We start from the raw sequence: 72,089 nt of genomic DNA, 5'->3' as shown, positions 1-72,089 counted from the left end.
TAGCCCTTAGTTCTTCCCTACGAAACAGAAGTGTTAGCACGATGATGTTCATATGAGGACTTTGATCCTTTTGAGGAATTTGATCCACGTGAGGAATTTCGTCCGTATGAGGACTTGGATCCATATGAAGAAATTGATCTGGGGTTCCTATTCTTCACAGGTGGTGTCATGATGACATTCACCTAAAGACTTTCAAGGCACCTTTTGGGAACCCAGATTTTCTTCATAGGAGAACCGTTCCTGAAGTTAGTGCCAACATATCTAGCAAATACTTCACCATTCTGATTTTTGAACAGTTTATAGTTGGAGTCAGATGACTCATCAGAAGAATGAGGAGATTAACATGTAAAGCCAGATAAAGTAGATGGATCTACTGGTGGTCCCTTCGCAGCAACCCATGAGGTTTTGGGATACTGCTCAGGCTTCCAGTATGTTCCATCAGCATTGAGTTTCCTCTCAAAGGCAATACCCTCTTTCCTAGGGTTCCTGTTGAGGATCTGCTTTTTAAGCACATCACAAAGAGCCTAATGCCCTTTGAGGCTTTTGTACATGCCTGTCATATACAATTCCTTCAGCCCTGCATTGTCAGTGATACTAGCAATACCCTCAGATGAGGAATTAGTGATTGCAGAGACAGGTGAAGAATTTGTAGCAGTAGAAGCATTCGAACATTCAGGTGAAGAATTAGTAGATTCATGTTCAATGCACTTCAAACATGGAGGAATAAATTCTTCCTGAGCAGCGCTGATTTGTTGAGCAAGTAATGAATCACGCTCCTTCTCAAGATCTTCATAACTCTCCCTTAGCTTCTCAAGATCTTGCTTTCTTTGAAGAAAATCATAAGAAAGCTTCTCATGATCAGATAAGAGAGTGTTATGATGACTTTGAAGATTGTCAAACTTGGACTGAAGTCTCTGAAGATTTTCAGTCAAAGTTTTAGTGTGATCCATTTCTTCACCCAACATATCGTCGCTTTTGTCTAGCATATTTTGAACCGTTTCAAGAGCCTTTTGTAGTTTCACAGCAATCTTAGCAAGTTTAGAATAGCTAGGCTTGAGGTTTTCATCAGATTCATCCTCGCTTGATTCAGAGGAGGGATATTTGAGTACCTTGGCACCCTTTGCCATGAAGCAGTAGGTGGGAGCGTAGACATCATCGCCGTCATCAGCCTTGTTGGGGAAGCCATTCTCCTTAGAGTTGAAGATGGACTTGCTGACGAACGCAGTAGCGAGGGCTAGGCTCGCCACACTAGATTCTGACACCTCAGATGCCTCCTCTTCCTCATGTTCCTCAGATTCAGCTTCAGAGTCCATTTCCTTGCCAATGAATGCCCGAGCCTTCTTAGAGCTGCTCTTCTTGTGAGATGAAGACTTCGAGGATTTTGATGATGAAGACTTTGAAGATTTCTTCTTCTTCTTTGAGTCATTAGAACTGTAATCCTTGTATTTCTTCTTCTTTGATTCCTTTTCCCATTGAGGACAATCTTGAATGTAGTGACCGGGTACCTTGCATTTGTGGCACAGTCTCTTCTTGTAGTCACCGGATGAGGAATCATCACTTCTTGAGGATTTTCCAAAACGACCACGTCTTGAGAACTTCTGGAATTTCCTCACGAGCATTGCTAGCTCCTGGCTCAGTTCTTCAGGATCACCAAGGCTACTACCACAATCCTCACCTTCAGATTCAGACACTGCCTTGGCCTTCAGAGCTCGTGATCTGCCATAGCTCGGTCCATAGAGATCTCTCTTCTCAGCAAGCTGGAACTCATGAGTGTTTAGCCTCTCGAGGATATCAGCGGGATCCAGTGACTTGTAGTCTCCTCGTTCTTGTATCATCAGTGCAAGGGTATCAAATGAGGAATCAAGCGATCTCAGCAATTTCTTCACCACCTCCTGGTCGGTGATGTCAGTTGCACCAAGTGCTTGAAGCTCATTTGAGATGTCAGTGAGGCGATCGAAGGTTTGCTGAACATTCTCATTGTCGAGTCCTTTGAAGTGGTTGAAGAGATTGCGAAGAACGTCAACTCGAGAGTCACGCTGCGTTGAGACTCCTTCATTGACCTTGGACAGCCTATCCCAGATAAGCTTAGCTGTCTCCAAAGCACTCACTCTACCATACTACCCTTTGCTTAGATGGCCACATATGATGTTCTTCGCTTGAGAATCGAGTTGCTTGAATCTCTTCACATCAGCAGCGTTCAGGGAAGGTGAGACAGTGGGAACGCCATACTTCACAACATACCAGAGATCATTGTCAATTACCTCAAGATGCATACGCATCTTATTCTTCCAGTAGAGGTAGTCCGTCCCATCAAAGGTAGGACACCTGGTAGAAACTTTGATCATACCTACAGTCGACATAACTAAAACTCCAGGCGGTAAACCAAAATCACACAGAACAAGGGAATACCTTGCTCTGATACCAATTGAAAGTGCGTTAAGTCGACTAGAGGGGGGTGAATAGGCGATTTTTATGAATTCTTCACTGAGGAATTTCAGGGTGAGGAAATTCCTAAGCGAAGAACTACTTAGCAGCGGAATAAGTGCTCAGAGGCAAACATAGCAGAACATAAGCACAGTCATCATGATGAAATGAAACGAGCACAGAGTACAGGAAGCGTTAACACAGGATAAGCAAGATGAAGACAAACAGACTAAAGAAATTGAACTGAGGAAATTGAGAAAGTCTTCAGTCAAAGTCTTCAAACAGATATGAACAAGTACACAACACAGTAATGAGGAAATGGAAGGGTTGAGGAAATAGAACCAGTAGGCTTGGTGAAGACAATAATTTGGTAGACCAATTCCAACTGTTGTGACAGTTGTACGTCTGGTTGGAGCGGCTAGGTATTCAAACCTGAGGACACACAATCCCCACCGTATTCTCCTTGAACTAAGGTCACACAGATCTCGTCCAATCACTCGTGGTAAGTCTTCAGGTGACTTCCAAACCTTCACAAACTCGGTCACTCGGCGATCCACAATTTTCTCTTGGATGCTCTAGACCATGAAGCCTAACCGGCTGGAGGATGCACAGTCCTCGAAGGTAACAAGCGTCGGTTCCACGCAGGAACAATCTCTTCAGTGATGCTCAATCACTTTGGTTTGTAGGTGTTTGGGTTTTGGGTTTTTCCTCACTTGATGATTTTCGCTCAAAGTCCTCAGAGGATGGGATGCTCTCAATGACAAGTGTCAGTTTCTCTCGGAGCAGCGAACCAGCTAGTGGTTGTAGGGGGGCGGCTATTTATAGCCAGGGGAGCAGCCCGACATGATAAGACATAAATGCCCTTCAATGATATGACCGTTAGGTGGGTAGATATTTTGGGACATCTGGCATGTAGCACAGCAAAGGTCGGAAATTTGAGGCTCAAATTCCTCAGGGCTATCGTGTTCCTCACTTGTAGGCAATTCGCACTGGCGAATTCCTAACTCCTCAGTCAGAACAAATTCCTCAGAGACCAGAAGAACTTCGTCTCTGTCACTGAAGAAATTGACTAAACTCTATGAGATTTCCAATGGCTTCACTCGAAGGGATTGGTAGGTGTAGGATTTTGAGTTGAGCATCACCTGGAAACTTTTCCTTAGTTTTTCCTCGACCCCCTTTAACAGTATGGTGTTTCCTATGACTCAAGAAAGAGAAAATGAAAACAAGAGTCTTCACGCTTCATGTTACTCGCATGAAATCCAAGTCTTCACGGTCACACCAATTTCTTCACTTTCAAAGTCTTCAGAAATTCTTCAGAAATCCAAAGTCTTCAGTTGAAGACATTCATTTTTAGGGGTCGACTTTCTCTGTAAATATCAAACTCCTCATAGACTTATAGACCTATGTACACTCACAAACACATTAGTCCCTTAACCTATAAGTCTTCAATACACCAAAATCACTAAGGGGCACTAGATGCACTTACAAGATCCCAGCAACTAAGCTTGGGGATGCCCCGGAAGGCATCCACTCTTTCGTCTCCAACATTATCGGTAACCTTACTTGAGGCTATATTTTTATTCATCACATGATATGAGTTTTTCTTGGAGCATCATTTTCTTTTGTTAGAATTTGCTTGATGTTATTTAGAATAATGTTTTGCATCTTTATTTTCAAAAAAAAATGTCAAGGATAGCCTTTACCATGCTTATTTTGCAAGTCTACATGTTGCTGTTTCAAAACAGAAAGTTTATCGCTGTTGCAAAAATTCCCTATAAAAGTCAGAATGTGATAAAATGTTAAAACTTTTTGAAAAATAAGCTCTGATAAATTTTCTACAGGGTGGTAAATTTTCATAATTTTTGGAGTTAGGGAAGTATGATGACTCTTGCATTCTTTATAGACTGTGCTGTTTTGGCAGATTGCTGTTATGTTTGCATTGTTTGCATATGTTTGCTTGTTTAATGATTCTATTTGAGGATAGGAGTATTAAATATATAGAGGCATTTAATATGCAATTTTGAAGAATAATTTTAGTGATTTGCTACAGTAGAGAATGATAAGGTTTTTGCATTGGTTTATACTAACTTATCTCACGAGTTCTTATTGAGTTTTGTGTGGGTGAAGTTTTTGAGATTTAGAATAACCGTGATATAAAAGGAATTAAGGAGACACAAAAGCTCAAGCTTGGGGATGACCAAGGCATCCCAAGATAATATTTCAAGAAGTCTCAGGCATCTAAGCTTGGGGATGCCCCGGTAGGCATCCCGCCTGTCTTCACCAACAATTATCGGTTAGTATCGGTTGAGCCTAAGTTTTTGCTTCTTCACATGATGTGTGCTATCCTTGGAATGTCATTTTATTTTGTTTTTCTTGCTGTTTTAATAAAGTACTTAGATCTGAAGTTTTTTAAATAAAATAGAGTCCTCAAATAGTTGCCAGGGAGGCTAGGTAAGCGGCACTCACATCCCGTCAATGAAGCTCTTTTCTTTGGAATTGCTCTAGTGCTTCACTTATATCTTTTTGAGCAAGGTGTGCTTTAGTATTTTTGAAGAAATTCTCTCTTGCTTAACTTAAATTAATTTGAGAGAAAGAAATATTATGCTCATGATCTTCACTTATATTTGTTTGAGCTTATCAAAAGCAACACATGGAAATTAGTTCCAAAGTGATAGATATCCAAGAAGGATATAATAAAAACTTTCATGAAGATCATTGGACAAAATAAACTTGATTCCTTGTAATAGTTTTGAGATATGATGATGTGATATGTGAGCCATGTTGATGAGTAATTATGCTTTAGTAAGAATATTGGTGTTAAGGTTTGTGATTCCCTATGCAAGCATGAAAGTCAATAGTCATGCAATGAAATTACATCCTACTTGTGGTGCATTATTCGGTGTTAGTTATGCTTAATGCTCGCTTATGAGATTATTTGTTCCTTGGTTGGTCGCTTCTTAATCTTTTGCTAGCCTTCATTTTGCACTAAGTATGATCACTACTTGTGCATCCAAAATCCTTTAAACCAGTTTTGTCACATGAGTCCACTATACCTACCTACATGCGGTATTCTTTGCCGTTCTAAGCAAATTTGTAGGTGCCATCTCTAATTTTCAAAATAAATTTCTCTTTTGTGTGCTTGTACTGCTCGCAAGGCGGTGAGGGGTGGCCAATATTTTCCATGCTAGATGTGTTATTCTCACGATGAGTGTTTATTCACTTGTCATTGCACGAGAGTAAGGCAAAGGTATTAGGGATGCCCAGTCTCGAAATGAAAAATGAATTTACTTTATGTTGTCAAATAATAAATTCCTTGGAAAGTGTTGGTATGGAGGGCACCCGTGGATACGGTTAGCCATGGAAAGTGAAAGTATGGTGGAAAAAGGAATTAACTTTATTTTCTGTTTGGGAACAGCCTATGATATATCTAGCATGGAAAGTGTTGGGAGCTCTAAGTCTTCGTTGGTGGGAAAATTATGCCTCCCAAAATGTTTTTATCTCTAAGTTTTTCGCTTTGAGCTCTGGCACCTCTACAAATCCCTACTTCCCTCTGCGAAGGGCCTTTCTTTTACTTTATGCAATTTTTATTTTGAGTCTCCATCTTCTCTTATGAAGCACCAACTAGGAGGTACTATGATCGTACTTGAGCATTGGGTGTAGCTAATATGCGAGTGTGTTTCATGAATGGATCAATGATTGAGCATGATGGGCTAGGGATAACTTATTTTAGCGTTGATATTTTGAAAGATATGGTTGCTTGTTCGTATGCTTGAGTATTAAAGTCCTCATGTCAAAACTAGACTATTGCTTTGAACCATATAAAAGTCCAAATGTCCATGTTAGAAAGAAATATGATATGACATGTTAGGCAGCATTCCACATCAAAAATTCTGTTTTTATCATTTACCTACTCGAGGACGAGAAGGAATTAAGCTTGGGGATGCTGATACATCTCCAACGTATCTATAATTTTTGATTGTTCCATGCTGTTATATTATCATTCTTGGATGTTTTATAAGCATTTTACAATCATTTTATATCATTTTTGGGACTAACCTATTGACATAGTGCCAAGTGAGAGTTGTTGTTCTCTACTTGTTTTTTACATCGCAGAAAATCATTATCAAACGGAGTCCAAATGCAGCAAAACTTTTTGGAGAATTTTTATGGACCAGACCACCTAGGATGGGCCAGAGCAGCACCTGGGGGGTGCCTCGAGGGGGGAACAGCCCACCAGGGCGGGCCTGGGCCCCCAGGCACGCTCAGGTTGGTTGTGCCCACCTCGATGGCCTCCCGCACCCCCTCTTCACCCTATAAATTCACAAATATTCCAAAACCCTTCGGGGCAGCCCTAGATCAGAAGTTCCGCCGCCGCAAGGCTCTGTAGCCACCGAAAACCAATCTAGACCCTATTCCGGCACCCTGCCAGAGAGGGGGAATCATCTCCGGTGGCCATCTTCATCATCCCGGCGGCCACCACGATGAGGAGGGAGTAGTCCACCCTCGGGGCTAAGGGTTTGTACCAGTAGCTATGTGTTTAATCTCTCTCTCTCTCTCGTGTTCTTGAGATGTCACGATCTTGATGTATCATGGGCTTTGTTAATGTAGTTGGATCATATGGTGTTTTCCCCTCTCTATCTTGTTGTGATGAATTGAGTTTTCCCTTTGAGATTTCGTTGTTATCGGATTGAATACTTTTATGGATTTGAGAACACTTGATATATGTCTTGCAATTAAATACTCATGGTGACAATGGGGTATCGTATTGATTCACTTGATATATGTTTTGGCACTCAACTCACGGATTCCCGAGGTGACATTGGGGTAATCTATGCATAAGGGTTGATGCACGTTCTTGTCTTTGTTTCTCCGGTAGAAATCTAGGGGCACTATTTGAAGTTCTTTGTGTTGGATTGAGTATTATGAATATGAATTTGCTTTGGTGTTATTTTAGTCCAAACTCTAGGATAGATCAAACGAAAAGAATAGCTTTGTGTTATTTTAGTACGAACTCTTGCATAGATCGAACGGAAAGAATAGCTTTGATGTGGTTTCGTACCCTACAAACAATTTATTCTTATGTTCTCCGCTAGATAAGAACTTTGGAGTGATTCTTCGTTGCACGTTGAGGGATGGTTATGTGATCCAATTATATTAGCATTGTTGAGAGATTGCACTAGCGAAAGTATGAACCCTAGGCCTTGTTTTCAAGCATTGCAATACCGTTTGTGCTCACTTGTGTTACTTGTTACCTTGCTGTTTTTTATTGTTCCTACTACAAAAACCAATATCTACTATCCATATTACACTTTTATCACCATCTCTTCGCCGAACTAGTGCACCTATACAATTTGCCATTGTATTTGGTGTGTTGGGGACACAAGAGACTTTTTGTTATTTGGTTGCAGGGTTGTTTGAGAGAGACCATCTTCATCCTACACCTCCCACGGATTGATAAACCTTAGGTTATCCACTTGAGGGAAAATTGCTACTGTCCTACAAAACTCTGCGCTTGGAGGCCCAACACGAGTCTACAAGAATAAAGTTGCATAGTAGACATCAATCATCCCTTGCATATTATAGTTCATCACAAAGTTCTAGTAGCTTGGTGATAGTGGCTAGAGAATTTTGTCAATCACTATCTTATCTGGAAGATTAACTCCCACTTGATTCAAGCGATTGTAGTACTCAGACATTCTGAATACATGCTCACTAGTTGAGCTATTCTCCTCCATCTTGTAGGCAAATTACTTGTCAGAGATCTCATACCTCTCGACATAGGCATGAGTCTGAAATACCAATTTAAAATCTTGGAACATCTCATATGCTCTGTGGCGTTCAAAACGTCTTTGAAGCCCCGATTCTAAGCCATAACACATGGTGCACTAAACTATCAAGTAGTCATCATATCGAGCTTGCCAAACATTCATAACGTCTACATCTACTCCTGCAATCCGTCTGTCCCCTAGCGGTGCATCAAGGACATAATTCTTCTGTGCAGCAATGAGGATAATCCTCATATCACGGACCCAGTCCGCATCATTGCTACTAACATCTTTCAACTTATTTTTTTCTCTAGGAACATATCTAAAAATAAACTGGGAGCTACATCACGAGCTATTGATCTACAACATAATTTGCAAATACTATCAGGACTAAGTTCATGATAAATTAAAGTTCAATTAATCAAATTACTTAAGAACTCCCACTTAGATAGACATCCCTCAAGTCGTCTAGGTGATCACGTGATCCAAATCAACTAAACCATGTCCGATCATCAGGTGAGATGGAGTAGTCTTCAATGGTGAACATCTCTATGTTGATCATATCTACTATATGATTCACGTTCGACATTTCGGTCTCCAGTGTTTCAAGGCCATGTCTGTACATGCTAGGCACGTCAAGTTTAACCTGAGTATTCCGCATGTGCAAAACTGTCTTGCACCCGTTGTATGTGAACGTAGAGCCTATCACACCCGATCATCACGTGGTGTCTCAGCACGAAGAACTTTCGCAACGGTGCATACTCAGGGAGAACACTTATACCTTGAAATTTAGTTAAGGGATCATCTTATAATGCTACCGCCGTACTAAGCAAAATAAGATGCATAAAAAATAAACATCACATGCAATCAAAATATGTGACATGATATGGCCATCATCATCTTGTGCCTTTGATCTCCATCTCCAAAGCACCGTCATAATCTCCATCATCACCGGCTTGACACCTTGATCTCCATCGTAGCGTCGTTGTCGTCTCGCCAACTATTGCTTCTACGACTATCGCTACCTCTTAGTGATAAAGTAAAGCAATTACATGGCAATTGCATTTCATACAATAAAGCGACAACCATAAGGCTCCTACCAGTTGCCGATAACTTTTACAAAACATGATCATCTCATACAACAATTTATATCTCATCACATCTTGACCATATCACATCACAACATGCCCTGCAAAAACAAGTTAGACGTCCTCTACTTTGTAGTTGCATGTTTTACGTGGCTGCTATGGGCTTCTAGCAAGAACCGTTCTTACCTACGCATCAAAACCACAACGATTTTTCGTCAAGTGTGCTGTTTTAACCTTCAATAAGGACCGGACGTAGTCAAATTCGATTCAACTAAAGTTGGAGAAACAGACACCCGCCAGCCACCTGTGTGCAAAAGCACGTCGGTAGAACCGGTCTCATGAACGTGGTCATGTAATGTTGGTCTGGGCCGCTTCATCCAACAATACCGCCAAATCAAAATAAGACGTTGGTGGTAAGCAGTATAACTATTATCGCCCACAACTCTTTGTGTTCTACTCGTGCATATCATCTATGCATAAACTTGGCTCTGCCACTGCTGGGGAACGTAGCATGCAATTTCCAAAAAAAATTCTACGATCACGCAAGATCTATCTAGGAGATGCATAGCAATGAGAAGGGGAGAGTGTGTCCACGTACCCCCGTAGACCGAAAGCGGAAGCGTTAGGTTAATGCGATTGATGTAGTCGAACGTCTTCACGATCCAACCGATCTTAGTACTGAACGTACGACACCTCCGTGTTCAGCACACGTTCAGCTCAATGACGTCCCTCGAACTCTTGATCCAGCAGAGGGTCGAGGGAGAGTTCCGTCAGCACGACGGTGTGGTGACGGTGTTGGTGATGTGATCCGCTCAGGGCTTCGCCTAAGCACTACGTCACTATGACCGGAGGAGTAAACTATGGAGGGGGCACCGCACACGGCTAAGAGAACAATTGATGTGCCTTTGGGGTACCCCCTGCCCACGTATATAAAGGAGGGGCGAGAGAGGCCGGCGTCCAGGAGGGGCGCGCCATGGGGGGAGTCCTAATTGGACTCCTAGTCCAAGTAGGATTCGCCCCCCCCCCCTTTCCTTTCTTCCACTTAAGGGAAAAGGAAGGAGAGGGAGAGGGAAAGGGGGGCGCTGCCCCCTCCCCCTAGTCCAATTCGGACTGCCATGGGGGGTGCGCCGCCACCCCTTGCAGCCCTCCTCTCTCTCCACTAAGGCCCACTAAGGCCCATATTTCCCCCGGGGGGTCCGGTAACCCCTCGGTACTCCGGTAAAATACCCGAATCACTCGAAACTATTCCGATGTCCGAATACAACCTTCCAATATATGAATCTTTACCTCTCGGCCATTTCGAGACTCCTCGTCATGTCCGTGATCTCATCCGGGACTCCGAACAAACTTCGGTCACCAAAACACATAACTCATAATACAAATCGTCATCGAACATTAAGCGTGCGGACCCTACGGGTTCGATAACTATGTAGACATGACCGAGACACATCTCCGGTAAATAACCAATAGCGGAACTCGGATGCTCATCTTGGCCCCTACATATTCTACGTAGAACTTTATCGGTCAAACTGCATAACAACATACATCATTCCCTTTGTCATCGGTGTGTTACTTGCCCGAGATTCGATCGTCGGCATCATCATACCTAGTTCAATCTCATTACCGGCAAGTCTCTTTACTCGTTCTGTAATGCATCATCCCGCAACTAACTCATTAGTCACATTGCTTGCAAGGCTTATAGTGATGTGCATTACCGAGAGGGCCCAGAGATACCTCTCCGATACAGGGAGTGACAAATCCTAATCTTGATCTATGCCAACCCAACAAACACCTTCGGAGACACCTGTAGAGCATCTTCATAACCACCTGGTTACGTTGTGACGTTTGATAGCACACAAGGTGTTCCTCCGGTATTCGGGAGTTGCATAATCTCATAGTCAGGGGAACATGTATAAGTCATGAAGAAAGCAATAGCAATAAAACTAAACGATCATTATGCTAAGCTAATGGATGGGTCTTTTCCATCACATCATTCTCTAATGATGTGATCCCATTCATCAAATGATAACACATGTCTATGGTTAGGAAACATAACCATATTTGATCAACGAGCTAGTTAAGTCGAGGCATACTAGGGACACTCTATTTTGTCTATGTATTCACACATGTACTAATTTTCCGGTTAATACAATTCTAGCAATAAACAATTATCATGATATAAGGAAATATAAATAACAACTTTATTATTGCCTCTAGGGCATATTTCCTTCAACAACAACTTGGCTAGCATGGAGATGGTGGAGAAGCTATCTCTCACCACAAGACCACATCCACATCCTTACTACATCCAATGGTTCAACAACATCGGCAAGGTTAAGGTAACACGTATTGTTCGTGTGCATTTTAGTATCTCTACATATGCTGATTATGTTGATTGTGATGTGGTACCCATGCAAGCATGTTCGTTACTACTTGGTAGACCATGCCAATTCGATAAAAATTATGTACACCAGGGTAGAAACAATCAGTATACTCTTGTTCACAAGCATAACCATATTTCTTTGCTTCCTATGTCTCCTGATTCCATTTTGAAAGATGATATTAATAGAGCTAGTAAAGCAAAACAAGAGCAAAATAAGAGTGAAAATCAGATTGTGGTAAAAGAATTTGAGCAACAAATGAAGCCTAATAATAAACCATCTAGTGATGCTTCTGAAACTAAATTGAAAAGTGGATGTTTACTTGCCACAAAATCTGATATTGATGATCTAGATTTTAGCAAATCTGTTTGCTATGCTTTTGTGTGCAAAGAGGCTTTATTTTCAATCAAGGACGTGCCTTCCTCTTGGCCTCCTGCTGTCACTAACATTTTGCAGGAGTTCGCTCACGCCTTTCCACAAGACGTGCCACCGGGATTACCACCTATTAGAGGGATTGAGCATCAGATTGACTTAATTCCTGGTGCGTCATTGCCATACTGTGCGCCATACCATACCAATCCAGAGGAGACGAAGGAGATTATGCGTCAAGTACAGGAGCTACTCAACAAAGGTTATATACGTGAATCTCTTAGTCCTTGTGTTGTTCCTATTATACTAGTACCTAAAAAGGATGGTACATCGCGTATGTGTGTTGATTGTAGAGGCATTAATAATATTATTATTCGTTATCGTCATCCTATTCCTAGGCTAGATGATATGATTGATGAATTGAGTGGCTCTACAATATTCTCCAAAGCTGATTTGCGTAGTGGATACCATCAAATTCGTATGAAATTGGGAGATGAATGGAAAACAACATTTAAAACTAAGTTCAGATTGTATGAGTGGTTAGTCATGCCTTTTGGGTTAGCTAATGCACCTAGTACTTTCATAAGATTAATGAACGAAGTTTTACGTGCTTTCATTGGATGATTTGTGGTAGTTTACTTTGATGATATACTGATTTACAGCCGATCTTTGGAGGAACATTTGGAACATTTACGTGTTGTTTATATTGCTATACGTGATGCATGTTTGTTTGGTAACCTTGGAAGTGCACCTTTTGCACCGACCGAGTATCTTTCTTGGATATGTTGTTACTCCACAGGGAATTGAGTTGATAAAGCCAAGATTGAAGCTATTGAGAGTTGGCCGCAGCCCAAAACGGTCACACAAGTGAGGAGTTTTCTTGGCCTCGCTAGTTTCTATAGGCGTTTTGTGAGAGATTTCAGCACCATTGTTGCACCTATCAATGATCTTACAAAGAAGGATGTGTCTTTTGTTTGGGGTACCGCATAGGAAGAGCCTTCATGGTATTGAAAGATAAGTTGACATATGCTCCTTTACTCCAACTTCCTAATTTTAATAAGACTTTTGAGCTTGAATGTGATGCTAGTGGAATTGGATTAGGAGGTGTGTTATTACAAAATGGCAAACCTGTTGCATACTTTTCTAAAAAATTGAGTAAGCCTAGTCTGAATTATTCTACTTATGATAAGGAATTATATGCTCTTGTTCGGACTTCGGAAACATGGCAACATTATTTATGGCCCAAAGAATTTGTTGTTCATTCTGATCATGAATCTTTGGAACATATTAAAATTCAAGAAAAACTGAACCGTAGACATGCTAAATGGGTTGAATTCATTGAGACTTTCCCTTATGTCATTAAACACAAGAAGGGTAAAGAAAATGTTATTGCTGATGCATTGTCTCGTCGTTATACCATGCTTTCACAACTTGACTTCAAAATATTTGGTTTGGAGACCATCAAAGATCAATATATGCATGATGCTGAATTTAAAGATGTATTGCAGAATTGTAAAGAAGGGAGAACATGGAACAAATTTGTCGTGAATGATGGATTTGTGTTTCGTGCTAACAAGCTATGAATTCTAGCTAGCTTCATTCGTCTTTTGTTGTTGCAGGAGGCGCATGGAGGAGGATTAATGGGACACTTTGGCATGAAGAAGAAGGAGGACGTACTTGCTACACATTTCTTTTGGCCAAAGATGAGACGGGATGTTGAGCGTTTTGTTGCTCGCTGCACTACATGTCAAAAAGCTAAGTCACGACTCAATATATCCTCATGGTTTATATATGCCTTTGCCTGTACCTAGTGTTCCACGGGAGGATATATCTATGTACTTTGTTTTGGGTTTACCTCGAACAAACAAGGGGAGGGATAGCATATTTGTTGTCATGGATAGATTCTCGAAAATGGCACACTTTATACCATGTCATAAAAGCGATGATGCTGCTAATGTTGTCGATTTGTTCTTTCGTGAAATTATTCGCTTGAATGGTGTGCCAAATACAATTATTTCATATCATGATACTTAATTTCTTAGCCACTTTTGGAGATGTTTATGGGCTAAGATGGGGACTAAACTGTTTTTTAGTACTACATGTCATCCCCAAACTGATGGACAAACTGAAGTAGTCAATAAAACATTGTTTACTATGCTTAGGCTATTTTGAAGACTAACCTTAAAATGTGGGAAGAATGCTTGCCTCATATTGAATTTCCTTATAATCGTTCGTTGCATTATACGACTAAGATGTTCCCTTTTGAGATTGTGTATGGTTTCCTACCTCATGCACCCATTGATTTGTTGCCTCTTCCATCTTCAGAGAAGGTTAATTTTGGTGTTAAACAACATGCTGACTTGGTCTTAAAAATGCATGAGTTAACTAAGGAGAACATTGATCGTATGAATGCTAAATATAAACTTGCTGGAGATAAGAGTAGAAAACATGTTCTGTTTGCACTTGGAGATCTTGTTTGGTTACATTTGCGTAAGGATAGATTTCCTAATTTGCGCAAATCCAAGATAATGCCACGTTCTTATGGTCCTTTTAAGGTGTTAGAAAAAATAAATGATAATGCATATATACTTGAGCTGCCTACAAATTTTGGGGTTAGTCCCACTTTTAACATTGCAGATTTGAAGCCTTATTTGGGTGAGGAAGATGAGCTTCCATCGAGGACGACTTCATTTCAAGAAGGGGAGGATGATGAGGACACCAATACCATTGTTACACCCACAGCCCCTGCTGCTATACATACTGGACCAATTACTAGAGCTTGCACACGCCAATTGAATTACCAGATACTTTCATTTCTTGGTAACAATTCTAATGTTCATGAGAATATGATGCTGCCTAAAATGGATACATTTGTATTGATTACAAATGAAGGGCTTAGCATGGACAAGAGGGATGAACACTGGAGCAGAAACAAGCATGGAGATGAAGGCACGCGCGAAGGGAACCAGAACGGTGTTTCTAGTGCAGATTTCAGTGTTTTGAAGCCTCCTTGATGACATACAAGGACATGGACGAAATATACAAGATGCCCTTTCATAAATTTCGTCCACAGCTTATAATAGGTGTTGCGCCACCTTATTTTTGGGCCAGGCCCATGTAATTTCGAAATACTTGAGTATAGGCTATTTTTAGAGTCCGTATGTGTGAGGAAACAAGAGTTAGGGTTGGTTTCAGACCCCTCCTCGAAGGGGTCATGAAATTCTCCTCTCTTCCTCCATATATACAACCCTTAGGGCGTCGTTTAGACGTTGGGTTTTGTTTAGATTAAAAGTTCGCCAGAGCTGCAACTTCGCGTACTTTGTTTGTGTTCAATGACCGGACCAAGACGTCACAGAACCCCACCTTCATTAATAAAGCTTTCCTCTTATATTCGCAATATCCAGATTGCAATTTTAGTTTCTTGCTTGTTCTTCATTTTCGTGCAGGAAACAGACCCTCGTGGTCAGGTTGATCATGCTCCGACGTGGTCAATAACCTCTCAGAGTTGATTTAGCGATTGCTAAGGTGCGACGTCTTCGCACGTTCATAGTCGGATCGTCAAAGTCTACTCCACCAAAAACGATAGCTACCATCTCATCGAAAGACAGGACACCCTCGCCTCTATCAGAACGTGTTGTGGATAACCCTAAACTTGTAGTTATGACCAGCAACATGAAGGAACATGGCGACCTGCACTTCCACACTGGTGTGGATGCTATCTTCTAGCAGCCCCCCTGCTCCTGAAGGTCTGGACAAGTCTGGCAAATGGTGCTCTTTTAATTCTAAGCATCCAAAGAGCCTCGGTGTCGTTGCAGTTGTATATGTAGTTCAGATTGGCGATCCTCTCCTACTCCCGCATAAGCATTGGAGCATATCCGATGACAGGTCTCTCACCATGGCGAACAACTCTCTTGTGCATGTACATGACCCATGCCTGAATCACAGCTATAAGTGCTCCTGCCTAAACTATCAGCCACTTTCGTGCGTCCATAACCTAGTCCACATCGAGGGAGCATTGAGCAACGGGGAAATCGATCCTACACCTTGCCTAATGGCCTAATAACGTACCTAACACAGGGGAGAGCGGGTGTTGCTTACCGGCATCAGAGACGAGGACGATGAAGGGGGGCATGGTTGAGTCAAGGACGACCAGACGGTGGCCAAATGGAAGAGCAGCAGAAACTCCTACTGTCGGATCTGTCGCCGCCGCTTGCACAGATATGAGTCGCCGCCGCTGATGGTGGTGAGGCTAGAGGAAGTGGTTGTCCTAGAGATAGCTGTGATCGAGTAAATGGGTGTGTGGGGGGAGGGGGATGAGCCTAGATTTGGTGTCGTGCCGCCGCGTCCGATTTATATCTCCCGCCATCCCCACTCGCTTCGCATGCAAGCTTGCGCCGCCCTCAGCTTGGCTCACTAGAAACTGCCGATTTGACAATTTCTAGCGAGCCAGGCGGAGGGCTACTTTAAGCTTCATGCGGATGCGAACCAGTCTGTGTCCTCAATCAAACGCACATTTCGTGGCCCAAGTGAGCCTGGTTGCGATTTTGTGGGCAACCAAACACACCCCTAGTGTATCGCAAGCCCATCTACGATCCCGCACTCCCATATCTCTACTCGCCGCCTGTCCCGCCACCGGCCTTGTAATCACACTGCTAGTTTAAGTGATAAAGAAAAGTCACCGAGGACTATACGAGCCCGTGGCCATCAACAAGCGCCTCGGGTGCGTATGTGTGTCACGAGAGCAAGCAGCGATCCGATTGTTGCGTCCATGTGTGACGTGCTTTTGTATCCAGCCGGACTGCAATGAGTTTGCTAGCGAGGTAACCTATGTCGTTGTGTATATGTGGCACAGGCCAGCTATGGGCAAGAAGCAAGACCGTCAGCTCCGCATGTCGCCGAAGAGTACTGGCAACGTTGGCCGAACCAACACACGATATGAGGAAACGTTGGCCATGGCGGGGAAGGAACCTGCGTATGTGATTGATAATTATTGAAGTACCCAAAATGCCTTTAACTAAACAATACTCCCTCCATCCACAAATAAGTGTACATCTAGATTTTGTCTTAAGTCAAAGTTTTAAAACTTTGACCATCTTTTTAGGAAAAAGTAAAAGCATTTATGACACCAATTTAGTATCACTAGATTCGTTTTGAAATGTACTTTGATAATATATCAATTTGATGTCATATATGTTACTACTATTTTCTATAAAGTTGGTCAAAATTTTAAAACTTTGACCTAAAGCAAAAGCTAGATGTTCACTTATTCGCGGACGGAGGGAGTATACTGCTCGAAAACCTCAGTAGTATTGGCTCATCCGGGCCCTCGGGCCCCAGAAATGAATGGCCCAAATTGACTTGATGTACTGTAAAAGGACTCAATACCTATATAGTACAGATAGTATAGTGAAACCAGTTACCTAGATGACAATATCAAACATGTTGGGTTTTATAAGATGCCCTTCTGGTGAGGACCATAAAAATATGTTACGAGAGATATGTACCTCGATGTAGCTTCCATAGTACCACTACCAAAGAGAGGCCTTTTTAACATCCTGGTCATGTAACGATTCCTGAATCTCTTGCTTTCTACTTTCATATGCCTCAGGGCTAAACATGAAGTCACTAACCTGGAATTCATTTGAAACAGAATTTAGTCAAGACAAAATTCCAAAAGAGGTAATATGAGAAAATAAGCAAGATTAAACTTTTTCCCAGGTTAGCTCAAGGGATTAGTGCCTTGAAAAATTAAGATTGAGATAAACAAAGGTTTGAAGCATTTGAGGGAAACAAACTTGCCTGAAAATGGTTCTCTCGTGCATGATCCTTAAAGTTTGCAACAACCTTAGCAAATAGTGTAACTGTGTGCAAAGCATATTCCTAGTCCTCATAAATCCTTTTAGATGATCGTAGTATCTGCATATCAATAATTAGCTCAACGAAGAATAGCCACAATGGGCCACTCTTCCTCCCTCCCTCTTTCCCTCTCCCTCTCCCTCTCCCTTTTTTTATGGATGCAGTTACTCCTCTGAACCTCTTAAAAGAAGTAGAACGCCATCTCAGTCATCAGGAAGAATCAGGGAATGAATGAAGAGCAAGGTAGGAAGGCAAGAACTCGCTAGTGTTCGAACTTACCACGAGTTGATTAAGGAACTCATAACTTGACAACCATTCCTTTTGGGATGTTATTTGAACAATCGCCAAAAAATTTACAAGGTATTCAGAGATCATCATCTCTCCTGGTTGTGGGAGGGTGTAAAAGTCAACGTCTCGAGGGCCGTCGAACAAGAAAATGTTGGGGAACGTAGTAATTTCAAAAATTTCCTACGCACACGCAAGATCATGGTGATGCATAGCAACGAGAAGGGAGAGTGTTGTCCACGTACCCTCGTAGACCGAAAGCGGAAGCGTTAGCACAACGCGGTTGATGTAGTCGTACGTCTTCACGATCCGACCGATCAAGTACTGAACGCACGGCAGCTCTGAGTTCTGCACACGTTCAACTCGATGACGTCCCTCGAACTCCGATCCAGCCGAGCTTTGAGGGAGAGTTCCGTCAGCACGACGGTGTGGTGACGATGATGATGTTCTACCGATGCAGGGCTTCGCCTAAGCACCGCTACGATATTATCGAGGTGGATTATGGTGGAGGGGGGCACCGCACACGGCTAAGAGATCCAAGAGATCAATTGTTGTGTCTAGAGGTGCCCCCCTGCCCCCGTATATAAAGGATGGAGGAGGGGAGACCGGCCAGCCCTTAGGGCGCGCCAGAAGTGTCGAGTCCTACTAGGACTCCCTAGTCCTAGTAGGATTCCTCCTCCCACATGGAATAGGAAAAAGGGAAGGGAAAAGGAGAAGGAAAGAAGGGGGCGCCCCCCTTCCCTAGTCCAATTCGGACCAGACCATGGGGAGGGGTGCGGCCACCTTTTGAGGCCTTTCTCTCCTTTCCCCTATGGCCCATTAAGGCCCAATACGAATTACCGTAACTCTCCGGTACTCCGAAAAATACCCGAATCACTTGTGACCTTTCCGATGTCCGAATATAGTCGTCCAATATATCGATCTTTACGTCTCAACCATTTCGAGACTCCTCGTCATGTCTCCGATCTCATCCCGGACTCCGAACTACCTTAGGTACATCAAAACACATAAACTCATAATATAACCGTCATCGAACTTTAAGCGTGCGGACCCTACGGGTTCGAGAACAATGTAGACATGACCGAGACACGTCTCCGGTCAATAACCAATAGCGGAACCTGGATGCCCATATTGGCTCCCACATATTCTACAAAGATCTTTATCGGTCAAACCGCATAACAACATACGTTGTTCCCTTTGTCATCAGTATGTTACTTGCCCGAGATTCGATCGTCGGTATCTCAATACCTAGTTCAATCTCGTTACCGGCAAGTCTCTTTACTCGTTCCGTAATACATCATTATGCAACTAACTCATTAGTTACAATGCTTGCAAGGCTTATAGTGATGTGCATTACCGAGTGGGCCCAGAGATACCTCTCCGACAATCGGAGTGACAAATCCTAATCTCGAAATACGCCAACCCAACAAGTACCTTCGGAGACACCTGTAGAGCACCTTTATAATCACCCAGTTATGTTGTGACGTTTGGTAGCACACAAAGTGTTCCTCCGGTAAACGGGAGTTGCATAATCTCATAGTCATAGGAACATGTATAAGTCATGAAGAAAGCAATAGCAACATACTAAACGATCGAGTGCTAAGATAACGGAATGGGTCAAGTCAATCACATCATTCTCCCAATGACATGACCCCGTTAATCAAATGACAACTCATGTCAATGGCTAGGAAACATAACCATCTTTGATCAACGAGCTAGTCAAGTAGAGGCATACTAGTGACACTATGTTTGTCTATGTATTCACACATGTATTATGTTTCCGGTTAATACAATTCTAGCATGAATAATAAACATTTATCATGATATAAGGAAATAAATAATAACTTCATTATTGCCTCTAGGGCATATTTCCTTCAGTCTCCCACTTGCACTAGAGTCAATAATCTAGTTCACATCGCCATGTGATTTAACACCAATAGTTCACATCACCATGTGATTAACACCCATAGTTCACATCGTTATGTGACCAACACTCAAAGGGTTTACTAGAGTCAATAATCTAGTTCACATCGCTATGTGATTCACACCCAAAGAGTAATAAGGTGTGATCATGTTTTCCTTGTGAGAGAAGTTTAGTCAACGGGTCTGCCACATTCAGATCCGTATGTATTTTGCACATTTCTATGTCTACAATGCTCTGCACGGAGCTACTCTAGCTAATTGCTCCCACTTTCAATATGTATCCAGATTGAGACTTAGAGTCATCCGGATCAGTGTCAAAGCTTGCATTGACGTAACCCGTTACGACGAACTTTTTGTCACCTCCATAACCGAGAAATATGTCCTTACTCCACTAAGGATAATTTTGACCGCTATCAAGTGATCCACTCCTGGATCACTATTGTACTCCCTTGCCAAACTTAGTGGTAGGGTATGCAATAGATCTGGTACACAGCATGGCATACTTTATAGAACCTATGGCTGAGGCATAGGGAATGACTTTCATTCTCTTTCTATCTTCTGTCGTGGTCGGGCTTTGAGTCTTACTCAATTTCACACCTTGTAACACAGGCAAGAAACTCTTTCTTTGACTGTTCCATTTTGAACTACTTCAAAATCTTGTCAAGGTATGTACTCATTGAAAAAACTTATCAAGCGTCTTGATCTATCTCTATAGATCTTGATGCTCAATATGTAAGCAGCTTCACCGAGGTCCTTCTTTGAAAAACTCCTTTCAAATACTCCTTTATGCTTTGCAGAATAATTCTACATTATTTCCAATCAACAATATGTCAATCACATATACTTATCAGAAATGCTGTAGTGCTCCCACTCACTTTCTTGTAAATACAGGCTTCACCGCAAGTCTGTATAAAAAACTATCCTTTGATCAACTTATCAAAGCGTATATTCCAACTCCGAGATGCTTGCTCCAGTCCATAGATGGATCGCTGGAGCTTGCATATTTTGTTAGCACCTTTAGGATTGACAAAACCTTCTGGTTGCATCATATACAACTCTTCTTTAATAAATCCATTAAGGAATGCAGTTTTGTTTATCCATTTGCCAGATTTCATAAAATGCGGCAATTGCTAACATGATTCGGACAGGCTTAAGCATAGATACGAGTGAGAAACTCTCATCGTAGTCAACACCTTGAACTTGTCGAAAAACTTTTTGCGACAATTCTAGCTCTGTAGATAGTAACACTACTATCAGCGTCCGTCTTCCTCTTGAAGATCCATTTATTCTCAATGGCTTGCCAATCATCGGGCAATTCCACCAAAGTCCATACTTTGTTTTCATACATGGATCCTATCTCAGATTTCATGGCCTCAAGCCATTTTGCGGAATCTGGGCTCATCATCGCTTCCTCATAGTTCGCAGGTTCGTCATGGTCAAGTAACATGAGCTCCAGAATAGGATTACCATACCACTCTGGTTTACCTACGAGGTTTGGTAGTAACTTGATCTGAAGTTACATGATCATCATCATTAGCTTCCTCACTAATTGGTGTAGTAGTCACAGGAACAGATTTCTGTGATGAACTACTTTCCAATAAGGGAGCAGGTACAGTTACCTCATCAAGTTCTACTTTCCTCCTACTCACTTCTTTCGAGAGAAACTCCTTCTCTAGAAAGGATCCATTCTCAGCAACGAATATCTTGCCTTCGGATATGTGATAGAAGGTGTACCCAACAGTTTCTTTTGGGTATCCTATGAAGATTTACTTCTCCGATTTGGGTTCGAGCTTATCATGTTGAAACTTTTTCACATAAGCATCGCAGTCCCAAACTTTAAGAAACGACAACTTGGGTTTCTTGCCAAACCACAGTTCATATGGTGTCGTCTCAACGGATTTAGATGGTGCCCTATTAATCATGAATGCAGCTGTCTCTAATGCATAACCCCAAAAATTATAGTGGTAAATTGGTAAGAGACATCATAGATTGTATCGTATCTTAATAAAGTACTGTTATGACGTTCGGACACACCATTACGCTGTGGTGTTCCAGGCGGCATGAGTTTGTGAAACTATTCCACATTGTTTTAATTGAAGACCAAACTTGTGACTCAAATATTCGTCTCCGTGATCAGATCGTGGAAACTTTAATTTTCTTGTTACGACGATTCTCCACTTCACTCTGAAATTCTTTGAACTTTTCAAATGTTTCAGACTTGTGTTTCATCAATTAGATATACCCATATCTGCTCAAATCATCTGTGAAGGTCAGAAAATAACGATACCCGCCGCGAGCCTCAACACTCATCGGATCGCATACATCAGTATGTATTATTTCCAATAAGTCAGTTGCTCGCTCCATTGTTCCGGAGAACGGAGTCTTAGTCACCTTGCCCATAAGGCATGGTTCGCAAGCATCAAGTGATTCATATTCAAGTGATTCCAAAATCCCATCAGCATGGAGTTTCTTCATGCGCTTTACACCAATATGACCTAAACGGCAGCGCCACAAATAAGTTGCACTATCATTATTAACTTTGCATCTTTTTGGCTTCAATATTATGAATATGTGTATCACTACGATCGAGATCCAACAAACCATTTTCATTGGGTGTATGACCATAGAAGGTTTTATTCCTGTAAATAGAACAACAATTATTCTCTAACTTAAATGAATAACCGTATTGCAATAAACATGATCAAATCATATTCATGCTCAACGCAAACACCAAATAACATTTATTTAGGTTCAACACTAATCCCGAAAGTATAGGGAGTGTGCGATGATGATCATATCAATCTTGGAACCACTTCCAACACACATCATCACTTCACCCTTAACTAGTCTCTGTTCATTCTGCAACTCCGGTTTCGAGTTACTACTCTTAGTAACTGAACCAGTATCAAATACCGAGGGGTTGCTACGAACACTAGTGAAATACACATCAATAATCTGTATATCAAATATACCTTTGTTCACTTTGCCATCCTTCTTATCCGCCAAATACTTGGGGCAGTTCCGCTTCCAGTGACCAGTCCCTTTGCAGTAGAAGCACTTAGTCTCAGGCTTAGGTCCAGACTTGGGCTTCTTCGCTTGAGCAGCAACTTGCTTGCCGTTCTTCTTGAAGTTCCCCTTCTATCCCTTTGCCCTTTTCTTGAAACTAGTGGTCTTGTTAACCATCAACACTTGATGCTCTTTCTTTGATTTCTACCTTCGTCGATTTCAGCATCGCTAAGAGCTCGGGAATTACTTTCGTCATCCCTTGCATACTATAGTTCATCACGAAGTTCTACTAACTTGGTGATGGTGATAAGAGAACTCTGTCAATCACTGTTTTATCTGGAAGATTAACTCCCACTTGATTCAAGCAATTGTAGTACACAGACAATCTGAGCACATGCTCACTGCTTGAGCTACTCTCCTCCATCTTTTAGCTATAGAACTTGTTGGAGACTTCATATCTCTCAACTCGGGTATTTGCTTGAAATATTAAATTCAACTCCTGGAACATCTCATATGGTCCATGACGTTCAAAACGTCTTTGAAGTCCCGATTCTAAGCCGTTAAGCATGGTGCACTAAACTATCAAGTAGTCATCATATTGAGCTAGCCAAACGTTCATAACGTCTGCATCTGCTCCTGCAATAGGTCTGTCACCTAGCGGTGCATCAAGGACATAATTCTTCTGTGCAGCAATGAGGATAAACCTTAGATCACGGATCCAATCCGCATCATTGCTACTAACATCTTTCAACTTAGTTTTCTCTAGGAACATATATAAAACATAGGGAAGCAACAACGCGAGCTATTGATTTACAACATAGATATGCTAATACTACCAAGACTAAGTTTATGATAAATTAAAGTTCAATTAATCATATTACTTAAAGAACTCCCACTTAGATAGACATCCCTCTAATCTTCTAAGTGATCACGTGATCCATATCAACTAAACCATGTCCGATCATCACGTGAGATGGAGTAGTTTCAATTGTGAACATCACTATGCTGATCATATCTACTATATGATTCACGCTCGACCTTTCGGTCTCAGTGTTCCGAGGCCATATCTGTTATATGCTAGGCTCGTCAAGTTTAACCTGAGTATTCCGCGTGTGCAACTGTTTTGCACCCGTTGTATTTGAATGTAGAGCCTATCACACCCGATCATCACATGGTGTCTCAGCACGAAGAACTTTCGCAATGGTGCATACTCAGGGAGAACACTTATACCTTGATAATTTAGTGAGAGATCATCTTATAATGCTACCGTCAATCAAAGAAAGATAAGATGTATAAAAGATAAACATCACATGCAATCATAATATGTGACATGGTATGGCCATCATCATCTTGTGCCTTTGATCTCCATCTCCAAAGCATCGTCATGATCTCCATCGTCACCGGCATGACACCATGATCTCCATCATCTTGATCTATATCAATGTGTCGTCACATGGTCGTCTCGCCCACTATTGATCTTGCAACTATTGCTATCGCATAGCGATAAAGTAAAGCAATTATTTGGCGCTTGCACCTTATGCAATAAAGAGACAACCATAAGGCTTCTGCCAGTTGCCGATAACTTTAACAAAACATGATCATCTCATACAACAACTTATATCTCATCATGTCTTGACCATATCACATCACAACATGCCCTGCAAAAACAAGTTAGACGTCCTCTACTTTGTTGTTGCAAGTTTTACGTGGCTGCTACGGGCTGAGCAAGAACCGTTCTTACCTACGCATCAAAACCACAACGATAGTTTGTCAAGTTGGTGCTGTTTTAACCTTCGCAAGGACCGGGCGTAGCCACACTCGGTTCAACTAAAGTTGGAGAAACTGACACCCGCCAGCCACCTGTGTGCAAAGCACGTCGGTAGAACCAGTCTCGCGTAAGCGTACGCGTAATGTCGGTCCGGGCCGCTTCATCCAACAATACCGCCGAACCAAAGTATGACATGCTGGTAAGCAGTATGACTTATATCGCCCACAACTCACTTATGTTCTACTCGTGCATATGACATCAACGCATAAAACCAGGCTCAGATGCCACTGTTGGGGAACGTAGTAATTTCAAAAATTTCCTACGCACACGCAAGATCATGGTGATGCATAGCAACGAGAAGGGAGAGTATTGTCCACGTACCCTCGTAGACCGAAAGCAGAAGCGTTAGCACAACGCGGTTGATGTAGTCGTACGTCTTCACGATCCGACCGATCAAGTACCGAACGCACGGCACCTCCGAGTTCTGCACACGTTTAACTCGATGACGTCCCTCGAACTCCGATCCAGCCGAGCTTTGAGGGAGAGTTCCGTCAGCACGACGGCGTGATGACGATGATGATGTTCTACCGACGCAGGGCTTCGCCTAAGCACCGCTACGATATTATCGAGGTGGATTATGGTGGAGGAGGGCACCGCACACGGCTAAGAGATCCAAGAGATCAATTGTTGTGTCTAGAGGTGCCCCCCTGCCCCCGTATATAAAGGATGGAGGAGGGGAGGCCGGCCAGCCCTTAGGGCGCACCAGAAGTGTGGAGTCCTACTAGGACTCCCTAGTCCTAGTAGGATTCCTCCTCCCACATGGAATAGGAAGAAGGGAGGGAAAAGGAGAAGGAAAGAAGGGGGCGCCCCCCTTCCCTAGTCCAATTCGGACCAGACCATGGGGAGGGGTGCAGCCACCTTTTGAGGCCTTTCTCTCCTTTCCCGTATGGCCCATTAAGGCCCAATACGAATTCACGTAACTCTCCGGTACTCCAAAAAATATCCTAATCACTCGGAACCTTTCCGATGTCCGAATATAGTCGTCCAATATATCGATCTTTACGTCTCGACCATTTCGAGACTCCTCGTCATGTCCCCGATCTCATCCGGGACTCCGAACTATCTTTGGTACATCAAAACACATAAACTCATAATATAACCGTCATCGAACTTTAAGCGTGCGGACCCTACGGGTTCGAGAACAATGCAGACATGACCGAGACACGTCTCCGGTCAATAACCAATAGCAGAACCTGGATGCTCATATTGGCTCCCACATATTCTACGAAGATCTTTATCGGTCAAACCGCATAACAACATACGTTGTTCCCTTTGTCATCGGTATGTTACTTGCCCGAGATTCGATCGTCGATATCTCAATACCTAGTTCAATCTCGTTACCGGCAAGTCTCTTTACTCGTTCCGTAATACATCATTCCGCAACTAACTCATTAGTTACAATGCTTGCAAGGCTTATAGTGATGTGCATTACTGAGTGGGCCCAGAGATACCTCTCCGACAATCGGAGTGACAAATCCTAATCTCGAAATACGCCAACCCAACAAGTACCTTCGGAGACACCTGTAGAGCACCTTTATAATCACCCAGTTACGTTGTGACGTTTGGTAGCACACAAAGTGTTCCTCCGGTAAACGGAAGTTGCATAATCTCATAGTCATAGGAACATGTATAAGTCATGAAGAAAGCAATAGCAACATACTAAACGATCGAGTGCTAAGCTAACGGAATGGGTCAAGTCAATCACATCATTCTCCCAATGCCGTGACCCCGTTAATCAAATGACAACTCATGTCAATGGCTAGGAAACATAACCATCTTTGATCAACGAGCTAGTCAAGTAGAGGCATACTAGTGACACTATGTTTGTCTATGTATTCACACATGTATTATGTTTCCGGTTAATACAATTCTAGCATGAATAATAAACATTTATCATGATATAAGGAAATAAATAATAACTTTATTATTGCCTATAGGGCATATTTCCTTCAGAAAACAAATTAGTTTCTTTTTTAGGTAGGCCATTTTTCAGTCGACTATTGGTTTTAGAAAAAAGACTTAAAAGTACGAATATTAGTACGGTAGTAATACTAAAGAACAACTTCTAGAAGAACACAATTAGGCCTTGTTTGGAACACACAAATTTGGTCATGTTCCCCAAACAAGGTCTATTTGTAGATGGTACAAAAACACAACATCACTCGTTAATATTATAAGGTTAATAGAAGATAAATCCCAATGAAGTGGTCAAAAGGTTTAGCTTCTTGTTCCAGTTTGAGGCAACACCCTTTTTGGTAAAAGTAGTTTATATATTAGTTATGGTGTCATAGGTATGGATACAAAAAAGAGTACAACAATGCTGATGTCATATGAACAATAAAGTTGTTATTAAGACACTACTGGTGGGAAATGGACACTAAACTAAAAACCCGAGCAAACATTTGTTTTAAAGCTACATCCCCATCAGTGGCAGTGTTAATTTACTGAAACTTCGTAGACAATGACTGTAATTTGCAATACTATCTTGCAAGACAGCCATCTTAACAAAATATTTAAACACCAAAATGCATCACCAAGAATCTCAAAAGTTTGTCATTACTTTACAACACCTTGTTCTTTGTTAACTGCACGAAGCTTCCTTTGAACATCATCATACTTTGCTCTCTTTACTTGAAAAATGCAGATTCATCTGTTGACATCAATGTCTTCCATTTTGATTACATCTAAATAACTATCCTATTCTAAAAATAACTTGTACATTTGCAGTCAACATTCTTTATTAATTTTACATGCATGCTCAAGCTTTTAATGTGTTTCCTTCATATCACTTTTGATGTTGGAAATCTGAGAAGTGATGACTGAAACCAACTAACTAAATTAGAACATAGCAAATCACAAATAAACAGGAAAAATGATAGCGAAATGTATTACATTAGTGAGTCTATCTGCGACGTTGTCTAAATGTCAAGCGTAATTCCTCAACAATTGGGTACATTAAGTTAAACACAGATAGATGTGTGCCTTGTTACTAACATTAATGGCGGAGCGGGCATCCCAAATTTGGGTGTACATAGCTCTGCTCATTTGATATACATATATTTTATACTAAACTTTTATACTTACCATACTAATGGGTTAAGTAATATAATTTTTATTACTTATTTATCATACTTAACCACATAAAAAATTAAATATCAATTCAATTATTTATTTATTATATATTTGTAAGGTATGTCATCAGAAAATACTTATGTGTTCTACTAAATTCATTTGTACTTTGTAACAAAAATGATTGTTTAATTAATTTTCGATACTTGTGTAAATTATATAGTGTATACATATCTATTTTAGATATCTCTAAAACATACGGTTCAACAAATATCGCAATAGTGGTTATACTATAAGATTAGCTACACATATCACTAGAAAATTGTAGAGTACAAATTAGTGAGGGATTGCTTCAGATATACTTGTTTTTGGAGCACTCATATACAAATTTAACCATATATTTGTGAAACCATATGGTTTAATAGATGTACCTATATACTCTTTTTAAATCAGAAATAATGAGTGTATATCTATACACCCATGTATTCATCTAGCTTCATCCCTGAACAGCATCCTCGTCGTCCGTGATGCATTGTGTAGGCAGGGCCACATGAGATACCTTGTCATAATTATGTAATCACCACAGCCCCATGCCCAAATTTATTCCCACCCCGAAATCAACTAATTAACCAAACAGATTTTAAATATTCAATATACCATAAATCTCAAAAAACAAAAGAAAAGCAAGTAACAAATTCCATGATCATACTGTAGACTCACGCCTCCTCTGCACCCAGGTGTGAGTACAATTCCATGGTGCGTGTTCGCGGGTGGAGCACATGGAATGGGTTTTGGCGGGATTTGGGAAAAAATAAATAAGTAGACGATATCTCTTAACAACTAAACTAGTCTCAAGGCCTGCTATTGTTGGGAAATATAGTAGAAAACAAAAAATTCGTCCTACGATCAGATCAGGAACACTATGAAGATGCATTAGTGGTTTTAGATCGGATCGTTGCCAACACCGAGTTGCAGCGGAAGAAGAATTGGTGTAGATCGTACTTGAAATCCCTCGAACCATTCATGAACGATCCCTCGAACCGAAGACCGAAAGCACAGCCTCTCTATATTTTGCAAGCATTCAGGCTTCATGATCCAGTAGCACTTCGTCATCCAGTGCTAATCGTCGCCGGAGAATTAGAGGGAGAAGAAGAGAACCACTTCCACTCGTGAGCTGCATTGGGATTTTCCCCGAAGAGGAGAGGAGATGCGGTATAGTAGAGATAAGTATTTCCTTCAATGAGAAGCAAGGTTTATCGAACCAATAGGAGAATCATGCAAAGCCTCGTGAACAGCATCTGCAAACGCAAAAGCAAATACTTGCACCCAACGCGAACAAGAGGGTTGTCAATCCCCTTGGCCGTTACTTGCAAGGATTAAATCTTGTAGTGGTAGATAGATAAATTGCAAAATAAAAATAAAAATTGCAGCAAAGTATTTTTTATGTTTTTATATATGATAAGATAGACCCGGGGACCATAGTTTTCACTAGAGGCTTCTCTCTCGAACACATAGCATACGGTGGGTAGACAAATTACTATTAGACAACTGATAGAAAATCGCATAGTTATGATGATATTCAAGGCAATGATCATGTATATAGTCATCACGTTCGAGACAAGTACACCAGTACACCGGCTCCTGCCTGCATCTACTACTATTACTCCACCCATCGATCGCTATCCAACATGCATCTAGGGTATTAAGTTAATAAAAATAGAGTAACGCCTTAAGCAAGATGAAGATCGCAATAAACACACCGCAAAATAAGATTACATTGGATAGAACTCCAAGAACATCGAGGAGAACATGGTATTGAAGATCAAAGAGAGAGAAGAAGCCATCTAGCTACTAGCTATGGACCCATAAGTCTGTGGTAAACTACTCACCCATCATCGGTAGGTTAGCAAGGTTGATGTCGAAGCCCTCCATGACCGATTCTCCTTCCGGCAGAGTACCAGAAAAGGCCTCTAGATGGGATTGTGGAAGAACATAGACTTGCGGCGGTGGAAAAAATGTTTCCGGTGGCTCTCTGTTGGTTTGGAAATATTTCCGAATTTATAGAGGTGGAAATAGGTCAAGAGGTGTCACGAGGGGCCCACAAGATCAAGGGGCGCACCATACGAGCTTGTCGCTCCCTCGTGGCTCCTCTGGTCTTCTCCCGAACCTTCTAGGGTCCCTTCTGGTCTAGAAAAAATTAATCTGAAGATTTTTTCCGTTTGGACTTCGTTTCATATTGCTTTTCTGAAAAGCCAAAAACAAGCAAAAAAACAGGAACTAGCACTTGGCACTGAGTTAATAGGTTAGTCCCAAAAAATAATATAAAATAACATATAATTGCATATAAAATATTCAAGATTGATACTATAATAGCATGAAACAATGAAAAATTATAGATACGTCAAGACGTATCAACCACACAGAGCTTGTCTATTAAGAGGATTAGAGAGATCTTGGTCTATCTCTAATTAGATCAAGTCCAATTTAAAACTAGAACTAGGGAATTAGAGGAGGCTCCAAAACTTGTGTATCTCCAAGGTGCCAAATCCTCAAGTATATATATAGGTTAGAGGGAGGGGAGGGGGCACCATACGGGGGGGAGGGGACCCCTTGGGCTAGCCCTAGGGGAGGAGGAGTCCTCCCCTACTACAATTCGGCCTCCCCTAGCTTGTCATACAAGCTAGGGGGCGCCTCCTTTTGTTCCCACCACTTGGCATTTTGTATTTTTCTTGGCCCGTTGATACTTAGTTAATTATAAAAGCCTCCTAATCAATATTAGAGCCTTTTATTATTAATTTAACATCTTCGGAAAAAAATTCCACCTATATATAAATTCTCGTTAAACCCGGAAACTCTTCCGGTGATACTGTTAAGCTTCCAGTTTCTCTCAAAACTATTTCTAATATTAATGAAATATTTCATTAATATTTTATCATAACTCTAACATAAATAAAACTCAACGGATCGTGATTCCCTTAATCTTGTGACCCTATATGTTTGGTAAAACATAGACATGAACAACACTCCTTTTGTTCAATGATCAATAGCGAAACTGTGGACATCCATATTGATCCCTATGAATACACGGATGACATTCGAGTGAACCTTTGGTTATCATGTGCTATTCCCTTTGCTATGCGATACTTTACCAAATCCGAGGTGGGATATATCGTTATCCTCTTGAGTCATTCTCATGCTCACTATATTTGTCTCCTTGTTTCCGGTTTTGTTCTTCTTTCTCGTTGACATGTTTCGGCATCCCTGTGACCTAGTCACCCGTGTCTGGCCACACAATGATGGATGTTGTCACACTGAGAGGGCCCCAAGAATATATCTCCATTGTCGGAGCAGCAAATCCCACTCTTGAGCTATTTAGTCCCTTATCAAACTTTCTGATGTACATGCAAGTTGTCGTTATGATCACTGTGTTACAGGTGACGTTTGAGCAACCCCAAAGTACATCATACGATAAGAAGTGACTACAATACTCTTGTGGTCTAAGGAACTAAGAGCAACTCCAACGCGGTGACCCATTTCGTCCGCGCGCGTCCGTTTGGGTCGGCGCGGACAGAAAAGTCGGCCCAATGCGCCGACCCAAATGAACGCACTTCCGCTTTTCGTCCGCCTGCCGACCCATTCTCGGCCCATTTTTTAGCCTGATTTGCGTCGGCGCAGACACGAGGCGGACGCGCGCCGTGCCCGCCTACTCCTCCCCTGGCCCGCTAGTCGGTGGCACATTGGCCATCCTCTCTCATTCCAACAGCAAACACTCACCCGCCTCCTTCGCCGCCGACGCCGACGCCCGCCGCCGAGCTGCCGGTGCCGCAACATCCACCCCCTGCAACGCCGCCACCTCCCACGTCGCCGCCATCGCCGTCTTGCCGTCGGGGACCTGAAAGCTTCCCACCCCCGCTCCCGACACAGCCGCGACCAAGAAGCCGCCTCGCCGCCCCGGCCAGCTCCTTTGTCCTGCCACCGGCACGCTTGTCGGACGCCGCCAGGATAGGTGGCTGGTCCGAGGGCGGCGCGACTCCCTTCGCCGGCCGGCTCCTTCGTCCACGCCCGCAAGCTGTTCGATAGTTTGCCAAGGTACAAAATGGACTTCGCTGACGAGTTCTTTTTTCACAATTTCCTTTGCCACTCCGACGATTCCTCGTCCGATGATGAGGAGGAGATCTTGGCTGCCGTGTTGGTCCATCACCACCTCAATAGCCAGCGGTCGTTGTTTCGTGGCTCCATTCCGGGGCACCTTCCGGCATTGAATGGCAACCGAGAGAGCAGGCATTTCCTTCTTTGGAAGGACTACTTTGACACAACGAACCCGTTGTTCAAACATCAGAAATTCCGTCGCCGTTTCCGTATGAGTAGGCATCTTTTCAACCGTATTAGAGAGGGGGTGGTCGGCTATGATGACTATTTCGAGTGCAAAGAGGATGCCCTTGGAAAGATTGGCCTCTCCTCTTATCAGAAATGCACTGCAGCCATCCGAATGCTTGCATACGGAGTGCCCGGTGATCTCATTGACGAGTACGTCCGTATGAGCGAGTCTACATGCCTAGACTCTCTGTACAAGTTCTGCAGGGCTGTTATTGCTGTGTTTGACCATGAGTACTTGCGAGAGCCGACTCCTCAAGATACAGCCCGCTTGTTGGCGATGAATGCCAGCAGGGGCTTCCCAGGTAGGGGTGGGCATATTCACCGAGGACCGATGTACTGAACCGAAATAACCGGGGCCGAAACCAAATGGACCGAGACCGAAAATTTAGGTTCCTATTTCGGTTGTCAAATTTGCAGAACCGAAATTTATTCTGTAATTTTGGTTTTAGCACCTGGATAACCGAAATAACCAAATAACCCGAAGCTACAGAACATGCCTCGCTCTTCCTGTACCCACCCTGTCAATGCCCATGGCCGGCTGGGCCAGCTGGCCCATGTAGTGCAAACAACATACACGTTTGGTATGGACCAAATATTCTGTAGCAACCGGCCCATGCAAAATACGTTAATTGCACTACAGTAGTTTGTGGTTTAGTACCACCTCGGGGAGCCACGGAGAAAGGTACCGTAGGCAAGACTATAAAAGGTAGTGCCAGCTAGCCATTTGTCTCATCCACAGTTTGTACTGACACGTACAGGCTGACTAAAAAGGAAAACAGATTCCTGTGCCTAAACTTCCCATTTGTTCGGTTAGGACCGATCAAAGAACTGAGTCTTCGGTTCAGAAAAATATCGGTTACCTACTTATGCTGGAACCGATCGGTTTGCATTTTTAGGAAACCGAATTATTCTTAAACCCGGAAAACCTGAACCGAAAGCTTCAGTTAAACTACCCACCGTGGGAGTAACATAGGTAGTAATATCACAAAATCTAGATAAAATAGATGATGTTGCAAGCAATAAATGAAGAAAAGGAGGCATGTGGTACCACATAGCTAGTTACTAGTAGTATGAGTAACATCACACATATCAAGGCAAGATGAGTCTATAGCCTAATGAATGAAGTGTTGCATGTTACCACACATATGTTACTCCCCACTATAAAGGTAGTAACATAGAGTAGAAACATGGGCATGTTACTACTCTATGTTACTACCCATTGTGGTTAGTCTTAGACCGTACGCCCAGGCCTATTCCCAGGGATGCTTGGCAGCATAGACTGCATGCACTGGCAGTGGAAGAACTGTCCTTCTGCTTGGCAAGGATAATGTCAGGGCTTGCACTATCATACTTGAGGCCGTGACATCTCAAGATCTCTGGATCTGGCACTCTTTCTTTGGCATGGCCGGATCACACAATGATATCAACATGCTTCAACGGTCGCCGATGTTTGCTAGGCTTGCCGAAGGCAACATCCCACCGGTTAATTTTACAATCAATGGCCACAACTACGACAAAGGATACTACCTGGGTGACGGTATATATCCTCAGTGAACCACTATTGTGAAGACAATCCCCAACCCTGTCGGAGAGAAGAGGAAAAGATTTGCCCAAGAGCAAAAGAGTGCTAGGAAAGACGTCGAGCGTGCCTTTGGTGTTTTGCAATCTCTATGGGGCATCGTTCGGTATCCTGCTAAAACTTGGAGCACGAAGAAACTATGGGAGGTGATGACTGCTTGTGTGATCATGCACAATATGATCGTAGAAGATGAGTGCCCGGAACGTCTGTACGATCAAGGGTTTCAGTTTCAGGCTGAGAATGTTGTGCCTGAGCAAGGAGGAGCTACAACGTTTGAACAGTTCACTCAATTTCATCATGACATGCGTGATTGGGAAACTCACATGCAACTGCAAAATGATTTGGTTGAGTATATGTGAGCTCATGTTGGCAACCAATAGATGTATCTTTTTTATTCGGCTTGCAAAACTATGTGAGACTATTTACTTTTATTTGCCTTGTAGAACTATGTTATTTTTATTTGGTTGTGGACTATATGTTTTGCTTGTGAAATAATGCAAATTTTGTGTATGAAATAATGTAAAATTTGTGTTATTTGTTGAAAAAAGGCTGTCAGCCGGCCACGCCGACATATATGGGTTGGCGCGTTAGACGCACTGCCGACCCAAATCTCAAACGGAGCAGACGCCGAGCGGACGGCCAACCCAAATGAACTAAAAGCGGACAAAAGCACCGTCAATTTGAGTCGGCGCGTTGGAGTTGCTCTAAAGTATATGTTAACTCTTTGTATTATAACGATTGACTTGTGACGACAGTATCTCAAAGTATAACAAACAACTTGGGTCAATTCAATAGGGTCATTCTTCCAACGTTATATTCGCAAAGTTATTTTGGGACTATCATTACACTTAACGATATCCCAAGATCCAAAAAATATGATCACAAATAACACCTGAGCTAGTCTGAAAGGCCCTGAATTTTAGCGCCTTGATCGTCCTCCACCAGCCGACCACGGTGCCGACCTACGTGGGGAGCCTGCTGGTCGTGGATCTTCTCCGAGTGTACGCGCTTCTTGAGCTCCCCCTTAGTCTTGCGCAGCCGCGCCTCGTACTCCTTCTAGGCGGCGAACTGCCGCCTCGGCATCTTGAGCTCATCGATGGACATGGTGCCTGGCATCACCTCGGCCACCGCCCTCGCGGTGTGCTCGAACACCTGGGTCTCCCGCACGAGGGTGGCGTTCGAGGATTGGCGCTGCGGTGTCCGACCGCATGGGCGCGGAGTGCGATGAGGCTCGGGATCTGGGCGATTGCAGCAGCAGCCCGAGCACTGGTGGGACCATGAGGGTCGGATCGTTTTTGGTGGACGTGCCGAGGATCTCCGAGGACGATATGATTTCTTTTTCTCGTGGGACCGGGACAGGGAAAATCAGCCCTTGTGAGTGGTTCCAGGTGAGCCTATCAGCGGCTTCTGATCTGCATGCGGATGAGACAGGGCCATGCACGTCACCTCCTTGTGTGCATGCACGTAGCACGCCGGATCGCCTGCCGGACATGGAGATCTCTTGCATGGCACATGCAGAAAATGCTAGGGCGGAGGAGGTGGATGCGCAGGCACTTGTGCCTGCCACGGACGTGGTGTCGGGCACGCCGTTGTTGTTGGGCGATGTGGCTGCCTCTGTGCAAGCTAATGTGGCTGCGATGTGTGATGAGCTACAGGTCTCGCTCTCGCCAATTCTTCCGAGGCCAGACAGCCGTGCCCCGGCGGGCATGGGAGCAAATCCAAGGAAAAAAGAGGAAGGTTGATGCGACGCCAGCAAGACGCAGTGCCAGGATTGCCAAGCACGCGACCACAAGGCAACAGCAGGTGCTCATCCGGCGGCTTTGCTTGGCGCATGAGGGCGAGGTGATTTCGGAGGAGGCCCTCCGCATGTACGTGGAATTGTTCTCTCGGCCACTTTCGGACTCACATGTTGCCGCCGTGCTGGCTATGTTTGGCTGGGAGTCACAGCCATTGTCGTTGGCGGAGGAGGTCGCGGTGGCGTAGCTCTGCCGCGGTGCATCGGTGGTCAACAGTAGGTTTTCACAATGAATTCACAACCCATGAAAGTTGTTGTGTGGAATATGCGTGGTCTAAACGCTCCGGCCAGGAGGAGTGTTGTCTATCAGGTAGTGGTGGCGGTCAAACCGGCCATAGTGTGTTTGCAGGAAACCAGACTACAAGACGTGTCTCTAACACTTGTGCATCAATGCTTGGGCAATAAATTCGGGAAGTTCTTCTACTTGCCGGCTGATGGGACTCGTGGTGGCATTTTGGTGGCTTGGGATGAAACGGCCACCCAACTTTCCAACCCCCACTATACGGCTAACTCGCTCACGACAATTGTTAAATCACCGGGTGAGCAGGAATGGTGGCTGACCTATGTCTACGGACCACAGGATGAGCGGGATAAGGTAGCTTTTTTGCAAGAGTTGGTGGATATTCGGGACTTGCATGCTGGACCTTGGCTCGTGGCTTGGGACTTTAATCTCCTGGTGAATGAGGAGGACAAGAACAATGCGTTGATTAATCGGAGGATGATGGGCAGGTTCTGTGCGAAGCTAAACGCTCTAGAACTAAAGGAGTTGTATCTTAATGGGCGGAGGTACACATGGTCCAATGAGAGGCAACATGCAACGCTTGAAAAGATCGATCATGTCTTTGTCTCAAATGAGTGGGATGAGGCGTACCCTACTTGCTTCCTCTCTGCACTAGGGACCGCTTCGGACCATTGCCCTTTGATGCTTGACTTGAATATGGAAGTGTCCACGCGGAAGAGATTTAAGTTTGAGTCCTTTTGGGTTAAGGCGGAGGGCTTTATGGATATTGTACAAACGGCATGGAACTCAACTCCGCTAGCCTCCAATGTCTATCTTAAACTACACAACAAGATCAAGGCAACGGCGAGAGCCCTGCAGAAATGGAGTGATCGGTGGATTGGCAACGTCAAGCTACAGATTTGCATTGCTCTCGAGGTGATCAACAGGCTCGATATCGCCATGGACTCCCGACAATTATCGGCTGCCGAGGTAGAGCTTCGAAAATGTTTGAAGAGAAAGCTTTTGGGGCTACGCTCTCTGGAGAGGACTATTGCGAGGCAGCGGTCGCGTTTACTGTAGCTGAAAGAAGGGGATGGGAGCACACGATTGTTCCACCAGCAGGCATGCCATTGGCAAAGGAAGAACACGCTAAGAACTGTGAGGCATAGCGGAAACTTATTTACAGGACAAGAGGATGTAGTGTCGGCCATGGATGATTACTACTCCATGGCTTTTGGGTCGTGTGAGGTGCGGACTCACGCGCTCAACCTGGAGGCACTTGGGCTGCCGCGTCGGGACCTGGCTCATTTGGAGGAGCCGTTCTTGCCAGAGGAGGTGGAAAGGGTGATCAAATCTATGCCTCCGGATAAGGCGCCGGGGCCGGACCGATTTACGGGTCGTTTCTATGCGGTTTGCTGGCCCATCATACGGGATGACTTCATGGCTGCAATGAGCTGCTTCTATGCTGGAGATGTGAGAGGCATGGCAGTGATTAACAAGTCTCTTGTGACCCTCCTGCCTAAGAAAGATGGGGCGCTGGACGTGGGTGACTTCAGACCTATCAACCTAGTGCACGGGGCTGTGAAGATCTTTGAAAAGGTGCTTGCCTCGAGGCTTGTGGTGGAATTGCCAAATCTGGTGGGGAACCATCAAAGCGCATTTGTCAAAGGTAGATCACTCCATGATAATTTCATGCTAGTCCAGAGTATGGCGAGGCGATTGCACGCGCTCAAAAACCCTACAGTTCTTCTGAAGCTAGATATTTCTAAAGCGTTTGACTCAGTTCAGTGGGCGTTCCTCCTCGAGGTCATGGAACAGCTCGGTTTTGGAGCACGATGGAGAGCTTGGGTATGTGGGATTCTAGCCACATCCACTACTAGGGTCATGGTAAATGGAGACCCGGGAAGCACAATCTACAACTGCGAAGGCCTGCGGCAGGGTGACCCCGTTTCACCGATGTTGTTCACACTTACTATGGAGCCACTGCAACGGCTGTTTGACTAGGCAGTTGATAGAGGGCTCTTGCACCCCCTGGCTACAAACGGTATGAGGAAAAAGATCTCGATCTTCGCTGATGATGTGGTCCTGTTTGTCAAACCGGAGCCCATGGACCTTGCGGTTTGCAAATGCATTTTTGACCTGTTTGGAGAAGCGTCGGGCCTGCATATTAACATGACCAAATCGGTGGCCTTGCCAATATGTTGCTCTGACCAATGTATCAGCATGACTAGTACGGAGCTGGGGTGTCCAGTGGGCTCATTTCCAGTTTGGTATCTTGGGCTTCCATTGTCTTTGAGGAAACTATCTGCTACGCAACTACAATATCTCGTGGATCAGATGGCAAACCAACTGCCAAAATGGAAGGCTGCTCTAATGCCAAAGAGTGGTAGACTGACTCTGGTGCATTCTGTCCTGTGTGCCATGCCCATTCACGCAATGATGGTGTTGGATCTGCCGATCAAAACGATTGCCGCAATGAATAAGGTGTGCCGGGGATTCCTGTGGTGTCGTAAGGCCGAAGCAAATGGTGGAAATTGTGCTGTGGCATGGGAGGTGGTGTGTGCTCCGAAGTGGGCAGGAGGTCTAGGGCTGCCTAATTTGAGGTGGCTCAACCTAGCTATGCAGGCGAGGTGGCCATGGCTTCAACGGACTGATAGCAGCAGACCATGGAGCGAGTTCTCAATCAAGGTGTCTGATGAGTCTATGAAACTTTTTTCAAGCTGCTACTAGATGCAAGGCTCGGGATGGTATGAACACCCTCTTCTGGGAGGATCCATGGCTTGACGGCATGAGGATACAAGAGCTTGCACCGGCCATTTATGATCTGGTGCCAAGCCGCATGAGAAGAACATGCATGCTTGGGCAGGTGCGGGAAACATGGACTAGAAGTGTTGGTCCAAACTTGGGGGAGGAAGCCATGCACCAATTCTTACAACTATGGCAGAAGATCCAAGATTGGGAGCCAATGGAGGATACCCCGGACAGCATCTCTTGGTGGTGGGAGGCAAGCGGAAAGTACACAGTCAGGTCGGCATACGCCGCCAGGTTTTGGGGCAGAGAGATCATTCCCACCGCGAACATCACTTGGAAATCGAGAGCCCCGGCAACGTGCAAGTTCTTTACATGGCTCACCCTACGCAACAGATGTTGGACATCGGATAGGCTGGCCAGAAGGGGACTACCACACCAAGACAAGTGTCCACTCTGTGATCAGGAGGAAGAAACAATTGACCACATGCTCTTAACATGCGCCTTTGCTAGGACGGTTTGGGCGGGCCTATGCCAGGCATTGGGAAAGTTAGATTGGACACCTACTTTGGACGAGTGCCTCCGGACTTGGCTATGCGGTAAACAAGGACTCCCACCATTTTCAACAAGGATTTACACACACTACTATTGCTGACGTTGTGGGAGATCTAGAAACATAGGAATGCGGTTGTGTTCGATGGGGCAAGGCCATCGGTTGCTGAGCTTCTATGCAAAATCTTCGCGGAAGGTAGAACATGGTTGATGGCTGGGCTCATTAAAAGAAATGTGGATCATGTGTTTGCAGGTCTAATACGGTGGAGCATTGGGGAGGAGTAGTCTATGTTAGGGTGGAGTGGAGATGTATGTGTTCCTCCTCTTCTTGTGAGTTGTAACGCAATATGATGTTGCACATAACTGGTGGAGACGCTCTTCACCTTTCTTCTATCAATATATGATATGCACACTCGTGCATATTCGAGAGAAAAAAACTCAGTCGTGAGGTAGTGGTTCACGTGGGTTTTCTTCAAGCTCGAGCTAAGGACGACGGCGGGCTCGCCGCCGCGCTACTGGCGCTGGGGCTTCACGGACACTTCCTCTGCCTTCGTGGGCACCAGAGCTTGCTCGGCCTACATAACTCGTCAGATAAGGTTGGCTCCCGGCGATGGCTCATGGAACCGATTGCTGATCTGGTCGTAGCAGCGTTCTGAGACATCTGCCGCGAGGCGATCTGTCTCTATAGCTCCTCCTCCACGGACTTCATCTTGGACTCCCACTCTGAGAGCCGGGCCTCGTAGAGCTCCACCTGCTGCCTCAGCCTGGCGATCTCCTCCTCCTTGAGCCTCACGTTGCCATCTTTCTGCTTCGCCTCTTCCTGCACCCGCAGAGCCCTTCTCTCTAGCTCCAGCTCCACCGAACGCCTCTCCACCTCCTGCGCTTCTTATTATGATGAGACAGAGGGATTATTATATTAGCTGGCTATTAGAACGACTACAAATGAGGTGGCAATCAGGTAGAACTAGTAGGCTCTGTTATTAGGTATGCTCTAAGGGGTATGACTATATATATGTGCCCCTTCCCCTCGTCCAATTAGAAAAGTTATGATGTGACTTAACTTATGTGCCTCCTCTAAGAGAAAAATTAACCTATACTCTAGGAGAAGAACTTACTTCCACATTGTGCACTATTTTAATTTTGGCTTGTCTGAGTCAAGGAACCGATTGAGCGGAATTAAGTTTCAATCAAGGGTGATTGCTGATCAGTCCATTAACTTCTCCCAAGATCATCACATTGGTGTGCGTCGTCAGGACTGGTTATTTTAGAGAAAAGGGTCTCAGAACTATTATAAAATCTATTATTAAAGTTCATCAGAAGTGTGAAGCATTCTAAACATAATAAAATTTTCATCGAGGTTCCTGGACCACCGAACGACCACTGTTGTCGCCGACGCGCCTGAAGGAAATATGCCCTAGAGGCAAAAATAAAGTTGTTATTTATATTTCCTTATGTCATGATAAATATCTATTATTCATGCTAGAATTGTATTAACCGGAAACTTGATACATGTGTGGATACATAGACAAAACACAGTGTCTCTAGTAAGCCTCTACTAGACTAGCTCGTTAATCAAAGATGGTTAAGTTTCCTAACCATAGACATGTGTTGTCATTTGATGAACGGGATCATATCATTAGGAGAATGATGTGATGGACAAGACCCATCCGTTAGCTTAGCATAATGATCGTAAAGTTTTATTGCTATTGCTTTCTTCATGACTTATACATGTTCCTTTGACTATGAGATTATGTAACTCCCGAATACCGCAAGAATACCTTGTGTGCTATCAAACGTCACAATGTAAATGGGTGATTATATGCTCTACAGGTATCTCCGAAGGTGTTTAGTTGGGTTGGCATAGATCGAGATTAGGATTTATCACTCCGAGTATCGGAGAGATATCTCTGGGCCCTCTCGGTAATGCACATCATAATAAGCCTTGCAAGCAATGTGACTAATGAGTTAGTTACAGGATGATGCATTACGGAACGAGTAAAGAGACTTGCCGGTAACGACATTGAACTAGGTATGAGGATACCGACGATCGAATCTCGGGCAAGTAACATACCGATGACAAAGGGAATAACGTATGTTGTCATAACGGTTCGACCGATAAAGATCTTCGTAGAATATGTGGGAGCCAATATGAGCATCCAGGTTCCGCTATTGGTTATTGACCGAAGAGGTGTCTCGGTCATGTCTACATAGTTCTCGAACCCGTAGGGTCCGCACGCTTAACGTTCGATGACGATTTGTATTATGAGTTATGTGTTTTGGTGACCGAAGTTTGTTCGGAGTCCCGGATGAGATCACGGACATGACGAGGAGTCTCGAAATGTTCGAGAGGTAAAGATTAATATATTGGACGATAATATTCGGACACCGGAATGGTTCCGGAGTGTTTCGGGTATTTTTCGGAGTACCGGGAGGTTACCGGAACCCCCGAGAAGGTAATGGGCCTACATGGGCCATAGGGGAGAGAGAGGGGAGCCCGCAAGGGGTGCGCCCCCCCCCCCCATGGGAGTCCGAATTGGACAAGGGGGAGGAGGCGCGACCCCCTTTCCTTCTCCCTCTCCCTCTCCTTCCCTTTTCCCCCTCCGAAAGAAAGGAAGGGGGCCCGACTTGGACTAGGAGTCCTAGTCGGTTTCCCCCCCATGGCGCGCCCCCTAGGGCCAGCGGCCTCCTCCCCTCCTCCTTTATATACGGGGGTAGGGGGCACCCCAAAGCACATCAATTGTTCTCTTAGCCGTGTGCAGTGCCCGCCTCCACAGTTTACTCCTCCGGTCATATCGTTGTAGTGCTTAGGCGAAGCCCTGCACGGATCACATCACCATCACCGTCACCACGCCGTCGTGCTGAGGAAACTCTCCCTCGACCCTTTGCTGGATCAAGAGTTCGAGGGACGTCATCGAGCTGAACATGAGTAGAACTCGGAGGTGTCGTACGTTCGGTGCTTGATCAGTTGAATCGAGAAGACGTTCGACTAGATCAACCGCGTTAAGTTAACGCTTCCGCTTTCGGTCTACGAGAGTATGTGGACACACTCTCCCCTCTCCTTGCTATGTATCTCCTAGATAGATCTTGCGTGAACGTAGGGAAATTTTGCAATTGCATGCTATGTTCCCCAACAGCGCCCATGTCGCCACACCCATATCGGAGCTGGCTTGACCTTGTCGATGACAGCTAAGAAGACTTCGTGCACGTACCCCTAAGGACCAGTGGCCCGGAGCCGCAGTTGACATCGTAGAACCTTTGAATCAATTGGAAGAACTTGGCACCAAATATATATCATCATCGTGTATACACAATGATAAACCCTAACCTCGCCGCCCCAAGGAGCTGGTAGGACTTTAAGTCAGACCTCCGTCCTAGTCTGTCTCGACTAACAAATTTGAGGAGGATCGGAGCCCAAAAGACTGACTTGAAGAAAAAGCGTTACCATCCATTCGAGCATCGCCCTTGCGAGGGCTAAAACTGTAACCTATCTACTATCAAGAGCCAAGGCACCAGGATTCTCCTCCCCGTCATCGGTTGCCGGAGTAGCAGGTAGAAGGGAGATGAATTCATAGGCTCATTGGAGATCTAGGGAAAAAAGACTTTAACCTAATCGCCCTGCAACTTGTTTTTAAGTAGGCAATGCTACTTATCCTTCCAACTTGTGAACAGCGGGAGCTATCTCTATCTGCAAATGTCAAGGAATATTTCATGTCTAGAACATCAACTTCCATGTTATTGTTGGTGGTAGTTTGAGTACTTATCAACTTGAGAACACAGTCCAAATCACTAATGGAGCTACACAAAAAACTTTAAGAGGGAAACAGTAAAATGTATAGATCTAAGGGGGGCAAACACTATTTCTTTTCATCTAACCCCTCCAAACCTCCCCCCCCCCCCCCCCACCCCACCCTTCTTAGGTAGACAATGGTAGTAACCATTCCAACTTGTGAAGAAACGGGAGCCTTCCATATCAGCAAATGTTGAGAAACCTTCCATGTCTGAAATATCAAATTGTGTGTTACTATTGTTGAGCACCTATCTACTCGAGAATTTTTCAAAGGACTTTGATATAAGCATGGTAAAATGAATGTTTTTTATGGTAATTTATGTTGTCGCGAGGATGGCAAACCTTTAGCAAGCATGGCAAGTCTATCATGTTTATTTTTTTTGTCAAGAATTGTCGTGCTTGCTAAAAAAATTGACATCATAGCGATAACATAAATTGCCATAAAAAAACATTCGTTTTGCCATGCTTAAAAATCTAATGTCACTTTTTTAACATCCCCTTTTTCAGATGATCCTTGAACATTAGAGATTCGGAAATTTCGTAGCAGGTCATCTAGTCAGCACTTCACACCACCAACATACCACACATTAAGACCCTGTTCAGTAATCCACCAACTCCCGGAATCTGCGGGGCGAGGAAACTGCACCTCTATCATTTTCAACTGCAGCTCCGCTAGCTCCGGGAGCGGAGTTATGGAGCGGAGGGACACCAAACATGGCCTAAGTGAGGAAAACTCTTCTGTTTCATCTTCATCTTGCCGTGTACGTTGGTCACTGTAATTTTGCTTTCATTCATGTACAACGAGCGGCGGTCCAGCATTTTGCGTGACTATCGGCGGCGGCGAAAGCAGCAGCAAGAGAAGGAACAGGAGGGAAGGCTAGGGAACTTGCACGAGGGGAGGCTAGGGAACTTGCACGAGGGAAGGCTAGGCAACTTCATGGCGCAAGCGCAAGTGCAGCACCTCTTGGGGGCTCTGAATTTCGGCGCCTTGATCGTCCTCCACCAGCCGCACCACCGGCGCCGGCCGCCGTGGGCAGGCTGCTGGTCGTGGCTCTTCTCCGAGTGGACGCGCTTCTTGAGCTCCGCGTTTGTCTTGCGCAGCCGCGCCTCGTACTCCTTCTTCCAGGCGGCGAACTGCCGCCTCAGCATCTTGAGCTCGTCGACGGACATGGTGCCCGGCTTCACCTCGGCCACCGCCCTCGCGGCGTGCTCGAACGCCTGGGTCTCCCGCGCGTACTCGGTCGCGAGGTGGTGCTCCGCGTGGCTCGGCTTCGAGCTAAGGACGGCGAGCTCGCCCGCGTGGCTCGGCTTCGAGCTAAGGACGGCGGCGACGGCGGGCACGCCCGCGTAGCTCGGCTTCGAGCTAAGGACGGCGGCGACGGCGGGCACGCCCGCGTGGCTCGGCTTCGAGCTAAGGACGGCGGCGACGGCGGGCTCGCCGGCGCGCTGCTGCTGCTGCTGGGGCTTCACGGATGCTCCTCGAAACAGGCTCTCGCCCCGCTTCACGGACGCTTCCTCCGCCCTCGTGGGCGCCGGAGGTTGCTCGGCCTGCGCGACGCCGTCGGATAAGGTTGGCTCCCGGCGGTGGCTCGTGGAACCGATTGCTGCTCTGGCCGCCGCAGCAGCAGCAGCAGCCTGAGACATCTGCAGCGCGGCGGTCTGTCTCTGCAGCTCCTCCTCCACGGCCTTCATCTTGGCCTCCCACTCGGCGAGCCGGGCCTCGTAGAGCTCCACCTGCTGCCTCAGCCCGGCGATCTCCTCCTCCTTGAGCCTCACGTCGTCGTCCTTCTGCTTCGCCTCTTCCTCCGCCCGCACAGCCCTTCTCTCCAGCTCCAGCTCCACCGCACGCCTCTCCGCCTCCTTCGCTTCTTCTTCTTCCTGGCGTACGTCCACAGGCCAAACCATTAGTAATTAGTCGATGGCATGCATGCATGGCATTGCTCCTCGCGCGGCACAATGCTAAAACAGACGTGGTGTATACGTACCGGCGGTGGGGGGAGCAGGGCCAGCGGTGGGCGTTGTTGACTCCACGGCGCGCTGGAGGCGGGCCTGTGGATGGAAGGAGGCCGGCCCCTGACGGTGGGGCGCGTGGGCAGCGCCGGCGGCTCCTCCTCCTTGGGCTTGTCGTCGGGCTTGCCGATCCCTCTCTGCCTGAGCGCGTCCAGCATCTGCTCCATCGAGCTCAGCGCCGACGATAGAGAGGAGGAGGACGACGCCATCGGTCGCCCCCCACACGAATCAATCCCAAGTCAATGCACGCCGAATTGTAGCTGCTGGACCACTCCGCTCTATTGCACCGTCGTCCAAAACGAGCGTCTCTGAATTCGTACTAAACGATCGAATCCCCTTGGCTTGTTCAGAAACCGCCGGCGGGAGCAGATGCAGAGCGGAAGAACTCCACCGTGATAACCTCGTCGGATCAGGGAGGGGGGAACGGATTGCGGGGAGGAACCGCGGCCGGAGAGAAGAGCCCGGCCGCGGGGCACTAGCCAATCGCGGGCTCGCGCTGCATGGCTGGGGCGTTGGGTGCTTCTTTTCTCAAACATTTCTGGTTGCACGCGCGTACGTACGGTTTGGTGTCTGGGCTGTGCAGGTCGCCAAGGTCGCCTTCAGTTGCAGGCATGGATGGTTCTCCGTGCCACCAGGGGATGGCCTTGCCAAATTTAGAAGAAAACGGTGAAGACTGATTGTCAAATCAAAGAAGCCGCCCGGAGTTGGACCTATAGGACGCAACATATAATGTCTTCACTCAAATACAAGTGCCGTCTTTCTATAAAAGAGGACACTCAGAAAGTGTCTGGGCACCGAAGTTACCGACTACGAGGGAACATATATCTTGTCGCCACACCTAAAATTCACTCTAACAACATAGTAGTACATGAAAACATCTATGCAAATCAAAGTTACAAAGGCTATACAAAGGAACATGATCAAACTAAACTATCTAAGAACCTTCCAGAATCCTAGCTTCCAAAACCATTTCTGGTGCAGTACCAATGTCTTCCAAAAGCACTTGCTACTCGAAGAAGGCTATAACTATCATTAATCTAACCGTTTCATTGTGCTCCTTCCAAGTTTCCAACTTACTTCTGGACTGCGCCGTCTGCACGTGATTATACAATGGTACTCTGCACAGAAGACTGGAAGTGATCATTGGCCTTCAGGTGCTCCTGTCACCGTTTCTTCCCCTCCATTTTGCAGCCAAGTAACTCACAGCCACCTATGGAGAAAATATCCCGATAGCTTGTACTATAACACTGTTCTTTTGTGCAAAATGTTTCATTTTTGTATTGCATATATGACTGATCACATGTAACACTAGAAGGCCATTTCCTGAAGAACTTTCAGTGTTGTTTGATGTACCTATAACAGTCAGATATGGAAAAGGGAATTATTTTTCCAGACAAGGGTGCCATTCAGGGCAACTTATAGTTCAATGGAATGAAGGTAGCTCACCCATTCTAGATGTTGTGCTGTAATGCCAGATGTGTTCTTTGCATATATGCCGCCTAAGACCTTACCACAAGTTGAAGAAGTTGAATTACCACAATGTAATACCTAACGGAAACTAATGCGCTCATTTCAAAGAAAATATATGATTCATAAATTAGCATGATACCTTAGAAACTGTCTCGAGGAACATTCCAGGGCGGACAGGCTGTGGCTTGCGGCCCGTTGCATTTTCCTAATGTTCATGTAAAAATGTGGGGTCAACAACAGTCTGATTCAATGCACATTATATGTGAATTTGTGATGATAGCAACTACCCAAGTTGTATCCAAGCCTTACCCTTCCAGATGTCCCAGTTGAAGGTTCCAGGTCAGAATTTGGTCCAGCATTTGTGCTTTCAGTGCTATCGGCACCTTCCTCTTTGCCATGCATAACATCACTGATCATCTTCTCCACTGATTTCCCTGGTTTGAGAACAACCAGTTTGCTCAAGAAATTCACCTGTTCACCAGTATTGTTCATGAGGGTCACAAACCAAACAGAGCAGCTCTTACACCACACCAAAGTAATTAAGGATATTCCAAGTCTGCCACTACACATGGTACTAAGGATTGCAACTATGTTATTTCAGGAGTCCAGCATGTCTAAAACATACCTCTGCTTGAGGAAGGGTATTGAGACCACGATCATTTCTTTCATCTAAAAGGCCACCTCCCATCATATTTCGAGCTTCCTCTCTTACTATAACTAGTCTGGCCAGAAGTTTTCGATCAGGAATTGTGGGTCTGGTTTCCATTGACTGCAGCAACAGAGAAAAATTAGCTCAAAAGATTGGGAAACTATTTGTTGACATAGATATCCAAATAAATTAACTACAAGAAGCACTCTTCCTAATGTTCTAATCATAAACAAGAAGTTAATGTTTCTAGTGAATTATGTCTGTTAATGTGTCTAGTGAATTATGTCTGCTAGTGTTGCAAAATTTGAAATATTAATTACAGTTTCAGTTTGCCATCAATCCATCATCACAGATTGAAGTATCAATTCAGATGACATGTATTTTAAGTTTTTTTAGAAACTGTATTTCATGTTTAGATAGGCAAAAATGATCTCATTTAGAACTGGAATTCTAAATGGCATTTGGATGAAGGCTTTTCTTGTTCACCATCAATGTAAAATAAAATACAAGTCATTCATATTTTTCAAAAGAAATTAATAAAGTACCAGAAAATGTGTAGTTCACAATGCTAGTGTTGATAATGGCAGATAATGCACCATGCGCCGTGTGTATCCCATGCAGAATACACACTAGTTCACAGACATAGTTTAGTCATTTGTGAGGGTGCATCTCAGTTTCAACCAATTTCAGAGCATCAATAATGCAGGAACGATGATGTGCTTTATCTGTTTGAGGGGAGTGAATAATACTAAAAGTTACAGAAACTGGACTCAGATTTTTATAAAGTAGTAGAAGACCATGATGCAAACACGACAACCTAGAACTCTGCCACTTTAGGAGGTGGTTGTACAAGGTAGCATATGTTATATAGGGGTGTCATGTATGCATGGCAGTGGTTCATACTCGTCTCCAAAATGTCAGCTTTGCTAACATGACAGTGCTCAGTGGTAAGTGGAGGCAGGAGAAGTGGCCAGTGGCTCAATGTCATGTCCTGATACGAACTTGAACTATCCAAGGTCACATTGGCTACAATGACTAGCTCAAACAGGTCAAAAGTTGGACACAAGAAATCAATTACATTCCAAGATGGTAAATAAGACAGTTCAAAACCATCTAAAGTTCCTCATCATCGACGCAGAGGACGGAAAAGAAAAAACTAAAAAGTCCGTCAGGCCCTAATACAAATGTCATTCACATGCTAGTTTTTTAGTTGAATAAATCCAAGTGCAGAACTATTATATAGTTCAGTTCATTAGAAATTTGCAAATAAAAAAGAGAAGTTGCAATAAAGCTGTATATCCAGCATAACTTTTGGCAGCCATGGGCTAATAGCTATTACCCAGGAAGCAGTTATATGCATTCAGAAAGAAAACTACACACATTTAAGAACAGTTATGAGACAACTGATAGGAATGATCTGCACTAATCCAGTTAAGTAAGGCTGTAAATATTCTCTGTCTTGAAGAGTACATATTGTTTTTAGTTACATTGTATGTTCATTTCAGACATGTAACTAGCGATCATAGTAATAATGTAAATAACTATGTAGCAACAGGAGCCGATGTTCTGCAAGCCAACACTACTTGGGCTCCATACAATTATATATGAATTAAAAATGGCCGAGAATCTAAGCGCAGAAGTGTCAAGATCGCATATTCATCACGAATGAAAGCATGCTCTTCAACCTACCTCCAGCAGATCATCCGCCTGATTTGCAATGTCATTGAGATTTGCTCCTGGAATTTGACACTTCAGGCCTTTATCATTTTCAAAAACACCACCACCGGCAGCTACACGACGTAGTAGTTCATGTCTGCTCTCTTTCTTTTCAGTCTGGCAAAGAAGTCCAACTACTTGAACCTGGTTCATAAAACGTGCAGACTCGTCAGATTGCGTAAATATGCATAGAGAAACAAACAAAAAATGATGGACTCATATAATTATTGCTGCAGTAGAAGTAACACTCACATGCGGAGGGCATTTTTTTGTCAGATGGTCTAGCACCGTCTGCTTGACTACTTCAAGAAGAGAGTTACGCTGCCATTGTAAAACCGGTATGTAAGGGAAGTAGAGAAAGCTTGTAAAAACAGAGAAAAGCATATACATGTAACAGGATAGTAATAATTAGTCCAGCTGATAACAGTGCCTCAAAATATCTTTCATGCAACCCGTCTACATCAAATTGTAGCAAAGCATTTTCAGGGATATCTTCAAGAACTTAACACATACCCAGATAAGGCCCACGGTCAATTGGAAATGAGTAACATTGTAAAATTAGGTGTTAGACCAGCAAGCATGTCTCACAACAGTTCTTGTGCACTTCAGAGTTACCCTATTCCCACAAAGCATTCTCAGTGATATCTCCCAGAATAACTAGATAACATGTTAAACGATGTTAATGAGCGATTTAACATGAGTACATACATACAGGTTAACGCTTTATCATCCATTGCATAATCATAATTGGAGACAGATAAATCAATAGTGCATCATTTTAGTACCACAATATGGCAAAGCCACTAGAGCACACGCCACATTTGTCATTTGTGATGCTAAATGATCTCTGATGGAATGTTCATTCAGAGAAGATAGATGCAGGTCAATGGTGTAGAATGCTGAGTTGGGTGAGGGAAGTACCAAGCTACCTCATCATCACCATCCTTCTGTGCGAGCTGTATCATGTAATCGAGTGCCATTAGAAAGCCAGACTCCATCTCATCAACCCTATTCCCAATGACTCCCTGAGCCACCAGCTCCACGGCCACCGGTGCAAATGCACCATCCATCTCCATGTCTTCCATCTACAACACCACCAATATACATAAACGACAGCAAAAACACAGTGTTGCAACTGTAGAACCCTCACAGGCAGCAAATTCAACAATTGGCCCACATCGTGAAGCATACTGAGATAAATCCGAGTCACCATTTAAGATTCATCCATTCATCATGGTTCAACAATTTAAATTTTAACACAACATATAATTGAGTCCGATTAACCAAATGTGACATAACACATATGATGACAAAGTTAACATTGAAATGGGCAATCGAACAGTTAAAATGTGCCAATTCATCTAAAAGAAAACCAAAAAATGGTATTCTTCATAAATACATGAGTAACATGACTTACTAGAAAACATGCGGTCAAACTTTGAATACTACAGAAAAATCTCTTCAGATCGTTGTTCGTAATTGTTCAGTTCGTAAATACCGGTAACGTGAATATAATAATATCATTAGATTTGTCATGAATAGTAGTTGAATATTATAGGATTCCATAATCTCTTGAATAACATATGTGCACAAAAAGTAATTGAAAGACACCTGTTGGAGAGTGTGCCATCTCAATGTCTAAAAGCTTGTCTATTTCAAAATGGAGCGACTACAGTTTACCACCCAACAAGAGCAGAGCACATTCCAACAGTAGATAATAGGTCAGAAATAAAACAAATAATCATCCAGATAGCTCGAAAATCATAGTAACTGCCGTTTCCATATTCCTTCGTGGCAGGTACTAGTACTATCCACAAACCACGAGAGAAGTTGTCATTTCATGGAACTGTTCTACAAGACCGAGACTGAAACTAAACTAAATAACAGCTTCGTCCATCCGTCGATATGGAGATAAGCAGAGAGGTGGCGAAATACTGTACCAGCGTGAGCATCTCCTGGAGCACGGAGGCGACCTGCTCGCCGCCGCGGAGGAGGGCGTCGCACTCGGCGGGGTCCCACTTAGCGGGGTCGTCCCCGAGTGGGGACGGCGAGGCGATGGGGAGGGGCACCTTGGGCTTCGCGCCAAGGCAGACGGCGAGGGTAGCACGGGAGGGGACCCGCGGCCTGAGGAGGGAGGCGGCGGGCCTGCGGGGCAAGCAGGGGAGCACGGCGGTGGGAGGGGCGAGGGACAGGGAGAGAGCCGCCATGGCTTTGCTCTGCTCGGGCTGCGGAGAGAGGACAGGATACGTGGCAGACACGGGGGGGAGATGCGATGGGTTTCTTCCTTTCCGACTTTTTGAAACAGAATAACTAACTCACATCTGCTCCCTCCGTTCCGATTTACTCGTCGTGGTATTTTTAGAGAAGGCCATCATAGCTAGCTTTATTAAAATTAAGCAATGTTTACATCATCTACGAGCTTACTGACAACACAGTCAGGAGGCTCATCCAACCAACTGAAAGAAGATTTATTACAGAAACAAAAATTAGCTAGCGCATGAGCTGCTTGATTACAAGAACGATAACAATGCTTAAAAATGACCTTCCCGATCAAGGAACTAGTATCCACACATTCCGCGTTGCCGCCGCTGAGTCCCACCATCTAGTTTGACCATTACAGAAGTTAATAACATGTAGGGAGTCTGATTCCGCTTCCAACCGATTGAATCCAAGAGAATTAGCAAAAACTAGACCGTCTCTCATTGCCAAAGCTTCTGTAGTGATCACATCTGCGGCGAAAGGGATAAATTTGCATTGTGCCGCCAAAAGTTTCCTCTAACATCCCGTAGTATGGCCGCTGTAGCCCCCGCACCTTCATCTGGATAAAAAGCTGCATCAACATTCAATTTAATAAATTGAGGGTCTGGCTTACTCCATTTTGCTTCAAGGAAACTAGGGGTGAGCGATGACGCCCTCTGATGATTGCTCGCAATGGATAGCACTGACAACGCCCATCTCCACTGTGGTGGAACCGATTCATTACGCGTTATTTGTCTTCTGATCCACCATAGGTACCAACCTCCCACGGCTATAACCTGTTTGAAGTTCAAAGATGGATGCATAGCTACTTGTTGATCCGGCAGTGAGAGTATATATTCAAAGATGGTTGAACCTGATCTGTCAACATGTATCGCTTGGTCAATGATATGAGTTAACCCAAGATGGGACCACAAGGACCGTGCATTAGTGCACAAGAATAGCAGATGTCGGATGTCCTCGGCGCCTTGATGACAGATGGGGCATGCACCATTTGAACCAACATGTCTATTAGTAAGGATAGCACGAAGCGGAATAATTCCTCGCAAAATTCTCCAACCAAAAATCTGAACTTTACGTGGACATTGCAGCTTCCAGAGAGTACTCCATACAGTCAAAGGGGTGGATCCACTTGGGCGCCCCATCATATTTGCATGCACCCGAAAAGTATGCATCCACTGCATATGATAAGCACTTCGAACTGAAAAAATTCCAGTTCTGTTTGGGTGCCATGCTATAAAATCATCAAATCCTTGTAAGTGAATAGGTATTTGGAGTATCCTGCGTGAATCAACCGGGTTGAATAAATTTGAGATCAAAGTCTCATCCCATGTTCCACTCGTAGGGTCAATCAGTTCACAAACTCTAGTTAATATTGTCTGACCCCGTGGCGTGATTACCTTTCTATCCGGGCTAGAAGGTATCCACGGATCCGACCAAATGTTCACATGCTCTCCAGACCCAATTCTCCAAATATAACCTTTTTGAAGGTATCTAACCCCTTCAGAATACTTTGTCATGTGAACAAGGATCCATTTTTTGGTGTAACATCTAGGATACTGCCATTTGGAAAATATTTAGCCTTTAGAACTCTTGCAACCAGTGAGTCCGGGTCAGTAATTAACCTCCAGCATTGTTTAGCCAACATCGCCAGATTAAAAGAATAAAGATCCTGAAAACCCATACCTCCCTCACCTTTTGGGATACAAAGCTTCCACCACGCCATCCAGTGCATCCTCTTATTCTCCTCATCATCACCCCACCAAAACTGTGCAATTATATCTGTGATCTCTTTACATATTCCTTTAGGTAGGCTGAACACGGACATGGCAAAAACAGGTATAGCTTGAGCAACAGCTTTTAACAAAATCTCCTTACCCCCAACAGACAATATCTTTTCCATCCATCCCATCAGTCTAACTTTAATTCTCTCTACAAAGTGCCTGAAGCAATCACTTCTGTCTGCACCCACTAAGGCTGGGAGACCAAGGTACTTATCAGAGAGCGCTTCTGTATCAATGTGTAAGATTTGACAAATCTCTGCCTTTGAAACTACACTTGTATTCGGGCCAAAGAAAATGCTTGACTTGGCTAAACTCACCATCTGTCCTGAGCTTTGACAATAGGTATCTAGTGTTTGCTGTAAGGAAGTTGCATTTAACACATCTGCTTTCATGAGAATTAGAGAATCGTCAGCAAATAAAAGGTGTAAAACTGACGGTGCATTCCTGCACACTCTAATCCCATCCATGCCACCAACTTCTTCTTCATACTGCAACATACTAGAGAGCCCTTCTGCACAAAGAAGGAACAAGTATGGGGAGAGGGGATCCCCCTGCCGAAGACCCCTAGATGGGGTAAACACTTCTTTCTTTAGAGTTAAACCTCACTCTATACCTGACAGAAGAAACACAAGCCATGATCATCTCTATCCAATGCTCATGAAACCCCAACTTCTGCTAAATTAGAACTAAAACCACGACGAGTAAATCGGAACGAAGGAAGTAGATGTTTTTTAAAGATGTCTCATCTAAGTTCTTAACTATTGGATCTACACGTTGTAAATTTCGTGCAAACCACCGATCTGGCGCTGTGTTTTCTGCCGTTCTCCCATATCTCTGGTTCTGTTTGCCCGCTTTCCATTTTATTTTTGGTCGGCCCAATATGTCGTTGCTGCATGAGGGGGCACGGCCCGTTTGTTTGTTTTCGTTGTGTCTTTTATGGGCTGGTGGACGTCATGCTGAGGATGTGGCAGGAACGATGGACTTGTGAGCGTCTTTTTTTCCCTTTTTTTTGTTTGAGCGTTTTTGTGTTTCCTGTTTATTTTTTGAATGTCTGTTTCTTTGTAAAAACTATTACTACATTCTTTCATCTTATTTTAAGTTTTCATTATTTTCTCTATTATTCCTATCCGATTTCCTTCCATCTTTTTCTTTTTATATCCTTTTTCATTTTATTTCATTTTCATTTTGTATTTTTTATTTTTATCAAAAAAATTAATAGATTTTTCATGAATATTTCTTTATAAATTTGGGAATATTTTTTAAAGTTTGTGAACACCTTCTAAATTCGTGAATATGTTTTTATACGGAACGATGTCTCATCTAAGTCTGTCACCATTCGATAGTTTCTGTAATTTTCAAGCGCTCGATCCTCCACCTTGTTGGTCGTTGTTTGTTTGTCGTGAATCCTTTTTGTTGTCCTGTTTGGTTTCACTTTTATCAGCCCATTATCGCGGCACAAATTCACCACTGATACGCAACTAGGGCTGACCTATTTCGTGTCCAGTTGCAAGTCCACCCTCGACACATAACTGGGGATGGGTGACCCCTTTGTCCTAGTTGCAAATACACCCATGACATACAACTAGGCCCATTTTTTGTTTTAGTTGCAAGTCCACCCTCGAATACGTAACCAGGGCCTGACTCTTTTTTGTCCTGGCTGCAAGTCAACTTCCGATATGCAAGTGGGGGCAAGCCTTTTCGTCGAAGTTGCAACTTCTCACATGATATGCAACTGGGCCCTTTTTTCATAGTTGCAAGTCCACCCTCGATTTTGCAACTAGGTCTCACCCATGTTTTTGTCCAGATTGCATGTCCACACATTGACATGCAACTGGCGCTCGCCCGCCCATTTTGCTTTGTCCTCTGCTAGTTACTGGGATCGATCTTTGTTCAAGCAAAGAAGAGATGGCGGTCAATGATGACGCAGTGAGTGTCTTGTCTCTTCATCCTTATGATCAATTACTGGTGCTACTAAGCAGTTGTTTGTTTGTCGAGGGTCCCCAGATGCATCTCGATAACCAACTCTTAACTAGGGAAGTGAGTGTGTGTGTGTGTGTCTGTCGAAAGGTGCCTAGTTGCGAGTCGATAACCGACTCGCAACTAGGGAGGTGTGAGTGTCTTTTTGTCAAGGGTCCCCAGTTGCATGTCAATCATCGACTCGCAACTAGGGGTGTGTGTGTTTGTCGAAGGACCCCTAGTTGCAAGTAGAACATCGACTCGCAACTAGGGGGTGCGTGTGTGTGTTTTGTCGTGGTCCCTAGTTGCAAGCCGCCCATCGACTTGCAACTAAGGATATGTGTGTGTATGTGTGTTTGTCGAGGATCCTCAGATGCATCACGAATAACCAACGCGCAACTAGTGTGTGTGTGTGTGTGTTTGTGTGTGTGTGCAGGGTCCTCAGTTGCAAGTCAACAATCGACTCGCAACTAGGGGTGTGTGTGTGTGTGTGTGTGTGTGTTTTGTTGTGGCCCCTAGTTGCAAGCCGCCCACATACTCGCAACAAAGGATATTTGTGTATGTGTGTTTGTCGAGGGTCCCCAGATGCATCTCGATAACCAGGTCGCGACTAGGTGTGTATGTGTGTGTGTGTGTGTCGAGGGTCCCTAGTTGCAAGTCAACCATCGACTCACAACTTGGGGGGTGTTTGTTGAGGACCCCTAGTTGCAAGTTGAACATCGACTCACAACTAGGGGTGTGTGTGTGTGTGTGTGTGTTTTGTCATGGCCCCAGTTGCAAGCCGCCCATCGACTCGCAACTACGGGTGTGTGTGTGTGTGTGTGTCGAAAGGTGCCCAGTTGCGAGTCGATAACCAACTCGCAACTAGGGAGGTGTGAGTGTCTTTTTGTCAAGGGTCCCCAGTTGCATGGCAATCATCGACTCGCAACTAGGGGTGTGTGTGTGTTTGTCGAAGGACCCCTAGTTGCAAGTAGAACATCGACTCGCAACTAGGGGGTGCGTGTGTGTGTTTTGTCGTGGTCCCCAGTTGCAAGCCGCCCATCGACTTGCAACTAAGGATATGTGTGTGTATGTGTGTTTGTCGAGGATCCTCAGATGCATCACGAATAACCAACGCGCAACTTGTGTGTGTGTGTGTTTGTGTGTGTGTGTGCAGGGTCCTTAGTTGCAAGTCAACAATCGACTCGCAACTAGGGGTGTGTGTGTGTGTGTGTTTTGTTGTGGCCCCTAGTTGCAAGCCGCCCACATACTTGCAACAAAGGATATTTGTGTATGTGTGTTTGTCGAGGGTCCCCAGATGCATCTCGATAACCAGGTCGCGACTAGGTGTGTATGTGTGTGTGTGTGTCGAGGGTCCCCAGTTGCAAGTCAACCATCGACTCACAACTTGGGGGGTGTTTGTTGAGGACCCCTAGTTGCAAGTTGAACATCGACTCGCAACTAGGGGTGTGTGTGTGTGTGTCTGTGTTTTGTCATGGCCCCAGTTGCAAGCCGCCCATCGACTCGCAACTAAGGGTGTGTGTGTGTGTGTGTGTGTGTCGAAAGGTGCCCAGTTGCGAGTCGATAACCGACTCGCAACTAGGGAGGTGTGAGTGTCTTTTTGTCAAGGGTCCCTAGTTGCATGGCAATCATCGACTCGCAACTAGGGGTGTGTGTGTTTGTCGAAGGACCCCTAGTTGCAAGTAGAACATCGACTCGCAACTAGGGGGTGCGTGTGTGTGTTTTGTCGTGGTCCCCAGTTGCAAGCCGCCCATCGACTTGCAACTAAGGATATGTGTGTGTATGTGTGTTTGTCGAGGATCCTCAGATGCATCACGAATAACCAACGCGCAACTAGTGTGTGTGTGTGTGTGTGCAGGGTCCTCAGTTGCAAGTCAACAGTCGACTCGCAACTAGGGGGGTGCGTGTGTGTGTGTGTTTTGTTGTGGCCCCCAGTTGCAAGCCGCCCACATACTCGCAACAAAGGATATTTGTGTATGTGTGTTTGTCGAGGGTCCCAGATGCATCTCGATAACCAGGTCGCGACTAGGTGTGTGTGTGTGTGTGTGTGTGTGTGTGTGTGTCGAGGGTCCCCAGTTGCAAGTCAACCATCGACTCACAACTTGGGGGGTGTTTGTTGAGGACCCCTAGTTGCAAGTTGAACATCGACTCGCAACTAGGGGTGTGTGTGTGTGTCTGTGTTTTGTCATGGCCCCAGTTGCAAGCCGCCCATCGACTCGCAACTAAGGGTGTGTGTGTGTGTCGAGGTCCCTAGTTGCAAGTCAACCATCGACTCGAAACTAGGGGGTGAGTGTTTGTGGAGGACCCCTAGTTGCAAGTTGGACATCGACTCGCAACTAGGGTGTATGTGTGTGTTTTGTCAAGGGTGCCCAGTTGCATGTCGATAATCGACTTGCAACTAGGGTGGGTGTGTGTGTGCGTGTGTGTGTGTGTGCGTGTGTTTGTAGAGGGTCCCAATATCCCAATTGCATGGCGATAACCGACTCGCAACTAGGGTGTGTGTGTGTGTGTGTGTCTTTATGTCAAGGATCCGCAGTGTCATGTCAACCATCGACTCGCAACTACGGGTGTGTGTGTTTGTTGAGAACCCCTAATTCCATGTCAACCATCGACTCGCAACTAGGGGGTGCATGTGTGTGTGTGTTTTGTCGTGGCCCCTAGTTGCAAGTCGTCCATCGACTCACAACTAAGGATGTGTGTGTGTGTGTGTGTTTGTCGAGGGTCCCCAATTGCATGTCGATACCCCGACTCGCAACTAGGGGTGTGTGTGTCAGTTTGTGAAGGGTCACCCAGTTGCATGTCAACCATCGACTCGCAACTAGGGGGTCTGTGTGTTTGTTGTGGACCCAAAGTTTCAAGATGACCATCGACTCGCAACTAGGGTGTGTGTGTGTGTGTGTGTTTTGCCGAGGGTGCCCATTTGCATGTCGATAACCGACTCGCAACTAGGGTGGGTGGGTGTGCGTCTTTTTGTCAATGGTCCCTAGTTGCATGTCAACCATCGACTCGCAACTAGGGGGCGTGTTTGTTGAGGACCCCTACTTGCAAGTTAACCATCGACTCGCAACTAGGGGGTGCGTGTGTGTGTGTTTTGTCGTGGCCCCCAGTTGCAAGCCGTCCATCGACTCGCAAGTAAGGATATGTGTGTATGTGTTGGGGAACGTAGTAATTTCAAAATTTTCCTACGCACACACAGGATCATGGTGATGCATAGCAACGAGAGGGGAGAGTGTTGTCCACGTACCCTCGTAGACCGAAAGCGGAAGCGTTAGCACAACGTGGTTGATGTAGTCGTACGTCTTCACGATCCGACCGATCAAGTACCGAACGTACAACACCTCCGAGTTCAGCACACGTTCAGCTCGATTACGTCCCGCGAACTCCGATCCAGCAGAGCTTCACGGGAGAGTTCCGTCAGCACGACGGCGTGGTGACGGTGATGATGATGCTACCGCCGCAAGGCTTCGCCTAAGCACCGCTACGATATGATCGAGGTGGAATATGGCGGAGGGGGGCACCGCACACGGCTAAGAGATCAAGAGATCAATTGTTGTCTAGAGGTGCCCCCGTGCCCCCGTATATAAAGGATTAGGGGGAGGAGGCCGGCGGCCAAGAGGAGGGCGCGCCAGGGAGGAGTCCTACTCCCACCGGGAGTAGGACTCCCTCTTTTCCTAGTTGGAGTAGGAGGGGGAAAGGAAGGGAAGGAGAGAGGGGGAAGGAAAGGGGGCGCCCCCCCTCCTTGTCCAATTCGGTCTAGAGGGGGAGGGGGCGCGCGTCCAGCCCTAGCCGCCCCTCCTCTTCTCCACTAAGGCCCATCTTGGCCCATTAAGCTCCCCCGGGGGTTCCGGTAACCCCCCGGTACTCTGGTATATGTCTGAAACTCCCCGAAACCATTCCGGTGTCCGAACATAGTCATCCAATATATCGATCTTTATGTCTCGACCATTTCGAGACTCCTCGTCATGTCCGTCACATCCGGGACGCCGAACTACCTTCGGTACATCAAAACACAAAAACTCATAATACAATCGTCATCTAACTTTAAGCGTGCGGACCCTACGGGTTCGAGAACTATGTAGACATGACCGAGACACGTCTTTGGTCAATAACCAATAGCGGAACCTGGATGCTCATATTGGCTCCCACATATTCTACGAAGATCTTTATCGGTCAAACCGCATAACAACATACGTTGTTCCCTTTGTCATCAGTATGTTACTTGCCCGAGATTTGATCGTCGGTATCTCAATACCTAGTTCAATCTCGTTACTAGCAAGTCTCTTTACTCGTTCCGTAATACATCATTCCGCAACTAACTCACTAGTTACAATGCTTGCAAGGCTTATAGTGATGTGTATTACCGAGTGGGCCCAGAGATACCTCTCCGACAATCGGAGTGACAAATCCTAATCTCGATATACGCCAACTCAACAATTACCTTCGGAGACACCTGTAGAGCACCTTTATAATCACCCATTTACGTTGTGACGTTTGGTAGCACACAAAGTGTTCCTCCGGTAAATGGGAGTTGCATATTCTCATAGTCATAGGAACATGTATAAGTCATGAAGAAAGCAATAGCAACATACTAAACGATCAAGTGCTAAGCTAACGGAATGGGTCAAGTCAATCACACCATTCTCCTAATGATGTGATCCCGTTAATCAAATGACAACTCATGTCCATGGCTAGGAAACTCAACCATCTTTGATTAACGAGCTAGTCAAGTAGAGGCATACTAGTGACATTATGTTTGTCTATGTATTCACACATGTATCAAGTTTCCGGTTAATACAATTCTAGCATGAATAATAAACATTTATCATGAAATAAGGAAATAAATAATAACTTTATTATTGCCTCTAGGGCATATTTCCTTCAGTATGTGTGTTTGTCGAGGGTCCCCAGATGCATCTCAAATAACCAAGGGGCAACTAGTGTGTGTGTGTGTGTGTTTTGTCGTGGCCCCCCAGTTGCATGTCAACCATCGACTCGCAACTAGGGTTGGTGCGTGTGTGTGTGTGTTTTTTCGTGGCCCCCAGTCGCAAGTCGTCCATCGACTCACAACTAAGGATGTGTGTGTGCGCGTGTGTGTGTGTGTGTGTTCGTCGAGGGTCCCTAGTTGCATGTCGATACCCCGACTCGCAACTAGGTGGTATGTGTGTTTGTTGAGGACCCAAAGTTGCAAGTTGACCATCGACTCGCAACTAGGGTGTGTGTGTGTGTGTTTTGTCAAGGGTGCCCATTTGCATGTCGATAACCGACTCACAACTAGGGGGTGGGTGTGCATCTTTTTGTCAAGGGTCCCTAGTTGCATGTCAACCATCGACTCGCAACTAGGGGGGCGTGTTTGTTGAGGACCCCTAGTTGCAAGTTGAACATCGACTCGCAACTAGGGGGTGGGCGTGTGTGTGTTTTGTCGTGTGTAGGATCGAAAGTATGTCTAGAGGGGGGTGATTAGACTACTTGACCAAATAAAAATCTAGCCTTTTCCCAATTTTAGTTCTTGGCAGATTTTAGCAACTAAGCACAAGTCAAGCAATCAACCTACACATGCAATTCTAAGAGTATAGCAGCGGCATGTAAAACAATTGCATATGAAGGTAAAGGGAGGAGTTTGAGGGAGCAAACGCAATGTTGACACGGAGATTTTTTATCCGTGGTTCCGATGGGTGGTGCTATCGTACATCCACGTTGATGAAGACTTCAACCCACGAAGGGTAACGGTTGCGTGAGTCCACTGAGGGCTCCACCCACGAAGGGTCCACGAAGAAGCAACCTTGTCTATCCCACCATGGTCGTCGCCCACGAAGGACTTGCCTCACTAGGGTAGATCTTCACGAAGTAGGCGATCTCCTTGCCCTTACAAACTCCTTGGTTCAACTCCACAATCTCGACGAAGGCTCCCAAGTGACACCTAGCCAATCTAGGAGACACCACTCTCCAAGAAGTAACAAATGGTGTGTTGATGATGAACTCCTTGCTCTTGTGCTTCAAATGATAGTCTCCCCAACACTCAACTCTCTCTCATAGGATTTGGATTTGGTGGAAAGAAGATTTGAGTGGAAAGCAACTTGGGGAAGGCTAGAGATCAATATTTATGTAGTTGGAATGGGATATCTTGACCTCAACACAAGTGTAGGTGGTTCTCTCTCATAAAATATGTGTTGGAAGTGTAGGCATGTTCTGATGGCTCTCTCCACGAATGAAGAGTGGGTGGAGGGGTATTTATAGCCTCCACACAAAATATAATCGTTACACACAAATCACCAAACTCGATGGAACTGATTCAGAGAACTCGGTCAGACCGATTTGGTTCATAATGTGACCGTTAGGTGTTTCGATGGGACCGACACGTCAACTCGGTGAGACCGATTTCATTAGGGTTAGGGCATAACGTAATCTCGGTGAGACCGATTACACAAACTTGGTGAGACTGATTTTGGTAATAGACAAACAGAGAGTTGGTCAGGCAAACTCGGTGGGACCGATTCGCTCATCTCGGTTGGACCAAAACGTTACGAAACAGAAACATAGTGTTTGCATTGCAATCTCGGTGGGACCGATCGCTCATATCGGTTTAACCGAAACGTTACGAAGGGAAACAGAGAGATTACAATCCCATCTCGGTGAGACCGAAAAGACTAGGGTTTCTGGCAGTGGCTATGTCAACTGAACTCGATGGCTCCGGATATGAAATTTCGGTGGGGCCGAGTTGGAAATTTTGGTTTGGGACATATGTGGATGTGAGAAAGTAGTGGAGGGTTTTGGAGCATATCACTAAGCATTTTGAGCAAGAACCTCATTAAGCAACACCTCACCCCTTCTTAATAGTATTGGCTTTTCCTATAGACTCAATGTGATCTTGGATCACTAAAATAGAAAATGTAGAGTCTTGTGCTTTGAGCTTGAGCCAATCTTCTGTCCTTAGCATTTTGAAGGGTCCACTTTGTTGGGGAACGTAGCAGAAATTCAAAATTTTCTACGCATCACCAAGATCAATCTATGGAGTAATCTAGCAACGAGGGGAAGGGGAGTGCATCTACATACCCTTGTAGATCGCGATGCGGAAGCGTTGCAAGAACGCGGATGAAGGAGTCGTACTCGTAGCGATTCAGATCGCGGTTGATTCCGATCTAAGCACCGAAGAACGGTGCCTCCGCGTTCAACACACGTGCAGCCCGGTGACGTCTCCCACGCCTTGATCCAGCAAGGAGAGAGGGAGAGGTTGGGGAAGACTCCATCCAGCAGCAGGACGATGGTGTGGTGGTGGTGGAGGAGCGTGGCAATCCCGCAGGGCTTCGCCAAGCACCGCGGGAGAGGAGGAGGGAGAGGGGTAGGGCTGCGCCGAAAGAGAGACGTTCTCATGTGTCTTGGGCAGCCCAAACCTCAACTATATATAGGGGGGAGGGGGCTGCGCCCCCCTCTAGGGTTTCCACCCCAAGGGCTGGCGGCCAGCCCTAGATCCCATCAAGGGGGGCGGCCAAGGGGAGGAAAGGGGGGGCGCCCCACTAGATGGGCCCTAAGGCCCATCTGGGCCTAGGGTTTGCCCCCTCCCACTCTCCCATGCGCCTTGGCCCTTGGTGGGGGGCGCACCAGCCCACCTGGGGCTGGTCCCCTCCCACACTTGGCCCATGCAGCCTTCTGGGGCTGGTGGCCCCACTTGGTGGACCCCCGGGACCCTCCCGGTGGCCCCGGTACATTACCGATATCACCCGAAACTTTTCCGGTGACCAAAACAGGACTTCCCATATATAAATCTTTACCTCCGGAACTCCTCGTGACGTCCGGGATCTCATCCGGGACTCCGAACAACATTCGGTAACCACGTACATACTTTCCCTATAACCCTAGCATCATCGAACCTTAAGCGTGTAGACCCTACGGGTTCGGGAACCATGCAGACATGACCGAGACATTCTCCGGTCAATAACCAACAGCGGGATCTGGATACCCATGTTGGCTCCCACATGTTCCACGATGATCTCATCGGATGAACCACGATGTCGGGGATTCAATCAATCCCGTATACAATTCCCTTTGTCTATCGGTATGTTACTTGCCCGAGATTCGATCGTCGGTATCCCGATACCTTGTTCAATCTCGTTACCGGCAAGTCTCTTTACTCGTTCCGTAACACATCATCCCGTGATCAACTCCTTGGTCACATTGTGCACATTATGATGATGTCCTACCGAGTGGGCCCAGAGATACCTCTCCGTTTACACGGAGTGACAAATCCCAGTCTCGATTCGTGCCAACCCAACAGACACTTTCGGAGATACCTGTAGTGCACCTTTATAGCCACCTAGTTATGTTGTGACGTTTGGTACACCCAAAGCATTCCTACGGTATCCGGGAGTTGCACAATCTCATGGTCTAAGGAAATGATACTTGACATTAGAAAAGCTCTGAGCAAACGAACTACACGATCTTGTGCTAGGCTTAGGATTGGGTCTTGTCCATCACATCATTCTCCTAATGATGTGATCCCGTTATCAACGACATCCAATGTCCATGGTCAGGAAACCGTAACCATCTATTGATCAACGAGCTAGTCAACTAGAGGCCTACTAGGGACATGGTGTTGTCTATGTATCCACACATGTATCTGAGTTTCCTATCAATACAATTCTAGCATGGATAATAAACAATTATCATGAACAAGGAAATATAATAATAACCTATTTATTATTGCCTCTAGGGCATATTTCCAACACACTTTCCAATCCATGCCATGTCAATCACTGAGCTTTCCTAAAATGTTTATCTTGAAATAGCATTAGCTCAATGAGCTATATGTTGTTAGGAATTACCAAAACCACCCAGGGATAGTTGCACTTTCATCGTGGCCCCCGGTTGCAAGCCGTCCGTCGACTCGCAACTAAGGATATGTGTGTATGTGTGTTTGTCGAGGGTCCCCAGATGCATCTCAAATAACCAAGGCGCAACTAGTGTGTGTGTGTGTGTTTTGTCGTGGCCCCCCAGTTGCATGTCAACCATCAACTCGCAACTAGGGTTGGTGCGTGTGTGTGTGTGTTTTTTTGTGGCCCCCAGTTGCAAGTCGTCCATCGACTCACAACTAAGGATGTGTGTGTGTGTTTGTCGAGGGTCCCTAGTTGCATGTTGATACCCCAACTCGCAACTAGGTGGTCTGTGTGTTTGTTGAGGACCCAAAGTTGCAAGTTGACCATCGACTCGCAACTAGGGTGTGTGTGTTTTGTCGAGGGTGCCCATTTGCATGTCGATAACCGACTCGCAACTAGGGGGTGGGTGTGCATCTTTTTGTCAAGGGTCCCCAGTTGCATGTCAACCATCGACTCGCCACAAGGGGGTGTGTTTGTTGAGGACCCCTAGTTGCAAGTTGACCATCGACTCGCAACTAGGGGGGTGCGTGTGTGTGTTTTGTCGTGGACCCTAGTTGCAAGTCGTCCATCGACTCGCAACTAAGGATATGTGTGTATGTGTGTTTGTCAAGGGTCCCGAGATGCATCTCGAATAACCAACGCGCAACTAGGGTGTGTGCGTGTGTATGTTTTGTCGTGGCCCCCAGTTGCAAGCCGCCCACCGACTCGCAACTAAGGGTGTGTGTGTGTGTGTTTTGTCGTGGCCCCCAGTTGCAAGCCGCTCATCGACTCACAACTAAGGGTGTGTATGGGGGGTGTGTGTTTGTTTTTGTCGAGGGTCCCTAGTTGCAAGTCAACCATCGACTCGCAACTAGGGGGGTGTTTGTGGAGGACCCCTAGTTGCAAGTTGAAAATCGACTCGCAACTAGGGGGGTGCGTGTGTGTGTGTGTTTTGTGAAGGGTGCCCAGTTGCATGTCGATAACCGACTCGCAACTAGGCGTGTGTGTGTGTGCGCGCGCACGTGTGTGTGTGTGTGTGTTTTTGTCGAGGGTCCCCAATTGCATGTCGATAACCGACTCGCAACTAGGGTGTGTGTGTGTGTGTGTGTGTGTGTTTGTCAAGGACCCTAGTGTCATGTCAACCATCGACTCGCAACTAGGGGGGTGGTTGTTGCGGACCCCTAGTTGCATGTCAGCCATTGACTCGCAACTAGAGGGGTGCGTGTGCGTGTGTGTGTGTGTGTGTTTTGTCGTGGCCCCTAGTTGCAAGTTGTCCATCGACTCACAACTAAGGATGTGTGTGTGTGTGTTTGTCGAGGGTCCCCAGTTTCATGTCGATACCCCGACTCACAACTAGGGTGTGTGTGTGTCTTTTTGTGAAGGTCACCCAGTTGCATGTCAACCATCTACTCGCAACTAGGGGGTCTGTGTGTTTGTTGAGTACCCAAAGTTGCAAGTTGACCATCGACTCGCAACTAGTGTGCGTGTGTGTGTGTGTTGTCGAGGGTGCCCATTTGCATGTCGATAACCGACTCGCAACTAGGGGCAGGTGTGCGTATTTTTGTCAAGGGTCCCCAGTGCATGTCAACCATCGACTTGCAACTAGGGGGTGTTTGTTGAGGACCCCTAGTTGAAAGTTAACCATCGACTTGCAACTAGGGGGGTGCGTGTGTGTGTGTTTTGTCGTGGCCCCCAGTTGCAAGTCGTCCATTGACTAGCAACTAAGGATATGTGTGTGTGTGTGTGTTTGTCGAGGGTCCCCAGATGCATCTCGAATAACCAACGCGCAACTAGGGTGTGTGTGTTTTGTCATGGCCCCCAGTTGCAAGTCGCCCATCGACTCGCAACTAAGGGTATTTGTGTGTGTGTGTGTGTGTGTGTCAAGGGTCCCCAGTTGCAAGTCAACCATCGACTTGCAACCAGGGGGTGTACATGTGTGTTTGTTGAGGACCTCTAGTTGCAAGTTGACCATTGACTCACAACTAGGTGCGTGTGTGTGTATTTTGTCGTGGCCCCCAGTTGCAAGCCGCCCATATACTTGCAACAAAGGATATGTGTGTATGTGTGTTTGTCGAGGGTCCCCAGATACATCTCGATAACCAACTCGCAACTAGGTGTGTGTGTGTGTGTGTCTTAGTCGAGGGTCCCCAGTTGCAAGTCAACCATTGGCTCGCAACTAGGGTGTGTGTGTGTGTGTTTTGAGGACCCCTAGTTGCAAGTTGAACATCAACTCGCAACTGGGTGGGTGTGTGTGTTTTGTCATGGCCCCAGTTGCAAGCCACCCATCGATTCACAACTAAGGGTGTGTGTTTGTGTGTGCGTGTGTGTGTATGTGTGTGTGTGTATGTGTCGAGGGTCCCTAGTTGCAAGTCAACCATCGACTCGCAACTAGGGGTGTGTGTGTTTGTTGAGGACCCCCAGTTGCCAGTTGAACATCGACTCGCATCTCGGGGGTGCGTGTGTGTGTGTGTGTTTGTCGTGGTCCTCAGTTGCAAGCCGCCCATCGACTCGCAACTAAGGATATTTGTGTATGTGTGTTTGTTGAAGGTCCCCAAATGCATCTTGAATAACCAACGCGCAACTAAGGTGTGTGTGTGTTTTGTCGTGGCCCCAATTGCAAGCTGCCCATCGACTCACAACTTTGGATGTGCGTGTGTGTGTGTGTGTGGGTGTGGGTGGGTGGGTGTGTTTTTTTAGGTCCCCAATTGCATGTCGATAACCGACTCGCAACTAGGGAGTGTGTGTGTGTGCCTTTTTGTCAAGGGTCCCAAGTTGCATGTCAACCATGGACTCGCAACTAGGGATGTGTGTGTTTGTTGAGGACCCCCAGTTGCAAGTTGACCCTCGACACACAAGTTTTGTCGCGGCCCTCAGTTGCAAGCCGCCCATCGACTCTGCAACTAAGGATTTTATGTGTGTGTGTGTGTGTGTGTTTGTCGAGGGTCCCCAATTGCATGTCGATAACCGACTCGCAACTAGGGTGTGTGTGTGTGCGCGCGCGCCTTTTTGTCAAGGGTCCCCAGTTGCATGTCAACCATGGACTCGCAGCTACCGGGGGGGGGTTGTTGAGGACCCGCAGTTCGCAGTTGACCATAGACTCGCAACTAGGGGGTGCGTGTGTGTGTGTTTTGTCGTGGCCCCCAGTTGCAAGCCGCCCATCGACTCACAACTAAGGATGTGTGTGTGTGTGTGTTTGTCGAGGGTCCAACGACTCGCAACTAGGTGTGTGTGTGTCTCTTTGTCAAGGGTCACTAGATGCATGTCAACCATCGACTCACAACTAGGGTGTGTGTGTTTGTCTAGGGTCCCCAGTTGCATGTCGATAACTAACTCGCAACTAGGGGGTGTGTGTTCGTCGAGGGTCCCTAATTGCATGTCTACCTTCGCAACTAGGGGTGTGTGTGCGTTTGTCGAGGGTCCCTAGTTGCATGTCCACCATCAACTCGCAACTAGGGGTGTGTGTGCGTTTGTCGAGGGTCCCTAGTTGCATGTCCACCATCGAGGGTCCCCAACTAAGGGATGTTTGTATTTTGTCGAGAGTCCGCAGTTGCAAGCCGACCATCGGCTTGCAACTAAGGGGTGTTTGTGTTCTGTCGAGGGTCCCTAGTTGCATCTCGACCATCGACTTGCAACTAGGAGGGGAGTGTGTTTTTGTCGAGGGTCCACAGTTGCATGTTGATTACCGACTCACAATTAGGGGTGTTTGTGTTTTGTCGAACGCCCAGTTGCATGTCAACTAGTGGGGGGAGTTTGTTTGTACAAGCCACAGTTGCTAGCCGAGCATCGACTCAAAACTTAGGTGGGGGGGAGGGAAAACTTTGCTTTTGTACAACCCCCTATTTTTTGCAAGTCAACCATCGAACTCACAATCGAAGAGGTGCCGGTGTCTGTGTGTGTTTGTTCACTTGTTGAGGAGCCCGATTCAACCAGTTGCAAGTCGTTGCTCGGCTTGCATTTTGCTACTATTTCATTTTCTTTGATAGAATTTTTTTGATGGAATAAAAGTTTACAAGGTACTGTTTCATGAAATCCATAACAGAAAAAGGATGTCTACTTTGTTTTTAATATAACTGCAAATTTTTTAAAAAAAATTCTAACCCCTAGTTTTTGCTGTGATCAATATTGTACAATCATTATTTTTTTACACAAACAACCTAACTCTATTTTTGTAGGAGCATACAAGCTAGTTTTTTGAACTCAACTACTCCTATATTGTTTTTTTTTTGAAGGGTTTTCTGCAAAATGTCCAAAGCTTGCAACGGATAACACCAGGTTCAGGTTGTGCGGCTCTGCTTGTGTTTTTGGCTGGCACTGTTTGAATCGGTGGGAGAGAGAGCTGGGCAGAGACGGGGGCGAGTACATCAAAGACGATGGCCTGCGATATCGCCGCCAACGAGCCACCCGCCATCCCCACCGTACAGGAGCTTCGTGCGCCCGACAAGCGACCCTTCATCCCCAGCGTACAGGAGCTTCGCGCGCCCGACAAGCGACCCTTCATCCCCAGCGTACAGGAGCTTCGCGGGCCCGACAAGCCCCACGTCGTCTGCACCGTCCAGGAGCTTCGCGCGGGCGATGCGCCCTCCGCCATCGGCAGGGCCCCCGATCTCTGCGCCGATGACGCAGACCTCGCGGCACACGAGCGAGTAAGACCAAGTCGAGCTCACGCTATGTCAATTTTTCTCGTTTGTATGCGGAGTTCCACTTCAGTTCCCCTTTGTTCAACTCAGCGTCGTGAATCGAACTGTAGAATGCGTCGGCTCGCTGGTGAAATTTTTGTGTAGGTCATGTTGGGGACTAGTGTTGGGGAACGTAGTAATTTCAAAAAATTTCCTACGCACACGCAAGATCATGGTGATGCATAGCAACGAGAGGGGAGAGTGTTGTCCACGTACCCTCGTAGACCGACAGCGGAAGCGTTATCACAACGCGGTTGATGTAGTCGTACGTCTTCACGATCCGACCGATCAAGTACCGAACGTACGGCACCTCCAAGTTCTACACACGTTCAGCTCGATGACGTCCCTCGAACTCCGATCCAGCCGAGTGTTGAGGGAGAGTTTCGTCAGCACGACAGCGTGGTGACGATGATGATGTTCCACCGACGCAGGGCTTCGCCTAAGCTCCGCAACGGTATTATCGAGGTGTAATATGGTGGAGGGGGCACCGCACACGGCTAAGAGATCTCAAGGATCAATTGTTGTGTCTCTGGGGTGCCCCCCTGCCCCCGTATATAAAGGAGCAAGGGGAAGGCAGCCGGCCAAGGGGAGAGGCGCGCCATAGGGGGGAGTCCTACTCCCACCGGGAGTAGGACTCCTCCTTTCCTTGTGGGAGTAGGAGAAGGGAAGGCGGAAGGAGAAAGAAGGAAGGGTGCGCCCCCCTTCCCTAGTCCAATTCGGACCAGACCATGGGGAGGGGTGCGGCCACCTTTTGAGGCCTTTCTCTCCTTTCCCGTATGGCCCATTAAGGCCCAATACGAATTCCCGTACTCCGGTACTCCGAAAAATACCCGAATCACTCGGAACCTTTCCGAAGTCCGAATATAGTCATCCAATATATCGATCTTTACGTCTCGACCATTTCGAGACTCCTCGTCATATCCCCGATCTCATCCGGGACTCCGAACTCCTTCGGTACATCAAAACTCAATAAAACTGTCATCGTAACGTTAAGCGTGCGGACCCTACGGGTTCGAGAACTATGTAGACATGACCGAGACACGTCTCGGGTCAATAACCAATAGCGGGACCTGGATGCCCATATTGGCTCCCACATATTCTACGAAGATCTTTATCGGTCAGACCGCATAACAACATACGTTGTTCCCTTTGTCATCGGTATGTTACTTGCCCGAGATTCGATCGTCGGTATCTCGATACCTAGTTCAATCTCGTTACCGGCAAGTCTCTTTACTCGTTCCGTAATACATCATCCCACAACTAACTCATTAGTCACAATGCTTGCAAGGCTTATAGTGATGTGCATTACCGAGTGGGCCCAGAGATACCTCTCCGACAATCGGAGTGACAAATCCTAATCTCGAAATACGCCAACCCAACAAGTACCTTTGGAGACACCTGTAGAGACCTTTATAATCACCCATTTACTTGTGACGTTTGGTAGCACACAAAGTGTTCCTCCGGTAAACGGGAGTTGCATAATCTCATAGTCATAGGAACATGTATAAGTCATGAAGAAAGCAATAGCAACATACTAAACGATCGGGTGCTAAGCTAACGGAATGGGTCAAGTCAATCACGTCATTCTCCTAATGAGGTGATCCCGTTAATCAAATGACAACTCATGTCTATGGCTAGGAAACATAACCATCTTTGATTAACGAGCTAGTCAAGTAGAGGCATACTAGTGACACTCTGTTTGTCTATGTATTCACACATGTATTATGTTTCCGGTTAATACAATTCTAGCATGAATAAAAAACATTTATCATGATATAAGGAAATAAATAATACTTTATTATTGCCTCTAGGGCATATTTCCTTCAACTAGGGGGTTGGGCAGCTGGGGATGAGGATTTTGATTCATTGAACCAGGAATTTTTATTGATACAGACTGTATGTGTTAGAGAAATTTGTACAGTAAGACTGAATTTGTTAGATTCAGAGTACCATAGCATTTCTGAACTTCTTTTAGAGCGTGGTTATGTGGCAGGAGGAGGTGATTTTAGGTGTTTTTCCCTAGGAGGGGCTTTTGAGCAGGGGAGACACAGACTTCATTCTTTTTTCTGAATTTAAAAATGTGCTTGTTGCACAGATTGTTCATTCATGCACATTATAAACTACTCCCAGAGAGTTTTTTTGTTTGTCCCTATGCTTTGCTGTTTGATATTGCTTGTCCCACATCCTCTGGAAGACCATGCATGCTTCTTCTTTTTTCTCAGTCAGCTTGGGGTATAACAAACAGTGCCAGCATACTACTTCAGCTTCACCTTAACGCCACACTTTTTTTGCCATCCTTTTTCTATCAGCTTGTTTTACAAGCAAAGTGCCCAGCCTTTTTTTGCCATCCTTTTTCTATCAGCTTGTTTTACAAGCAAAGTTCCCAGCCTTTTTTTTTTAGACAAAAAGTGCCCAGACCTGGGGTCAAACAAGGCCTGCATCTGGTCTGAAGCTTATTTTTTTAGAACAAACAAATAAATTAAGCCCACAAACACAAGGCCTGGGGCCAGGAAACTTGCAAGTGTGGGTGGGTTTGGTGGAGGAGGAGGCAGACGGCCCAGCCCTGAAGCATCCAACAAAAAAGGACGAGCAACGACAGGGGGAAGGCCTGGGTTTACAAACAATCGAATGACAGAACGAACAGGGGTTTGTCTCAAAAAGAAAAAGATAGAACGAACAGGGGCGATCGGGAGGGCTACAAACAGGGTGACGTCATCTTAGATGTGACATAGTTATATCACATCTAGATGGCGTCGTATCGTATGAATCCGCTAGTTTTGTGCACCCGTGCATCCGAAGAGTTTCTAGCCGGCCGATCTAAATCGTGTGTGGCTGATCAATCGAATTAATTTTGCACTAAAAGGCCCACGTCTGCCCTGTTTATTTTACAAATTAGCCCCTGAATCGAATAACTTCGGAACCCTCGTCTTATCTCTAAACAACACGCGTGCTAGTTCTTCCAACGGCGACGGCGACAAGCTCGGCTCCAAGTCTGCAACATGCGTCGGTGCTCGCGGTCGCTGGAAGCTAGATGCCATTCTTCGGCCCCGACGCGGTCTGCCGTGCCCTAGCCAAGGTCTGTGGCCGCCGTCGTGCACATCCTCCTCTCGCCGGTCCTGATACCGAGGCTGCTGGCGTCCGCAGCCTCCGCGCCGTCGGATTGCACTGCGTGCTCGTCCTGTGGGTGCCTGATAACAGACTCGCGTGGGCTGTGGACATGGCAGGCTTGGAGCTCGAGAGATTGGCCTGCTACAGACTCTGAATTTTCATCGTTCTTGTAACTGTATCTAGTACTTGCAGATTGGCTTCTGTACAGCCAACTGATTCCAATTGTTCGTTGTTGGGTCTGCGTGTAGCTCGGGAGTCTAGAATGTGATGTACATCGTTTGTGAACATTGATTATTTAGAGAGACATGAGTGTAAGTTAATCTGAATGGAAAATTGAGAAAGAAAGATTTCTAATAACCTTGTTCGTATTTGCAATTTGAGGTGTTCTTGTGTGACTTAATGACTGAATCAAGCCACAGATGTTCAGATGTGTTAGCCAAAAATAAAATTATCATAAAAACATATGGAAGTTCACATACTGAAACCTTCATCATCATACCAACTGGTACCTAAACCTTTTCTTTGGAGGTTCCTCTCAACTTTGGTGAAGCAAGCAAGCGAACCAG

General features: G+C 45.4%; 2 protein-coding genes and 1 pseudogene across 2 annotated transcripts; all 3 read right to left on the bottom strand.

Moving 5' to 3' along the window:
• Positions 1 to 31,764: 31,764 nt before the first annotated feature.
• LOC109743189 (myosin-2-like) lies at positions 31,765 to 43,261 on the bottom strand (annotated as a pseudogene).
• A 557-nt stretch (positions 43,262 to 43,818) lies between these two features.
• Positions 43,819 to 45,271, bottom strand: LOC109743188 (uncharacterized). Its single transcript, XM_020302265.2, has 3 exons — positions 45,038 to 45,271; positions 44,458 to 44,930; positions 43,819 to 44,328 (listed from the first exon to the last, which is right to left on the bottom strand). Exons 1-3 carry the CDS (start codon positions 45,269 to 45,271, stop codon positions 43,881 to 43,883), a joined length of 1,155 nt encoding a protein of 384 aa, XP_020157854.1. The 3' UTR covers positions 43,819 to 43,880.
• Positions 45,272 to 45,777: 506 nt separating this feature from the next.
• On the bottom strand, positions 45,778 to 51,182 carry LOC109743186 (protein PEP-RELATED DEVELOPMENT ARRESTED 1 homolog, chloroplastic). The gene is made up of 9 exons (XM_020302263.4): positions 50,838 to 51,182; positions 49,827 to 49,982; positions 49,150 to 49,218; positions 48,871 to 49,041; positions 47,158 to 47,301; positions 46,842 to 47,003; positions 46,672 to 46,737; positions 46,509 to 46,568; positions 45,778 to 46,415 (listed from the first exon to the last, which is right to left on the bottom strand). The coding sequence occupies exons 1-9, from the start codon at positions 51,102 to 51,104 to the stop codon at positions 46,371 to 46,373; spliced, it is 1,140 nt and encodes a 379-aa protein (XP_020157852.1). The 5' UTR covers positions 51,105 to 51,182; the 3' UTR covers positions 45,778 to 46,370.
• Positions 51,183 to 72,089: the final 20,907 nt, after the last annotated feature.

The sequence above is a fragment of the Aegilops tauschii genome, chromosome 5, assembly GCF_002575655.3.
Source record: "Aegilops tauschii subsp. strangulata cultivar AL8/78 chromosome 5, Aet v6.0, whole genome shotgun sequence".
NCBI classification, from domain to species: Eukaryota; Viridiplantae; Streptophyta; class Magnoliopsida; order Poales; family Poaceae; genus Aegilops; species Aegilops tauschii.
This window is presented reverse-complemented; position numbering and strand designations above follow the sequence as displayed.

Excerpts from the sequence above, each read along its gene's own strand:
- LOC109743188 (XM_020302265.2), bottom strand. The coding sequence starts at position 45,271 with ATGGCGTCGTCCTCCTCCTCTCTATCGTCGGCGCTGAGCTCGATGGAG. Across the intron at positions 44,931-45,037 it reads CCCTGCTCCCCCCACCGCCG|GAAGAAGAAGAAGCGAAGGA; the intron begins GTACGTATACAC and ends GACGTACGCCAG. Across the intron at positions 44,329-44,457 it reads GCCGCCGTCCTTAGCTCGAA|CTCGAAGCCGAGCCACGCGG; the intron begins GCCGAGCCACGC and ends CGCCGTCCTTAG.
- LOC109743186 (XM_020302263.4), bottom strand. The coding sequence starts at position 51,104 with ATGGCGGCTCTCTCCCTGTCCCTCGCCCCTCCCACCGCCGTGCTCCCC. Across the intron at positions 47,302-48,870 it reads AGGCGGATGATCTGCTGGAG|TCAATGGAAACCAGACCCAC; the intron begins GTAGGTTGAAGA and ends CTGTTGCTGCAG. Across the intron at positions 47,004-47,157 it reads ATACCCTTCCTCAAGCAGAG|GTGAATTTCTTGAGCAAACT; the intron begins GTATGTTTTAGA and ends ACTGGTGAACAG.